We start from the raw sequence: 72,089 nt of genomic DNA on the forward strand, positions 1-72,089 counted from the left end.
ATCCTTTAAGGATATCTGATCCTCAGCCAGGAAGGATAACTCTTAAATTTATTATTTTATTAGGTCACCTGAGTCACTCAGATGACCTATTGCTTTACCCGTTTTCGTCGTTCGTCGGTCATAAACTTTTGAATATTTTCAGTTTCTTCTCTAGAACCACTGAACAATTTTCAACCAATTTTAGCATATAGCATCTATGGGTGAAGGGGAACAAAAATTGTGAAACTCATGGTCCCTGCCCTCCTGGGGCATGAGAGGTGGGGCTAAAACCATCAAAATTAATGCAATCTTTAAAAATCTTTTTCTTTACTCATGGACATCAAGAAGTCAAACTGTTGGTATAATTGTAATAAGCATTGAGGCGTCTACTAAAATTGTGAAATTCATGACCCTAGGGTCAGGGGTTCTGATGCTAGGGCGAGGCTCTAGTGATTATATAGTAAAAATTTCTTAAAAATCTACTCCTCTGCTCCTGGGTTGTAAGGAAACAAACTAAATGCATAGTTGTGATGAGGAAAGTCGTCTCTTCCTGAATTGTGAACTTTATGTCCCCTGGATAAGGGGTTTTGGTGTTATGGCGGAGCTCTGTTGATTATATAGTGAAAATGCATTATTTCTTTAAAAATCGTCTCCTCTGCTGCTGGGTAGTAAGGAAACAAATTAAATGCATAGTTATGATGGAGAAGAGTGTTTCTTCCAGAATTGTAATTTCATGGCCAATGAGTCAGGTGTTCTGGTGTTGGGGCGGGGCTGTATTGATTATATAGTGAAAATGCATTAATTCTTTGAAAATTTTCTTCTCTGCTCCTGGGTATTATGTAGACAAACTAAATGCATGGTTATGATAAGCAAGGATGTCTCTTCCAAATTTTTAAATTTATGGCCCCAGGGTTGGGGGTTCTGTTGAAGGGGGATATAGATTATATATTGAAAATGCATAATTTCCTTGAAAATCTTCTCTGCTCCTGGGCATCTCGGAGGTAAACAGCGTAGTTTTAATAAGAATGGATATTCTTACCAGAGTTTTGCAATTCTAATAGATAAATAAAAATGAGATAAAAATAACTTACTATATGTCCTTCAAAGACCAAGAGACAACTGTAAGACATCATTAAATGGGGTTAAAATAGTATTAAAAAGCACTGTTTTGTTAATAGTCTGCATGCTGATAGAGATAAATGGGGACAAGAAGAACTTACTCTATGAGCCGTTACTGAGTACTAGACGGAGTATTTAGTTGATCATTGTATTTCACTTGCTTTTGGGCAACAAAACCTCATCTATCAGTTTATTTTATACTTATACGGATCCTCTTAATTGTTGTATTATACTCAGGTGACCGTTAAGGTCCTTTGGCCTCTTGTTTAAAAAGTCTCAAAATGAAGCTTGTAATTGAAATCTCTTTGTGCAAAAATTTTCAATTTATACCTCTCAATATTATTCAAGGTTCTTTGAAGTCTTAGAAACGGTCTTGTAAAAAGTTTACATTTGTACCCCATTAAAAAAAAACAACATTTTTTGAAAAATCTAATTTCTGTGACGTCGCCACCCTTGCATATAATACCAGGCCTGGAGGTTATAAAAATTTTTGAGTACATATTCCGTGCTCAAACTCAAACTCTGTTCTCTGATACCATAAACATACTCAAAATTTATATACAACTTAGAGTGGAATTTTGGAGCATAAGTATGGTTTTGGAGTACGGAGTATGAGTTTGAGCACAGAGTACATACTCAAAAAGTTTTATAACCTCCAGGCCAGGGCTCTGCGGCGATAAAACTAACATAAGCTCAGTTTTTTCTGAGTTTCACTATTCAACAATAAATTTCTGTTGTGTAAGTGAGACTAAAATTGAAAGTGAGCTTGACTAAGTTTCGTGGTCCAGAAGCCTTATTTAGAATACAATATTCAGACCGATACAGGGAAGGATCTTCGTCGTGTTTATGCTTTCTGCGACCTAGGGTCGTTTGATTTTTTAAATGTCTCATTCGAATTACTCAGGGGTTTCATATTCTAACTCTGAACATTTGTGAAGCCTATTTCAAAGTCCCCCGTTGGACTCGACTAGATTCAAACTCACGATCTTTCACACTTAAAGCAAACGCTCTAAAAGCCTAGCTGCCACGAAGGAATACTCAAATAATACGTCCGAAAATGAGAAACTTTGCTCTTTGTAAATATTTAATGACAATTTGTTGATTGAAGTTGTTAAATACAATTTATCGTTTGTGGTCACATCATATTTGCACGTTTATAACCTTTCCTACAATAAGTTTTGTGTTATAATAGACAAATGTATTTCTTCTCAAAGAAATTGCTTACATTTAGGCAAATGATCAAAAAATGAACATCTGTTTTTGGAAAGCATGAAAAAATAGTAGGAAAAAATTAACAAAGCATCCAGTTGAAAAATTAAATAGATTAAATATTAAATAATTTAATTAATTGACGAATTAATTACCAATAGTTATGCAATTCATTTGATAAATAGAATACTAGTAATAAAGCAAGCTCCCATAATCTAAAACGACAATTTAAGGACATAGGATACTCCCAAGAATTTATAAAACAGTTTGTACGGACCTTTTTATTCCTAAAACATAGTTATCTTGAAGTTTTCCTATAAAGTCAGCTTTATTCTATGTATAAGAATAAGATACATGTACCTGAAGCATCAGATGAAATGGAACTTTTTCTGGGAAAATGATTTCCTATCACCTGATCACATAACAATGTAAATCAAGCGTAAATTAATTAAATATCCAGAAAATACAAGAAGCCTTATCTGTCACCTATGATCAATTGAGTCCCACCTTAATTCCAGATGCTTATTACAATCATGCCGACAGTTTAACTGATGTCCAAGAGTAAAAAGGAGATTTTTAAAGATTGCATTAAATGTGTTGGTTTTAAATCCAACTCCTCCCCCCCCCCCGGGAGGGGGATGATATTTACAATTTTTGTACCCCTTTACCCGTAGATGCCATATGCCAAAATTGGTTGAAGTTGGTTCATCTGTTCCAGAGAAGAATCTGAAAATGTTCAAATGTTAACACACGAGGGACGAAAACAGTAATAGGTCACCTGAGTGATGCAGGAGAGCTAATAAAAGGGAATGGGAGATTTTTCTTTCATGATTTTGCATTGAATTTCATTATAATAGACATTAAAGAATGGATTTTGAGAAGAACGAAAAAAGAGGTTGTCTTTGTAGGAAAACTTCATAATAAATTTGTGTTTAAAATCTAAAGCTTGTACATACTTCTTAAAAAAATTTATCCTATATCCTTAGACAATTCTTACCTGCGTTATTTTGTTCCTACTAAAAATTTAACATACATGTATTTCAAACTACACTTTATACAGATATTAACTGTGCAATCATAAATATCAGCAACTTTTAAAATAAAAATGAATTCTTCAGAGGCATAATCCATGATCTGAAAATGAACCAACATTATATGTATGTCCTTACATATTGGTCTTTAAAAAATCCACCAAATTTCCTTTACTATCCCTTGTAGAAGGGTAGATCCAAAATTTATGTCCTCTTTGAAAATAAAAAGTCAGCTACGAAATTTCATATACTATTAAGAACATGACACAGACATGTTTACAATACTGTTCTTAATCTTGAATTTACTTCCGCCCGATAAATTCAAAATTTAGAACATGAACATCTGAATACTTTTTTTAGGCAACAGTCAGATTAGATATTTAGCTATTAATATATAAAATTTGGATGATGAAGTCCTATCATCATAGTTTTTATAGTACTATATTTGCAGGACAATCATTTGTACAATCATCTGGAGAGGAAAATTATTTGTTGGTTCAAACGTATCTGTTAAGAAAAGAAAACGTTAATTTATTTATCTATTTATTTATTGTTTTTCAGTAACGCCTTTTCAAAGGAAAAGTGACCCTTCACCTGTACTTCTCTCCTTTTTTTACGTTGCTGTCAAGTTTAGTTGTAAGAGTGGTGGCATAAACGAGGACAAAATGTGATAAAGTTTTTTTAAAAAGATATATATGATTTACACAAGACTCGGAAAAAAATATTAAGCATCAAGTTTCCTCAATATCACCTTCAAGCGATCTGACAAGTCAAAAATTGCATTTCTAACTTGAAATCTATGAACATATTGATAAAATATATTGTTATATTCCTACTTCCCATCCTTTTTGCAAAGTACATTTTGGTCACCTGCGTGGCACCTTAGTTAGAGTGTTTGCTCTAGAGTCGCGGAAGAGGGAGTTGATCCTTACATCGCGGGTTCGAATCCGGTGTGTGACGTGGAGACCGGTCCTTCGGATGAGACTGTATAAACCGAGGTCCCGTGTCACAGTAGGTGCTGGTACGAAAAAGATCCCTCACTGCTCAAACGCTGTTTACAAGTGCCGAGTATAGGTCTAAATTTGCAGCACTCCACCGTCAAGTGCTGGAGACTCAATATTAGTGAAGAATTTTCGAAGTGACGTTAAACAAACAAACAAAGTACAATTTTGATATTCATCTTCTCTACACTCTAAACTGGTTTTAAAATATTTCTTATTGTTTAATACGTGGACATGAACAAAAACATGAACCTAAATATTGAGGAAACATAATGCTTATTTACCATCGAAACATTGTGAAATACTAGTAACACAGGTATACTTAAATAATTTTATTATTTTTCAGAACATATAAAGGTTTTTGTTCAATATACCATGAATATTTTAGGCGCAATACAATATGTGTACCGGAAATGATCTTCAAGTTTCATTTCACATTGAATTGTATCTGCAAAGACTTTACAAAAGACAGTTCAAAACAGGTTTCGAAGTATTGCGACTAATGGATTCCCTCGGTTCCTGTTTCGATAGCAATGCAATATTAATTAGTAATGAGCATACCAGAGGAAATTAAATGCCAATTTAACCCCTCGCATAACTGATCAATAAGACACACATTAGAATTCGTTTCAGTCTTCTAATGAGTGAAATGAAACAGTAGTATTAACAATTTCTGGGAGATATTTGAACAATTTGTGTAGCACATCTAGCATCGTAATTCAAAACAATGTCATTGATTGTTTTCAAAAGTTTATTCTTAACCATCGAGTACTTTTAAATATTAGCTCACCGGAGCCTTTGTATAAAATGCATATCATATGAGGCACCGTTTTGGTATTTATTGCCATTTAGTGATATCACCTTTTCGAATATGTGATATAAGCTATTCGAACTGAATAGGTGGTATCACTTATTCGAATAGGTGATATCACCTATTCGAATAGGTGATATCACCAGTTCGAATAGGCGATATCACCTATTCATTTTGAATTGGTGTTATCATCCATTTGAATAGGTGATATCACTTACTTGTATTTCTTAAAACATTAAATAATAAATGCTCTCTTTCTCAAGAATATCTAGCTTCAATGCAAAGTAAAGGATGAAATTTTAAAAGGCTTTCAAAGAGTTAATTTTATTACTCTTGGACAAACTTTTCAAGAAAGACAATAAAGTTTTAATGGACTTATTATACTTAATTTGATCCATAATCTTTACTTTTTCCGCACTGCATTGATCAAATAAAGTACAATTTCGCTGTAAGATCATTTATATTACAAAGGGAGGGGCAATGTTTGTAAGTTATAATACATATGTACACAAAAAAACATAGAAAACCCCGATTTGCATTTAAAAAAAATTTTAATCCCTCAAGTTCCTAAGCAAAGTCGGACTGACTTTTTCCCCTGTGTTTTAGTCCGAGACATTTTACAAAACCATATGTTATCGATCCCTGTGAAGTTAAATAATTTTTTCTTGCAGTCATGCAGTTTTGCTATATTTATTGATACTTTCTCTCTGTTTTAATTACTTATGCACAAAGAGACTGATTTTTTTTACTTTCTGTATAGAGTAAACGTTTGCAGTACATATATAGTCTTGGGAGCAGTTGTTATTTCATAAATAATTTGAATAGGTGAAATCACCTATTCGAATAAGTGACATCACCTATTCAAAATGAATAGGTGATATCACCTATTCGAATAAGTGATATCACCTATTTGATTTGAATATTTGATATCACCTATTTGAATAGGTGATATCACCTATTCATATAGGTGATATCACCTATTCGAATAGGTGATATCACTTATTCGAGTAAGTGATATCATCTATTCAAATAGTTGATATCACTGATTCAAATCAGATAGGTAATATCATCTATTCGAATAGGTGATATCGCTTCAAAAGCTGAATAGGTGATATCACTAATTCGAATAGATGATATCACCAATTGAATAGGTGATATCACCTATTCGAATAAGTGATATCAACTAATGGCAGTAAATACCAAAACGGCGACTCATAATATCCAGATAAAGTTTGTTTTGTATTTCTAGCTACTAGTATGTCTCTGGGTTTGGAACCGTGTAATCAAGTTTTTATTTAAGAAAATTTTTCACGTACCATTTTTAAGAACAGAAATGTTATAATTTATAGTTGGCAAAATATGTATGAAAACGTCCCCATTTAATGTAGATTCAAATTTATTCAAAATTTGATCCCTGGAAGTTAGGCAGAATGATATTATTAGATTGATAGTTTTATGAAGAAAGGTGGGAAGTATATAGCTACGGGAAAGCATAGATATATGCCTGATCAAAATGTAAAATTAGGAGGTGCACAATCCATGGCACAATGTAACAGAGATTCTAGAAAGTCTCATTAAATTTGATTCGGTGATTTAGGAGGAGTTGCGCATCAGGGATGAGTTCCCCCAAATATAACGGACGGACGGGTGAAAGGACACCCCATCACTATATACCCCCGATTTTCAAGCAAGTGACACAACAATATTGTCGTGCATCAGAACGTCTTCACTGTATTTTTTTTTCTACATCTGATACTCCGGCTCTATAATGGCTCATAAAAAGAAGAATGAGATCAATACCTAGAGACTTAGTAAAAATCACAGTATTGATCACTGGGAGAGAGGTAGAATACAAAACTTTACTTCTCATGATTGAAGACGGCACGCTATCATTTTGAAAACAAATCGATAAGAGTTAAATTTCAAAATCAGGCCGAATCAGAAGTCTTACTGAAAAGCAACTAGGATGTTAAATTATTTCAATGTTGCTATATGTCGAAAATCAATATACATATAAAATTCAATATACATCAACAAATTTATACAACCGCTTAAAAAGCGGGGGGTATATATTGATGAGGGGTGTCCAACCTTCCGGACGTCCGTGACACTTGGGAGATTTCATCTCTTATCTGCATCTGCTCTTATATCACTGAATAAAATTTGATCAGACTTTCAAAGATTCTTTATTACATAGTGCTATTTTGCACTTTCTTCTATAGTTCAAGTTTGATTGAACAGGTATTTTGGCTTTCCCATAGCAACGAAATGTACTTTGCCGTTATACTCATATGGGAGTGGTGGGTATCATTTTGTGAGCTCACTGTTCACACAGTACCTCTAGTTTGGACTGGATTTGGGAGAATTTTGGATAAAACAGGAATTTATAAACACTACTCAAGTCATGCATGTGTATAAGATTAGAGTAGTTTAAGATAAATATCTTCAATACTGTAATTCATTTATGGAAAAATCGACAAAATGTTTTTTTATACATGTATGAATACTTTATACATTTTTTTTGTAAAATGCAGTCATAAAAAGCAGATTTTTCGTCACACAACGTGAATACTGAATCTGGAAGATACCAAGGCTAAAGCAGACAGGATAGATTATGTGATGCATGTGACTCTAATTGAAAATGATTATATTTTAACCTCCAATGTCCTAGATATTTGAATTTAAGGGGGAAAAAACATAAATATTATTGTAAATCGCCTAGTACTTTTAAATAACTTCAGTTATTGGGTTCACAACACATATCTACTCCTGGTCGGCTTGGGGAAATATACGTCCATTATACATATAACACGTAATGCTGAATTGTCAATGTGAAAAATATATACATGTGCATTTGAATTAATTTAATTTCTCCTCTGCATATGCGTATATTAGTATTTTTAAGATAGCATTGCTACATGTTGTCAATAATTATATTTCATAATGTATTGTATGAATATCAAGCATCCTTCTCTGCATGCAATTACATGTAGATGAAATGAAATATATGGAGATAACGAACATTATTCAAGCTCAAAAGTCCATTAATCAATACAAAATAGGAGCAGAGCAAACACGGACCTCCAAACATCAGAGGTGGGATCAGGTGCCATGGAGGAGTGAGCATCCCCTGCCGACCGGTCACACCCGCCGTGTGCTCCTTGTCATGATCGGGAAATAACGGAAAAATCCGTCGACAATTCAGTGTGTAAATAATGGCCTAACAATTAGTGTGAAAAACGTCAGTCAGCATTTGACTCAATGATAAATTGTATTTGCTGACAAGGTCATTGTATCGACCATAGAACTTACGAAATGATGACTTTAAACGAGACAGCTGATATTCTTGTTTCATCAACTTATTTGTCAATAATTTACCTCGTTTTAGAAATTGTACATACGTAGAGCATGCTCTTGTGTATCGAATCAACTGAGAGATATATACCCCGTATGCATGTGATGAAGGTATATTGCTGCATAAGTAAGGGAAGTTGACGATTGAAAAGTTAAAGTCATCACGTTTATCATAAAGCTTGGTTGTTAGATTACCATTAACGTCTTTTTCAAGTAAAATATCCAAATATGAAACAGATGTGTCAGACTCTGTGGTATCTTTTATCTCAAGTTCACAAGGATATATCGTATCGACATAAGAATGGAAATAGCCATTGTTAATTGACAATACGTCGTCGATATATCTAAATGTCGAGTTGAAGGCCACAGCAAGTGTTTTCTTCTTTTCACGTACAAGATTTTGGACAAATTCTGCTTCATATGAATACAAAAAAAGGTCTGCTAATAACGGGGCGCAATTGGTACCCATGGGAATTCCAATAGATTGTTGGAAGACCTGGTCTCCGAAAACCACATAGATATTGTCAATCAGAAACTCAAGCATCTTTTTAATGTCAACTTCAGAGTACTTGTGTGAACAATCAGAATGTTTTTTAACAAAATAATTTTGCAAATGACCAATGACAAGGTACGTATATTTACGAGTTCCATTTTTATTGAAAAAGCAGCTGTCAATGATATCAAAAAGCCTGGACTTTAATTTATCGTGGGGAATGGTTGTGTACAAAGTTGAAAAGTCGTAAGTTTTTAAGCTGTTGATTTTGGTAAAATCTTGTGATTTCAAATTTTCCAAAAGTTCCTTGGAATTTTTAAGTATCCACATCTGATTTACACCACTTCTCGAATATATTGTTGCACAGTACTCTTGAAGTTTCTCTTTCACCACTGTTAATATCTTAGTGAGGAGTAAAGATAGAGGCTTGGTTGAACATTTACTGGAACCCGCTATGTATCTTTGTTTGTAAGGATTTTTATGAAGTTTCGGAATCCAATATAAATATGGTAATTCAAATTCATTTTGGTTGTTTGGAATATTAAAAATATTCAAAACTGACATATGATTTTGAAGAATTTCTTCCTTAGAAAGGGAACTATGAGTATAAGTTGGATTACCACTTGTAGAATTAAATCCAAGTTCCTCTAAAATACATTTAATATAATGAGCCTTACAAACAAAGACAATGTTGTTACCTGCTATGTCAGCAGGGACCAGTACGTACTGATCATGTAATCTATCTAATTCTTTTTTCACTTCTGTATTATTGAATACAGAAGGATATATGGTTTTCATATTGCCTCTCAATCTTTTAATGCGCGATTTTAACATACATCTGATACATTTAATCCATTCTGACAAAGTGTCAAGGTCTTCTTTTTCATGTCTGGTCCATCGCCTGGCGTAGTCCTCTACAGAATCCATAATATTTATGAAATTCCGACGCCAGTTGAAGGGTCTGGGTTCCCTAAATTTAGGACCTTTTAGAATTAGTGATCTAAGGTCCTCATTATTAACTATATTTACGTCACCAGTAATAACGTGTCCAGCAGGACTATAGTTATAGGGCGAAGAAGAACATGAACACGATGGAGGATTATGCTTCAGTTATTCGATATCCAGGCCCTGTAAAGTTTTCTTGTAATTAAAAAGTTTGGAAGCAATAGTCGATGTATATTTGTAGGAAATACAAGGTGGAGTCTTTGACTTGAAAATATGGAACACTTGATCAGAGGTTTCACCCCCCCCCCCCAATATGGACTCCTTCAGAGTTTCTATTTCTGTAATATATGACATATATGTTAATACTAGTACATGTAGATCTGCTGATGGGTTGTATTGCATAAGGTTGTATTGACTGAAGAAATTATCCATGTTATAATTATGATCACTATGACTTGTATTACGAGCAGTGGTAGATTCAACCCCACCTATTATTTTTTAACCAGGAAATGGCGTAAAATGGATGAATAATGATAAAAGCAATATGCCTTTTCATGAAGGCAATAGACTGAACCTCTTGGAAATAATAACTGCTACAGAGATAGCACATTTTGACTAACCAAAAGTCCCTGACGAGACTGTAGCTTTACAAGTTTGAATGTAAAATTGTTTAGACATAATATTTCATTAACATCTTTACCGCATATCTAAATTGAAATTTAGAATTATGTATCTTAATGGATTTAAATTTGTACCGTACCAGGTTTTTTTTCAGATCAGACTTGAACTGTCGTCGACGTGGCAATTTAAAGTATTCGATACAATCTATAGTATAAACTATCAATGTTTTTCTACGAAATTTAAAATCGATAAATGAATTACGTATCTGAATGTGGTCTAATTTTATACCAACTTTTATTTGATTCATCAAAAACTGTGCCAAGAGAAACATTGGGGATGGGGAGGGAGGTCAGAGGATTAGCGCCCCCTTAAGTCCTATATGCAAGTCATTGATAAATAATACCATGTATCATAAAAAGATACATCATGATTAACATGCACTACAATAAATTGATCATCGAGAAGAAAAAAAATTGCGAAAAGTATTTTCCCTATCTCTCAAAATACCTGTCTTCTCGCAGAATAAAACAGAAAAGTTATGTTTTTTTAAATTGATAATCTCGGCATACTATGCCCTCTATTAAGAAATTTACATCCTTTCGTGATGTCATGAGTTTTTGCAATATACACAATTTATTAATATTTATAACGTTTAATACACTTATCTATAGCACTCATTAATAAAATTATGTCACTTGAATTGGAATAAATGAAGTTTTTTTTCTTCTTTGAACTCATAAAAGTGGGAAGTTTGAATCATTCATTGTAGCTTTAACAATCTTAGTTAATACATTATCACTACATTTACAAATAGTCAAATACATGTACAATTTATAATTTACTAAATAATAACTCGTATAATGTTAAGGAGGTTCGATTCTGAGCTTTTGAGCAGATTTTGGTCTGGACCTTTATTTCTAAAATTCTGCATCATTTTTAAGTTCTAACATTAAATCTTGATTCTACAATGCAAATTAACTATATCCAATGAAAAAACCGCGATTAAATTCCATTCAAGTAGGATTAAGCCAGGAACTATATTTTGTGGCGGAAGGTTTTTAGAAGAAAATGATCAGTTTTTCCCTTTTACAGTACTGTTAATTTTAGATTCCTATTTTCCCATGCTGGTTGCACACATAGCTGTTTTTTTTTTTTTTGCAGTGAAATGTTTTATGCTGGTTCTGAAATATCTATTAAATTATTTCTTATGAATTCTTTAATCATATAGTGACAAATATAGTAAATATATTCTGAAAGTCCAGATAAAAATTGAGCCAATTTTAACATAAAATTGACACTTTTTTAGCAATATCTAAAAATTTACATCATAGACCCCCACTTTTGATTTTCTTTTCTGAATATATAAGATAACTTTGATCAATCTGCTTAAATTCAGCAAAAGTTTAAGACTTTAGAATATTTTTTTTTGCATGTTAAATTTTTAATTCCAGAAAAATCACATGTTGTGAGTGCAGAAAGGTCAAATAATTGATTATGCGAAGAAATTTGAAATTCTTTCTTAGTCTCAATTTTAATGTGTCTTTTTTAAAATAGATAATAGTTTATTTTGTCCCATGATTTATTTGGATAAAAACATTGTAGGGAAAATGTCGAAGATGTGATTTTTGATTAAGACACAAATTTCAGTGCAAAAAGGTCATATTGAATGTACTGTAGCGCCAAAAGAAGCATATTGACCCCCCATTTCTTGTTTTGATTTTTAATTTAGCTATGTGTGTAGAAACTAAAAATATACTTGACAAAAATTTTAAGACTTTAAATATCAGGATCCAACCTCGTTAAGTATATTGCCAATAATAACATTGAATCCGGGTTTTTTTTTAATGAATTATAAATTATTGTATAAAAACAATAAACATTTCAATATGAACATTATACTCAAAACATTTACAAAAATAATGTTAATATGTATTAAGTAATAGAGGAAAATCCATACAAATGTGACATTTCATGACAAGAGTATATTAATAAAATTATATTCATTTCCCTTAACTCATGCAAAAACAAAAGTTTCGCAAAGGTGAATTTGAAAAAAGAAATGACGAAGAATTTATGTGAGCTGTCCAATATTGCGTCATTACAAATCAGGATGTTCCTTTCACAACTCGCGGGATTTCTCTTAAATGATTAACGAACATCTGTTTAACAAATTAAAATATTTGACTTTAATTTGAAATGAACCTTAATTTCCAAAAAATTTGTTCAATATGTGATCCAATATCGAGAAAAATCCAGGAAAGGTTCAAATGAATAAAGGAAGATTTTTAATAATCTATTTTCTTTTTGCATATTTTATGATAAACTGTTAACTCATTTGAAGTTCAAGTTTGATTGAACAGATATTTGGGCTTTCCCATAGCAACGAAATGTACTTTGCCGTTATACTCATATGGGAGTGGAAGGGGGGTATCATTTTGTGAGCTCACAACCAGTCACAAACAGTATATAGGATCTAAGAATAAAGACGGGTATAAAACTTCAGCAATATATTTAATATATAAGATTATGTGCAGAAATGTAGCTTTCCCGTAAGAAAAATTGATTATTATCTCTTTTTCTCTATACATACAATAAGAATGATTCGATTAAACGGGACAGGTTTTATAGAATTACTGGGATTATAGTTGAAATGGTAAATTGTTACAGGTATTTGAAAAAATTCAGTTTTAAATTTACATATATCAATGTAGGTGGTTGAAAATTTACCGTAAAATCTATCGCTTTCCTGCGTGAAAACTATTGGAAGAAGTTCGAGGCAACTCATTCTTGCGACAGATATATTGCTATAGATTCGAGTAAAGATAACAATTAGTTTGCAACACACTTTATGTATCCCATAAAGTTACTTCCTTCAATCCTTAACCGCTTAAAATAATGAGGGCGTCTGTGATTAAAAATCTGATTATTCAGGGAAGTTTTTTTTTCCATCAAGGGCCATGTGCAATAACATGAGTTACTTGAATCTTATTGAATATCTCCGAATTTACAAATTAAGAACCTAAATAAGCTTACATGTTTAAATTACTAGTTTGAAAATTTTCAATATTTTTTCTTTATCTTAGTGGGAAACTACAACTAGAAGCTAGGGCAATATTAAAAAATTAGTAATTGCACTTCCAACACCAATTTTGCGAGAACATGAGCAAATGCAAAAGTATAAAATCCTACACCAAAAATATTGTCTGTAAAATGGACCCAAGACACTTATTTCCATTATGATAAGTGTAAAATTTTGGTTCATGAAAGTATTCTTTCATAGTATATCATGCTGATTTAGAACCCGTACATATCATACAAATACATGTACATGTATACCATTTTGACAATATTATACAGTGGCTGTACATTTAATTTCAAATAAACATGAACGTTCTTTAAAATACATATACTTATAAATAATAACCTCAAAAAAAATGTGAAGGCCGGAAATGTTCCACATAAATTCACACATCATAATCTTAAACAAAATGTTATTATAAAAGTTATATTCAATCAAGCATTAACTACGAGTGTTAATTTCTTATTACTATACATATAATTGTAATTTCATGGCTGAAATGGAAATATTGATGATAATAATGAACATAAAATGAGATCATTTTTAAATATCATTTCATTCTTCACATTTCAAATTAAACATTTACCACATCCTTATACTATGAGTACACAAAATCACGTGATAGCAAACAATATTTAAAAATTACTGATAAATTAAAACTGGACATAATAAATTATCTACCAATGGACAAAACCATTTACCAGTGGTAAGAGCATTATGCACTTGGAAATCTAAGAGTTCTAGCATATATTGTTTTCAAAATCGAGTATTCAAGAGATATAACACTGAGCAATTGACAAAATCTGAAAAATGCTAGTAATGCAAAATTATCAGAATCCAACAGAAGTGTCAGGAACACAAAACTCACAATAGATACACGCATATACACACGCATATCACATAATCCACAATATATACACGCATATCACATAATTCACAATAGATACACGCATATCACAGAATAATTATTACTACCTATATTCTTATTTCTCCTATAGAACAGATATATTTATATCTATGTGTAGTCCCTTTCATTAACAGAAAGTTATGAGAACAAGGATTACTATATTGACGGCGAAATCCACTATTTTGAATAAATACAAATTCAAATTTTCGATGCATGTTCATGGTATTCTTTTTCTTCGCACAGAAAGACTGAATGAATTGTGAGAGATACATAAACAATACCAACAAGGAATCATCGTCAATAAATTAATCTAACTCATTCTTCCCGTTACCTCTTCGGCTTTGAATGAATGGGATATTTAGCTATATATTGATTCCATGTAGCCATCATGGATTCTGGAGAAGGAATGCGATGAAAGGCTACAACTGTTGCAAAATTCATAGACATGGCTGCCTTGGTGTCCCGGCCAGGGTTCCTGATAACCATTCCGCCGTGATTACGTGGAGATATGTTGAGCTTTTTCGCTATAATTCCCAAATATGAATCGTCAATTGAAATTGTTTTCACATATGGAAAGGCGGCTGCAAATGCTCTAGTCACATCCCAAGACATTAGAATACCACCACCAGCTAAATATGGCGGATATTTATCAAACGGATAGTCTTCCCAAGATACAAACCACTTGGAACCGTTGTCTCTGAATGGTGTAGAATGTGGCAGTAATTTTCCTGCCATAAGTCGAGGTTCTTTTTCTTTAGTCTGACGGTAGTTGTCTAAGTTTTTAACCACAACAAACACATCGTCATCTACAAAAAGGTTGAAGTTTGCGTTTGAACAATGTCTGACGACCCAATTGTAACCCATGATTGTTTTCAATGTATTATTGGAATACTGATCGACAAAGTTTTCTTGTACTATATCCTTGTATTTCTGAGCCTCATGGGCAATATCATTCTCAAATTCTTTCATTTTTCCAAGCAGAAAGACTACGGACACGCCATTGTAAAGGGACTGATTCCCCCAAGTCTGTCGGATGATTTCGCGACTTTTAAAATTACTTGCTTTAGATTTCACAAGAACAACCACATGTAAATTTTCAATTTGACAAGCATTTTCAGCCTCATGTACAAATTGATAAGGATGAGGATTTATTTGATTGTTTTTTATTTTCTTCCCTTCAAAAATATTTTTTGTCAGTTGAACAAGATCTATCTCTAATGGATACTTTTTAGGATCAAAATTTAGTTTCTTTTTCCTGATATCTTTAGTGTCAAGTGGAGGTCCAACTTCCATATGCACCCCATTCTCCGCATAGCTAGCACTCGGATCAAAAATTGGATAACGTCTTTTAATCTTCTGGTTTACTACAGGCGATTTCTTCTTGTTCGCCGCCACAACTTTTGAAGTGGACAGAGTGAACTGAGAACGAGCAATTTGAACCATAGAGGACGATGGTGAATATTTGTTATAGGTTTCAACAAGTGCCTCGGAATAGTTGTAATATATCCAGTTCATCATATTCAGCACGGACAGACACAGAGCCAACATAATGAGAAAGTTTCGTAGCGAGTTGCCCAATAGTATCCTCGTGCATCTGAATTTTTTCATCGTGTGTCTCTTCAATTTCTTTGGGTATTCTCTTCAACATGTGAATTGATTCTGCAAAATTAAAAAGAGCGTATTGCAAAAAACAGACCTATGAAATATATATATAATGAAAAATACATTTCCCTAAACATAAGTACTAACATATCATCAGATGTGATATCTAAATCAAATTTTTTTTAGAGAATGAATATTTTTGTTTTTGTATACACATCCACGTGAATTTTGTATTCAATTTATTAAAAACACAGTTTGTAATTAATTTAAATATTCTTAACACTATGTAAGACCAACTGAATTATTAATTTCATGTGTTTTCCCTATTTAACAACAGATGATACAAATCAAAATAAATAAATAAATATAAATAAATAAATTAATTAATTGAATAAATAAATAAATTAAAAAAACAAATAAATAAAGGATGTCTGAATTGATGGTTGTTATTGATTCAAATATCAAATTTCTAAAATATTAAGAAATTGTTCAAAATTAAGCCTTTTTGCTGTTATCTTTATACTTTATAAACTTTTTATCATTTTCTAGGACATTATAGTGAAATGTTGAATGAAAAAATCTGTGCAGGTAAACGTATTCATTTTACTTATATAAGCAACAGTGACTTCTGTTCATCAGTGCTTTGTTGTCTTTGAAAATTATCCTAAGGGAGAATGACAAATTCTCAATCTACCTTGAAAACGAAATAGATCTATCCACTCAATATTTACATCTTTATTCTGAAAGTCCCCAAAATTTTTTTTCATTATTAGACGTTTATGTTAAATACTGAAATTTGATTGGTTTAGATGCATTAACCAGTGTGTATTAGTGCATGTACAAGAAGGTTCAAGCTTAGCTTGTACGTTCGTATATTGCATTACTAATCTGTAAGCACAATGATTCTCTCTTTATTTGAAGGTACAACTTGGAGAGAGAAATTATTTAAATGAGAATGTAATGCAAGAGGTGATGGAAATTGAATTTGATGAAACTTAATACATGTCTTCTTTTGTCTAGTATTACAATTAGTTAGGTGTGACACAAACTTTTGTCTAGTATTACAGTTTAGTCAAGTGTGACACAAACTATTACAAACATTAAATTTGTTTATTTTGATTAGGGTGCAGAGACAATTGAAAACAGGAAAGACTGGGTTTTTTTTCTACTGTGTTTTGAAGTTAATGTTTTAAAAAAGAAATGTTTAAAATAGCTCCTTTTTAGAGTGAGCATTTAAAGATTCTTCGTATTTTCAAAAAAATATATTTTATGCAAATTTTATGAAAATCAATTCCAGCAAAGTTTCAAAAATGTATAATTTAATTTTGTTTGTATTCTAGCCTCTGACTGGTTAATATCCAAAAAGGAACACATATTATTTCTGCATTTATAACCTCATTTGGTATGGGACCCCCCACCCCCCCGACAACCAGTTGAATCATCTGTATCCATACCATCCTCTCATTTCCAGTCCTCGGGATTCATGGAAAATTCCAGATTTAATAAATGTACCTTTAACTTCAAACAATAATTCGATCTTTATAAAAAGCAACGAAATTTTACACTCATAGTTATTTAATGATTTTAAGATTAAATTATAAGGAATGACTCTAATTCTTGGCCAAATTATTTGATTATAACCTGCTTTGGGTCAGTTTACGCTGTTTTATATTCCGCTTCGCGGATTATAAAGCGTAAACTGACCCAAACCAGGTTATACTCGAATAATTTGGCCAAGAATTAGAGTCATTCCTAAAATACCTATTATCTAAATTAAGATTATTTACTCCTTGTAGCCGTTGAAATCGGAAGATAAAACAAAACAAACAAAACTCGTAAGAATTGACTTTCATGCCGATGAAGGGTTTGTCTTGTATATGTAGAATATCGCAGTAAATTTATTCTTTAAAAATCTTTAGGAAAAAAAAATCAACGTAAAAATTACTACATTTCAATGCTAAGAATTTGAACGATATTTTTATTTATTTCATTATATTATATTCATTATAGTATGAGACGAAGGGATAATTTTATAGTTCATTATATAATATGTATTTGTTATTTTTTTCCAGTTACTCACACAATATTCTCCTGTAAATCGCCTACTGCTGTTCTTCTCTATTTATCATATTGTGTAACTGATGACAGTGATGCATATATACTGATAAGTTGTAATGCTTTAAGTCATTTTATCAAGAATGATTAAACGGGCGACACCCCCCCCCCCATCAATAAAAAAGAGTAAATTTCACGCTATATGGTGAATAAAATGAGGAATTTGGAAGCCCAATTTGCATATTGAATTGACTGTAAAATGCTGGTTTATATATAATTTACCAATCCAAAAATTGGGGGAAAAAGAATATATCTTAACTCATGTAAGGAAAAACGAGCATATATTAGTAAATAGTGAGATATCGATGGTTATCAAATATATGTATTTTTTTCAAGGGTTAAGCCCGGAAAGCAAAACCTGACAACTTATTTTTGTTCGACTATACTACTGATATCACCGCAAATGCCAATAAAAACGCCATTTTCTACAAATTCCTTAATCTTTTATTTCGTTTTGAACATTTTAGCAGTTTTTCATCTATTTTAATTTCAATATGTAATATTGAAACAGAGGAGTCTATCGATTCTGGTCTAAGCTTTAGTTGTTACTTTTGGAAAATAAGAGAATGTCATGCTGTAAAAAGACATTATCTGACATATTTCATGAATAAAACATCTAAAAATTACTTTCCTATGTTGTTACATAATTTGAGCCATTTCAAGATTACATCTCCCCTCTTGTCTTTTACAGAAATAACTTTGTAGCTACCTAAGTCGAACTTTAATCGATCGTATTTTATAGGTATACCATTCAACTAAAAAACAATGCGGGAACTAACTACCATCTTACCATAGAAGGGGGAGGTTGATCATAAAAACATGCCGTGCCAGGTGCGAAACAACTTGTAAAAGAATACATTGTACATGTTCTACAATGAAACCATTAATAGTCTTTTTATCACGTAAAACCATTATAAAACAGTTTAAAGGTGTCTGAGTTTAGAAGCCTCGATATTTACACGCTTTATGTTTATTGTAGGCATGAATCGACAAATAATCAGGAAGTTGATTTAAATGCATGGGTTCAAGAGCTTACAATGTCTTACCATTATTGTTTGAATTCTGGGTGTCCAAACGAGAGAGAGAGAGAGAGAGAGAGAGAGAAAGAGAGAGAGAGAGAGAGAGATCTTGAACTTCTTTGCTTTTTTTTTCTTTTTTTTTTAATTTCCTTGTATATTTGTCTTTTGCACTTCATTTGTTTACTTATTCTTTGCACTCTTTTATTTTTTCATTATATTGTATAGTGAGTATACATGCTAAGTAATAACTCTTGTGAATTTATTAATCTATCTCTCTCTTTTTCCCATTTCTGGTAAAAAAAAAAAAAAAAAAAAAAGAAATTAATGTAACTTATTATGACTTATTTCATCATGATTGTAAATTATTGTCAATTCTTAACATTTGTAACCTTGACCTTCTTGGAGAGGACTTATATAGGCCATGCCTGATGTCCAATCCAATTATGTAAACTGACTTTACATAATAAAATACTGATTAAATTAAATTAATCTTGAACTTCCATTATTTACACGTTAAGTTACTTGAACTGTGAAAAACCCCACATACACTTTTACCTTTCAAATTATGTTAAACGTTGAATGACATTCCTCATTTTTATAGGCAGTATCTCCCTACCTGTGCGAGAGATAGATACTTGGATATAATTGTGAAAATGTTAAAATTTGATCAGGAGTCTCATCCCCCATTCTAGACTCCTTAAAAGTCTTAATTATTGTAATATATGTTATACATGTATGCTATTATGATATACTGATCAGCTGTAAATAAGTGTAATGCCTAAGGTTATACTGATTGATTAAACATCTATAGAGTAATCTAAAACATCAAACTTTACCTGGTTTTGAGATTCATGTATATTTCTCCATTTAACCACCAAATGTCCACTGGACATGATTTATAATCCACTATATAATGAAAACTTCAACTACAGTAAAGAGTTCAGGACACAGCGATCTGGAAATTAAATCCACAAGTTCACGACTATTGAATATCTCTCAACCGTGACTATTGTTACACTACACCGTACATACCCGGCTTTTAAAGCTGCAATTTAGATTCAGTTCCGGTGCTAGCAATCTTTTTAACATGTTTGATCTGTAGGCACTATACGTCAATTTAGGACAATTGAAAGTGGACACAGGACTATAAAAGGACGGTCTCGAGACATCATAATTTGTCATTTTCCTTCATCTTTCTTAACTTTTAAATGTGATTCTCTAAGGACCTAAAGTTACTCGTCAAACATGCTGGTTATTGCAAAATTTAAACGGGTGCCATAAATCTTCTCACTCCTGCTCGTCGAAGTTTACTTTCATTCTCCACAAATGATACTAATGACATTCCTGTATTTTCCGGTTCATTTCCTCTCTGAATCATATAAAATGGAAGAAAATCATTTTCAGACTTTCTCAGCTCTCAAAAAGTCTTACTGTCCCATGCAGGGTTATTATAATGCCAAAAATCGATACCGTGAAAATCAATACTTTAATGATGGACCAACAATTCATATCTATGGTAACATAGTCAGGTTTTCAAATCGATCTGCACTCGCTGTTACAATACATATGGAATTACCGAAAGCTACTAGTCAGATCACAGGAAAACATCTAATATATCATATGGCAAGCGTTTTAATATGTAAATCTCTATTAACATATATGCACTTGTGAATATCAATGATAATGTCTCAACTAGAAATTAATCAACATGACATTTTAACTTTTTTTAAAATTAATATTTTATCTTTGCTTCATTTATTTATCTATTATTTATTTTTTTTTGGGGGGGGGGGGTATATGAGTGCCGAAATTCAAAGAACTATATTTATTAGTTATGAATTAAAAAAATCATTAAGATTCTTCAGTATGAGGTGTTTAGCTTGCACATGTGAAGGCGTGCTACTGTAAAAATCAATCGAAGCACATGAATATTAATTAATAGAACTACAGGTACATCAAGGGATTAGAATAAAGCATGCTGTACTGTGTGTTGCGTCGATTGCCGACAAAGCTACATGTAGGTCATTGCTAAAGCTTTTCAATCAGTAGACAAGTGAATTAATCTATCTGTAATGATTTTGCATAACAAGACAAGGATTTCCTGTGACAGTTAACAATATACTCAGGAAACATAAGTGGGCCTGACATTGAATTAATGTATCAAGGCTTCTCCTTGTACCATTGATGTAGTCACTAGTGTTGTTCATCTCTTTAGAAGATTTTCCTTTACTAAAAAATTCGGCTACTTGAATTATTCATCAAAATGTTTCTCGATTCAGCAAAATTAAAGTGCGACATTCAGTGCTAATTAAAATAAAACTCACGCAAAAAGAGTTCATGAAGTCAAACACTTTCTTAGGTATATGATTAGAATTAATATATATATATATATATATATATATATATATATATATATATATATATATATATATATATATATATATATATATATATATATATATATATTGCATTTCTAGTTTAAACCATCCAGCTAAGCAAAAAAAAAAAAAAAAAAAAAAAAAAAAAAAAAAAAAAAATTACGAGGTAACATGTACCTTAAAAACCCGCAATGTTTTGTGTAAGTTTCAAAACGTCCTTTTTAACTTTAGGCCTAAATTAAGCCCCATCAATACAAGTAATGATTTAAAGAGTCACTGTTCTTCAAGGGGGGGGGGGTACAATTCGCAAAACAAACCAAGATTATAAATGGATTTGAGTTTTTAATTATATTCAATCAATACAATATTTTATGGAAACAAAATCACAAATGACTTTTATTATTCATCTTACGGTGAATTAAAAGACTTACAGGGACAAAACTTCGAGGTAAACTAAACTCCTGCATATTTCCTCACATCTTTCTTCATGTTTGACTAACCCTCCCTTTTCTCGCATCCGAATGTACATGTAGGCCTATACCCCCCCCCCTTTTCACACACATGCAAACACTGCACGCAGAAAAAAAAGCTTCTTCCACATGATATTCAACTACCCATAATTTATAAAAATTAAGATCAACGAATTTTTTGTTTATATGTTCATCATTACAGTAATGGGAGGTAAAATCTGATCAGCATGCAGATACTTTTGATCCGCGCCTGAAATATCCAATCTGTGTGTGCAAGACGCTTCTCTTGCTGTATCCAATTTCTACAAACACAAATAGGACCATAACTATGTCACACGTGGAAGGTTATCAACAACGTCTTCAGCATCTCCATAATGTATCTGCTGCTTCTTTTGGTTTTTATTGTTGGTGCTTCATTAGACAGCTTTTACAGTTATAGCGTAAAACAAGGAGACAAAGAAATCACACTGAGTCAATATGCAGGAAAGGTAAATGACAGTTCTAGTTGATGTTGCATTGGTACCTCAGAATCCAGTGCATTTATCGCTATCTTGTTCCTATGTTTGACGGTATCATGATGAATTAGATATTAGATATAGAAGTATGTACTTATATATGTGTGTTATAAGTGTATGTATGCATATAGATAATGAATATATATATATATACAAATAATTTTCCTCAGAACTTGTGTAAATGAATAATATAACTGGTTATATACTATCTGTTTACCCCCCCCCCCCTTTATGTCTGTTTTTCCTTTCGATCATGCAACTCTTTCTCTCTTTTGTGTATGTATATACTGTATTACATGTATATGATTATATTCAGGTATAAGTATTTACAATGTACTTTCTTTTTGCCCCTTGAAGGTCCTTAATTGGTCAATATTTAAAAATTTTTGATTTGAATTGTTCCTCTTCTACTCATTAATTTTGTTAAGTCTGCTTTCTCATATTTTGCATTAATGAATAGTTGAGGTATGTGTGTTCAAATGTAAACAAGATTTTGTACATTCAATTGCTTAATTATTCACATCTCCGATGTGGGTAATTGCTTTTCGGAAGGTTACAAAAAAAGTCATGTGATTAATACTTATCACAGTGAAACAATTTTGACTGCTCTATGATGATCATTATGTTTGCAGAAATTCTTGATAACCCTATACCTGTCTTTTGCAGGTGGTGCTTGTGGTGAATGTGGCCTCTGAATGTGGCTACACTGATGGTCATTACAGATCTCTGGTCAGATTACAGGACAAGTTAGGGTCAAGCGATAAATTCTCTGTCCTAGCCTTTCCATGTAACCAGTTTGGTAAACAGGAACCGGGGGTAATTACAATCTAATCACCTGTTAATTTTTAAGATACAAGTTATTTTGTCACTGATAAATTACCAGGACTTTGACAATGTAATATAATTTATTGTTGTATATACAAATGTGTGTGCAAGTTTCTGTGCTTTACATCACATAATTATCCACATGTGAAAGAGCAAACAAATGGTGAATTCATTTGTTAACATGCATATACATACATGTAAACACAAAATATGAAACACACCTCCAAAAGTCAAACTAGTCACAACCCAGAAAAAAAATCCATGAATGCTAAGAAAAAATGTCATGTGAAATTTAATTTCAACACTATTTCCACATCAAATGAACCCTGCTCTGTGCATGGTTTTCTTGCACTTTAAATTTGACCTTGACCTTGGAGTTTGACTTCCATATGAAAAACTTTAACCTTCACCAAAACTGCCATACCCCCATCAGTGTTTCAGCAAATTAAATATTTTGTTCAAAGTAATTTTGAATCATTTTGCTTAACTGATTATTGCATGAAAAATTGTATGTGCAGAACTTCACTTTCTTGGGAAAAAGTGCTACATACATGTATTTGAATGGAGAGCATGATGTAATAAACTTCTTTTCATTGAAAAAGAGCAAACAAAAAATCAGCTGAAGTATTGAAGTCTTTTGACTGTCACTTCATTGGAATGAAAACATCATTTCTATTTGAAGTATTGAAATACTGAAAAATTAATTATTTTGAAAATATTTAAAATAAAAAAGTTCTTATGATTTTCCAGAGTTACAAAGAAATCCTGTCTTTTGCAAAGAAGAATTACAAAGTCAATTTTCCAATATTTTCCAAAATTAATGTGATGGGAGAAGATGTTCCTGATGCATGGAAATATTTAATTGGTAAGCAACATCCTTAATTTGAATATCTAACTTCCAAGTAACATCCCTTATTCATATATCCAACTCAAAAGTAACATCTCTAATCTAAATATCTACCATAACTAGTAAATAACATCCTTAATTAAAATAATTTTATACTTGTAAGATGTCACACATTCCTATAAATTTCAAACGAAATTGCCTAAAAAAATGAATGAAACAGAGATATAAAACTAACAGATGTACAGGTATAGAATTTAAGAACAAAGAAAATTTTGATTTATGGATTAGAGATGTGTCTTATGTCAAATCAGGTTTGTTTTGTGTGAGTTGTTTTTTTTTTTTTTTGTGCATGTGTTTATCTTTCGTTTTTGAATGTAAATAATGAAATCTATTTAAAAAAAAAGCCTATGACAGCATTGTAGAGAATGTTAGGGATTTTAAGCTATTTTTAGCAATCATCTTGTTTAGTCAATAGATATTATATTACAAATGTATAGTTTTGCTTACCACCACTGAACCTTTCTCTGCACAGAGAACTCTGAAGAGCCAACATGGAATTTCTGGAAATACCTGGTAGACGAGAAAGGACAAGTCGTTCGAGCTTGGGGCCCTTGGATATCGGTAGATGATATCACACAGGATATCATAGATGTCATTGATGGAAACTATTCTATCAATGCTAGGCAGAGGGGAGAATTGTGAAAAAGATCTGGCCAGTTAATGTTTGATAATGTACTTAGCCATAAGATAAGTGGGTTTTCTTCCTGCAGCAATATACAGATCAATAATATTATTTATTTTTCATTGATTTTTTTGCAAAGCAAGCTTCAACTAAAATGTATATTTTTTTTAGTAGAAAAGGGAAATTTTAAACTGGCTCAAAAAATAGGCCTCTTCATGCACATCTTGCACGAAGTGAATGGATGTATAAGGAAATAAGAAAAAAAAATTAATTTTATTTTGTAGATTTTATTTATTTTCTGTTTGCAACACACCAAAAAATAGGCCTCTTCATGCACATCTTGCACGAAGTGAATGGATGTATAAGGAAATAAGAAAAAAAATTAATAATTTTATTTTGTAAATTTTATTTATTTTCTGTTTGCAACACACCAATGATGTTGAATAAGAAAGGAAATGATACTATTATTCTATATCAGGGTAAAATGTTGAAAAAAAAACCCATTATTAAAACAAATTTCCTCAGAGAAAAATGAGCAAAATATGTTAGTGTACACTATTCAAAGATTATTTTTCATGTCTACCTCTTTGTTTTCTATCTAGTGAATTATCTATTGAGTTTTGTAAAGCTTCTGGTGAAAACAGTTTAAGGGGGATAACTCTAACATGGATTTAAAAAAAAAAATCATTGTCACAAATCATCAAGGATTTCAAAATTTCATTATAACTTATCATAAACAATTAACTCATACTGTAACTTCACAAAATTCAAGCATTTTATTTGTTAATGGTGTCCATTTTTTTGTTTTGTTTTTGTTTTGTTTTGTTTTGTTTTTGCATTTACTGGTTTTGTGATGAAAAAATGTCAACTTATAGAGTACATGCCATGGGATGCAACGGTGGTTTTAACTATAGTACTCAAGAGTTTTCTAAACACACGATGCAGTGTAAATTGTGTTACAAGTGTATGTATGCAGTTTAGTTTCTTTGTAGTTAAGGATTGTCTTTTTGTGTAGTTATTGTGTGTGTGTGTCAGCTTTATTCTCATACTGAGATGACTATTTTATGACTCTAAAGTTTGAGGTTTTTGCTAGCTAGTTTTCTGGGTGACCCTGATTTAACACTGAGGATATTAGAAAATTTACAGTATTAAATATCATACATGTACAAGGCTTCTAACATTACTGTAAATTATTGGGGAGTAGCAGTAATTTAGAGATTAATTCTGGAGTTGTTAGGGTTTTGTATGTTTTTTTATTGTTCATTGGCCCAAAAACAAGTTGAATTACATGTAACTTCTTCTTAATCAAGGTATATACTGCTGTATTTCATTCTGATTGATGGAAAATATCATTTCTGCATTTTTCCTCTAAACTGAATAGTCTGTAAAATACAAGCTTGTACACATAAAATAAGATTGTATGATTTTTTTTTCAAAGAATAATATAGGTATAATTCAATTTATTTGTTTTACTTTATTATTATTTTTGAAGGCAGCTGAGTGTAGAACAAAGAAACACACAAATGTATATTAGTTTATACTTGCGGGAAACTAAATAATTACAAAAAAGAAACATCTTGTTAATTTTGACTTGTTGATTGCAATAAATCAGCAGTTCTGAAATTGGAGTACATTTGTTTTTGAACAGCCATCCTTCCAAGTTGTGGATGAGTCCTGTATGGGTATTACACGTTGATATCAGGTGGGGAGTGCTCAAGACTAAAACGGGACCTCTGAGTCTACGATTATGAACGACATGCTAGTCTAATGGCCGCTGCGTACTTGGGTTTAACAGGTTTCTCAAATATCTGTTTCCTTTTTCTTCGTAATAACAACAAATTAATCATAATTATCATTAATATCTTGGAATTTCTAAAGTTTTTTTCAAAATGTAAAAAAAAAATAATAAATACTCGAACGGTAAAGATTTCCATTAGAAACACCATCCTCTGGTATCTTGCACAAATACCTGGTAAGGTACTTAATTTTTGTGAGGACACTTGTTACCGTAGCAATTCTTCATTGACAAATTCTTGGGAAAAATTATATATTATTGAGGAACGTGTCGTTTTGACCTTAAATAACTTATGGAATCAGCGGCTGAGCTGTGCTTATTTGAGCCATAGATACACAGCTGGCCATAACTGCTATAAAGTAGCATAAACTTCGAGGTACTGTGAACACTGAGCTAACATGAAACCCCGCTCCCATATGAGTATGATGACAAATACTCATTTTTTTGCACTGGGAAAGCCCAAATATCTCTCCGATCAGAACATAGAATAGGACGTGCACAATGGCACTTTGTAATAAATATTCTGTGAAAGTCTCATTAATTAAGTTTATTCAGTGGTATAGGAGGAGTTGCGGATAAGAGATGGGTACCCCCGATATTATAGGAAGAATGGCAGTGCCCATGTTTTGCTATTGGAAAACCCAAAAATATGTCCAATCGAGACGTAAAGTAGGAGGTGCATAATAATGGCACTATGTAGTTAAGATTCTTTGAGTGACTTGCTAAATTTTATTCAGTGGTATAGGAGGACTTGCAGATAATAGATGGGTATCCCAATATTATAGAAAGAGCGGCAGTGTCCATGTTTTGCTATGGGAAACTCAATACATTTGTCCGATCGAAACGTGAAAAAGGAGATGCACAATGCCACTATGTAATGAAGTTTTGGTGAAAGTTTCATTGCATTCAGTGGTGTAAGATGAGTGGTAGATAAGTGATGGTTACACCCAAGTGTTACAGACGGACACCCCCGTCGCTATATAACCCACTCACCCCTTTTCATGCGGTGGGTAGCAGCAACAAGCAGCCTAAATAGTATATTAATGCAATCTGCTCATATATGTTGAATTGGAGAGGAATTATATCTGTTTTAAAAGCCCATCTGTATCGTTTATCCCCCGAAAAAATGTATATTTTGCATATTGTGGTTTAGTACAAGAAAATATTGTATCAGTAGGCGTTTGAGTGACTATTGGTCTTTGAAATGTTTTACTTTCTTTCAAGAGAAACTAGAAATTTTAGTTCTACTAGAAACTTTAGATGTTTTTAAAGAAAATACTACTAGTATTTATGATGAAATGTGAAGATATACGATTGAACAGTAATGATGCTCAAGGTCCAACTAAACAATATAAATTGAGAGCAGAGCAAACGCGGACCCCTGAAAACATCAGAGGTAGGATCAGGTGCCATGGAGGGGTAAGCACCACCTGTCGACCGGCCACACCTGCCCCTTATCTTGATTTAATGCTACCTGTTGTTAAGTCGAATGTTAACTAATTTTTTTTAAAAAATCAATTGCTACGCCATTATTTTCATATTGAAATTTCTACAAACTACTCCAGGCATCGTTTTTTTTTTATGTTTGTATCATCTTCCCTTGATACTCTTGATTATTAATTTATTTTTCAGTAGTCTGCCTCGATTAAATTGTTCAAACATACAACACTAGATGAAATCCCGCGCAAGCGCGGGAAATTGAATTTATACCACTACCGACAGAAAATATATTGTAGTTTCTACTGACAGCCTACAGCTAGGCTTATATCAGGAAAAAAATCCCGCATGCAGTAGATGAACATCCCCCCTTTTTTTGTAAAAATTCGAAAAAATAACAATTTCATTAATTGACGTTTATTGTGAAATCTGTTATACTATGTTATTGATATTGTACCTCTGATGCTCTTATTTCATTTCCGTCAAGGATAAAGCAGTAAATATGTAGTCAGTGCATTTTACTGATAAATTGATTTGGGGGGGGGGGGGTAAAATTAACTTGTACTTCTGTCTTGGTTTATAAATATGTATGTACTTTATTGATATGTAAAAATGTACTTTACTTTTTTACATATGAATAAGGTACATACATTTTTATAAACCAAGACCCATAAAAATTAGCTTTTAACGCCCTATGAATAGGCCGAGTATTTTATACAAAAGAGTGTATATTCAGAAGAAAAAAACTGAAATGTATTAATTAAAGCACAACATTTTACAGCTTTAATTGTTTTTGAACAACACCTTATTCATTAATTTTCTCTTTTCATGTAAGCAAGTTTATTACGAAGTACAAAGTGTACTTCGGATTTGTTGCCACGATGCTCTCAGTGAGATTATACACATATTTTACCGATAAATTTATTAGGAAAACCTACTACATATATGTAATAGTCTTTCGATATATAAATATATTCACAACTTATAGTGTTATCAATGATTTACCATTATTTCAATGACCATTCACACAAAAGCTTTTTTAATGTTCAGGCAACGTTTTTCTTTTGAACATCAGGCTCGATGCTTTATGATGTTCTAGAAGCTTCTGTCAATATCAAGATCGGTGATGACGAAAATAATTTGCACATTTCCCTTTTTAATCGGTTATCACAACTTATTTCTTTTATATCATTTAAATCAAGTTTTGATTGAATAATTCAGTGATGACTTTTATGAAATAAATAAACGATTGCCTGTTGTCAGTTTCATAAAAAACTGCCAGTAACTTAGATCCGCCAACCGGAAACGCCACCGTACTCACGTTTTTTCTATTTCATGGATGGCTATAGAAAATGAAAGTAGACTTTTAATTTAATTACTATGCGAGTGAAATCTAAATATAGTTTACGGACATCAACTTGTATCTAGTTTATTCTTAGAGGAGTAAGTAAGAACTCTGGTGCAGCCGTTTCGGAGTTTATTTGCAAAATTTATTAATTTATAAGTATAGATGCTCTTGCGTATCGAATCAACTGGAAGACATAAACAAGATATGCAGGTGATAATGATTTATTGCTACATAAATGATAGATGTTGATGAAAGAAAAGTTGAAGTCATCATATTTATCATAAAGTATCCAAATATGAAACGTGTGTCAGACTCTGGATTTTTTTTTGTTTTTGTTTTTGTTTCGAGTTCAGTTAGATATATCAAATCAATGATCATGTTAATTGATTAAATGTATTTATGACATCAAGGTTAACGTAACACACATGCAGCTATTCCAAAAACTGCACACAAACACACACAAATAGGCTTTACATATTTGGACAAAGCTTTTCAAGAAGTATATATTGATGTTCTGGGGATATAACTGAATGGATGAAGAAAATCAATGAACTAACAGTCATGGACCCAATATTATTGAACTACTTTCGTACATTGTATTTGTTTAATACTGCTAAGCTATAGCAAAGGAAAATAGGTCAATTTGATCAATATTGAAAAGGAGTTCAAAGGAAATTCAACCATTCCAAACAGTCTTTAACTGACATCTTAAAAGAATATTTTTTCTTAACAAATAAATTCCAGAAAGAACTAGAAAATACTGTCAAGATTGACAGTTTTGATACCAGTCTTTTTGGGTGATACTCTTTAAGTTCCACATGGCTAATGAGAGATTCCTTATGTAGTGCAGAATCAAACTTTGATTATGCAAAATTTGCCATTTCTTGAATACTATAGTTCATGACGCTTTAAACAATGAAATACTTCATTTGTAAAATTAATGTAACTTACAATCAAAACATGCGCGGATCTAGAAAGGGGGGGGGGGTCCAGACCCCCCCCCCCCGGAATTTGCAAAGTTATTGAAATTATATACTGAAGCAAATAAAAAATACTTTTCTTTGCTTTTTTGCTTGTCAAGAAATTTTTGGGAAGGAAAACTGTTTTTGACTATAGGATGGACCCCCTGGAAAAAAATTCCTGGATCCGCGCCTGCAGAAACATCTTAAACGTGACTGATCTAATGTATCTCTTTGAACATCACGTTTGGTCATCGCTAGCTGTCTTGTAGCTCGAAAACAGATTCTTCCAGATATTTTCACCTGGTCATTCATCTTGATTGTATATGGCACATGCAGCACTCGGATTGTCATTACTGTTTTGCATCATCACAGGTTATATCTATGCAAGTTTGATGAATGTAGAATTCATAAAAACTTCAGAATTTAAATGTTTTATACAACATGAAATCGTATGCAGCTTTATGATTATCCATGCAACTCTGTATAACAATAAGGAGTATGCATGCAAATGGAAATTTTCAATTTCGAAAAAAAAAGCTTTTTTTCCCAACATATATATATATATTTTTTTTTTAAAAAAGTAATTTTTCCAAAAAAGCACAAGTTATCTTCTTTAGCTTTGGTTAATATCTCTATTTTTAAAAAAATAAATTTTAACTCATCGTTAAACCAAGTAGGCTTTTTAAAAAATTGTCGTGCTCGAAAATTCCATTTCTTATTTACTCCATGTCCACATGCATGGATCTAGAGGGGATCAGGGAAGGTGTCGAGTCCTCTTCGCTGCAATTTGCGGAGTTATTTATGTACAAACCTAGAGTAAAGTAATTAAAAAATGAAAATGACCTTGGACTCCTGTTAAAGAGTTCAGTTAGTAAGTTGGTAGGAAGAACAATATTTATGAATTTTTTGAATTAAAGGGAAGGACCCCCCCCCCCCCCCCCCGAAATAAGATTTCAGGTTCGGGAAAGAAAATAAAGGTTTTAGCTTGTCAACAAGTTTCTCAGATGGAATTTTTGTTTACTGATGACCCTGCCCCCCCCCCCTTTTCCCTGAAAAAATCACGGACCAGCGCCTGCGTCCAGAAAAAAAAGTTGTTAACGTTCAAAAGACGAAAGAGATTCCAGTTGATTTCGTAAATAAACTTGAAATTCAGTAAATCCTGATACTGAATACAAATTAAGGAGGATTTTACCTTAGGGACTAGGGGCAACAAAGTCATTCGAAAGCTTCTGAGAATCAGCTGTCAGAGAAACTTGACTCGGAAATGACTGTGATTTTACAATTATTACGTCCATGTATGACAATATGTAATGTTTAAACAATGAATGATTTTCTGAAAATTTCAAAATAAATATCGATGATAATTGCCTTTTTTATGTCATAGAAGAAATGGTGGAAAAATCTTCACTTTTTTCATGATTATGCGTATTCTGTATTATTTTTATCGATTCTTTATAATTTATTAGTCCTTCATATGCCAAATTACATGTATATACAAGTACATATGTACAAGTACATACAGTTACATATATATACAAATTCATAAAATTATAAACGGACTCTCTCTCCCTCGTTCTCTCTCTCTCTCTCTCTCTCTGTATCAAAATCGAGGAGGGGGGATACTGTAAACATTCCAAAATAAATAATGTACTCTCCATACAATTACAAGAACATTTATTTCTTTTCTTAGTATGGCATGTCAAACGTTGCAATATTCGATCTTTCGCATTTGTATTGTATAAATTTCCATTTGTATTGCATACTTTTTATTTGTATTGTATAATTTTTCATTTGTATGTATTATTTAGAGAACGAGACAGGTACTGTATCGTTGATACAAATTTGGGGGTGGACGAGTGCGAAGCACGAGTCTCCACCCCCAAATTTGTATCTACGATATGTCGAGTTCTCTAAATGATTTGTGACACGATCAATCAAAAAAAAAAAAAAAAGCACCGCCCACTTCATAGCTGTGCAGCATCCAAACTTCCGCCAGAGTTCGTTTGTGCTCTCTGTAGATGAGGCCTCGACGGGGAGTATACATCCGCAGTATATATATTTCCACGGACAACGCAAGATTTAGTCAGATTAGTTTTGACAACGGGGTAGACAAAACAGACTTGAAGTCAGTCTTAATTGATAAGGTGGACGATTTAACCTTGTTGTAGATGGAGATTGATCCTTATTTATTTCAGGGGTCTTAAAATCTCAGTTAAACTAGATACACATACAGGCTATACAGACAGTTTTTTGATGGACTTTGATGTTACGGATTTTTATTTTTCTTATTGAAATGCGACATAAAAAACGAAGTGAAAGATATGCGCGGCTGTCGTCAGCGATAAGGATTTAAGAGGAAATTTAAAAAAAAAAATCCTGAAAAATGGACTTGAATGAGTTTGCACGAGAAGAGTGGAAAATGGGGGGGGGGGGGGGGAGAATTTCACGTAATGTATGCTGCATCCGCGAACCCATTGGCTTTACTATTTTGAAGGGGACACAAAAAGCAGGGAAAGCAAACAGGTTTTCAGGAATTTATCCAACATAGGATGTTTTCCATTATTGCGAATTTTCCTTTTCGTTTGGATCGAAATAACGTGTAGATTTTGTGTGGAATAATTTTTTAAAAGTGATTGAGAAATTTTGACATTTTACATTCCTAAGGAAATATTTCTTCAAAATTTATGATAGGAAAAAAATCAACATTTACTATTTGTACGTGCTTTTGATAAATTGAATCAGATTTATTTTTAGACCGTGCTGTATTTTAGATACAGAACAGTTGGCTAATACAAGACAGTATACATGGCTAATACAGAACGGAAAGTAGCTCCGCCCACTGTTTCTCCGTTCTGTATTGCTAATACAGAACAGCAGACTTCAAAGAAAAACACCGCAATCGTGTCACAATGTATAATTTTTTATTTGTATTGTATAATTTTCCATTTGTATTGTATGATTTTTATTCGTATTCTATAATTTTCCATTTGGATTGTATAACGTTTATTTGTATTCTATATTTTCCATTTGTATTGTAAAAAAATCATTCGTATTGTGTAATCTTTCATTTGTATTCTATATTTTCCATTTGCATTGTATAATTTCTTATTTGTATGCGAAAATTTTTCATTTGTATTGTATCCGATGATTGTTTATTTATTTCGTTACGAAGGATGTCATTGGCCATTAGTCTGTATAAAGGTTTCAGGTGCCCAACACAAACTTAGTCTGGTACCCTTCCCACAATTCCGATCAAGCACTCTGTACAAACATAAACTCGGCTCCTCTATTTGCGTGCATGCAAAGGGACTACCATTTGATTCTCGGGGGGTGGGGGGGTGTCGAATCCGATTGTTTATTTTCATTCTCTCGCAGGAGAGAATATTTATTTCCAAAATGACCAGAGACAAGGAGAAAAAGTAAAAGAAGAAAATCAGCCCAAACCCGAAAACTCAGTTTCTTGGGGGTGGGGGAAGGGGTGGAGGTGGGAGTAGGTACCACCACTCAAGGTCAAATTATTTATTTTTTCAGTCAACATTTCTAAGGACAAATTATTTATTTGCCATCTTCCAGCACTCCCTTTTTAGAATCCAATGACCGTTCTAACATGCACGCAAATACATATGAGCCCAGTTTGCTTTGAGCACCCGGAACATCTTCAACCCGATACAGGCTGAAATTTGACCAATGAAATCCTTCGTAACGAAACAAATAAGCAATCTGCGGATACAATACAAATGAAAAATTATCGCATACAAATAAGAAATTTTACAATACAAATAAGAAATTATACAATGCAAAAGGAAAATTATAGAATACAAATAAAAATTATACAATACAAATGAAAATTATACAATACAAATGAAAAGTTATACAATACAAATAGAAAATTATAGAATACAAATATAAATTATACAATACAAATGGAAAATTATACAATGCAAATGGAAAAGATCGAATATTGCTACGTTTGACATGCCATATCTTAGACCTTTAATTTTGGAGTTTAATCGAATGGTATGTCGTAAGTAGTTAATATTTTATAATAATTAGATTTAAGATGCATGTTTTCAACAAGATCCCTAAAAATTCATGTAATTTTTCATTTAAGTTTATGTATACGTGTGTTGTTCTACATACACCGTACACAATACGTATGTTTATGTTTTTTGCGCATGTGCAATACAGCGTTATCAAAGACTTAGTCCTGAGACTAAGCGTATCGTTTACAACTAGACAAACGCCACTTCATGAAACGCAAATTACGCCCGACTTAAGTTTGGCTTAAGCCCGGGAAGTACACCTAAGTTAAAGCTTAAAGGATGTATTCACTATTACAAAAGAATTGACCTATAGGAGAGAACAATTTCCCGGAAAAAGTGACATTTAAAAATCAATCTTTATTTGTTGTTTTCCATCGTATGTATGTCTAAATCTTTCAAATTTGTATTTTAGAACTAAAATTTATTATTTACAACTTTACAATAAACCTCCAAAGTTGGCCCAAACACCATTTTGTCCGTTAAAGCGTTGATTTTTGCATGAATTTTGGCCTAGAAGTCCTTCAGGGCAGGCCTGCCCCTAAATAAAATTGTGATATTTTGATAGGTTGGGATGTAAGGAATAATTTAAGATAGGATTTTTTTAGGGGCACCCCTGCCCTAGGGTCGAAATTCTCAAAAAACCTACAAAAAATAAGTAAACTTGATTTTGACAATCTGCTTCAAATTTATACCAATCAATCTTGTTGTCAGAATAGCTCATTTGATATATGCGCTGACTTTAATATCGTGGGTACTTTCTTATTTAAAGTCGGGGGTTCGAATCCACCTGGTGCCACACTTTTATAGTTTTAAATTTTCGACTTTTCAAAGACTATTTTAATTTTTTTTTTATAGGCTTGTGTATTTTTCTTCAATTATCTATCCTTTATGCATTCCCATTCTTGATATAAGAAACACCAGAGAGAGATCAAATCGTAACAATCCAATGTACAGTTGTCAGTCAGGCGGAATAAATCTCAGTATAAGCACACTTTCTCCGAGGACAAGAATAACTCACTCTGTGTTACTCGATACAGGTATTCTCGGCAGCATTGAGCTGCGATGAATTTCAATTGTATATATTCCTTAGAATTTAATCACATTGCTTTTATTCTGTCTGTGCTACTAGTGCTTGTCTGGGTTGCATGTAGTATGTTATGTATTGCTTGAATTATTTGAGCTTAAGGACATACGCAACGTAGTTTGAACTTTATTGTCTTTTTCCCTGGATTTGAAGAGTTCCGATACTTAAAGGAATTGTGTACTACATTTTTATGTCTATATATGCTGTTGTACGCTTCTTCTAAAACAAGTTTGGATAAACAAAACATCTAGAATATATGTGTAGTAATTTTTGTGTATTTTTCTTTGAATTATACAAAAAATTTCATCAATTGATATCTTTTCAAAACCCCTGGTAATGCATGCTGATCTTTTGTCTACGAACTTCTGATGGCACTATAATCTTAAATTAAGAATATCTTGAAAATTTATCAGTAGGTAAGGTACGTTGCGTATGTCCTTAATATATTTAGAATAACATACATGTACTTTTGTTTTCAGTCAATGTTTTAAGATCTTAAGTTTTGAAAAAGTAGGGCTACACATATCAGTAACTGTACTCCACTGGATTTCATTTAGGCCTATATGATTTGCACACATTAATGACATGTTTTATTATATCCAGCGGAAATGTGTTGTTAAATAAATAGCCTGGACATAGAAATAGAGTTCCAGAGACAGTAGACATTACCATTATGTACAATGAGAAGTAAAGAAAAATATCAATTATTACATTTGGAGATAACAAACTCAGAATATCAATGAAAGTGTTCCTCCTACCTCTACTCACTGAAAGAAAGATTTATGAAAAACAAATTGTTACATGTATTCAGCCTTATGTCATTAATCGGAACGGAAATCGACAAGCTTTTTGTAGAGAAAAAAACCAAGCCCGGCCCTATATGTCAGATCCCTATTTATATAGAAGTGAAAACCTTTACGATTTTTGATGAAACGGGCCCCTGCAGCTGGCTTATCCAGTACATTGTCACGTAGCATCTGAAGAATAATGGGAGTATGCCCCATGTGATTCAAGGTGTATGCAAGGCTGGTCAGGATAGGACTTATATATAGTTTATTTGGATGGACCAAAAATATTTTCTTGGTCATTAATCGAGAAATAATGTGTCCCATAGAATCCAAATCCTAACTGATGCTTACTCCTCTATGGCATCTGATTCCACTTCTGATGTTTTTAGGGGTTATTTATCTTCTTATTTCATTAATTTACCTTTAAGAAACGTTGGAGAAGATATGACCAGAAATTAAAACTTATGAGCAGAGATAATATTTTACCTGAAATTTATTTGCACATTTCTACTGCTAAAAAGAAAAAAAATCAACTAAGATATCCAGTTTTTTGCTTTATTTTTCAACGTTAACAATCTTATAATGGAGAAAAATGATAAACTGTCTCTCTGGAAAAATATCAGTGTGGAATATGCTATAAATCTCTAAAATTCTAGCCCACTCCTCTCTTTAAAGTTTCAGAGTGACCCTTCATAGACAAACAAAGCATGTTTCACACAAATAGAATTTCACCTCATTCACCTTCGCATTCAGTTTATAACATACACTTTTTTCTCAAATGATATATATTTTTAAATATAAGCATATCAATATCAAGTACATTAAGCAAGTTATCTTTTTAATTTTTGACCAAAAATATTTTAATACTTAAAAATGTACAGCAGTTTCATATTCTCAGAGTTTTACATTAAGAATACTTTATACATAGATGTTTTGAATTTTGTTTGTTTTGTTGTTTTTTTTTTTAACCGAAGATGTTTACCCAAATTGTGATACACTTTCATCAGAAAACAATAACAGAAAATTTAAAATATATGATAAATACTTTGGAATGCTACTTTATCAAATACATTTATATGAAAAGTTTACTTCTGAGTTGTATAACACAGCCCTTTATTCAGTGTTTTCAAAAGTAGCTCGAATCACGTCGTTCCTCTGATTTTATCAAACCTACAGAGACCTTTTGGGTTTTATCTGGAAATTGTCATTTATAGAGGACGAAACAGGATTCAATGCATATCATTTTGATGACGCTGATTAAAGAAAGATGAATTATACAACATACAATACATATGTTAATTCTCGTTCGGGGGTATTAGTACAAATGGCGATAGTCTTTTTGCAGATTTACAAAAACTACAACATCAACATAACCTCCAATACAAAGCAACCAAGAAAAGATATCTAATACTGTCACTGTCAAGTCTGGCGCTGTCAGAGGCAGGGCGCCCTATTAGATGTTCCTGTTCGACATTGTCAGGAATTGGTCTGTCATTGTCACATAGGGTGTCATTGTCAAGATCGACCATCTCTCTCTTGTCAGACAATTCCGCTAGATGTCTGGGTTTGTCATTGTCAAGCCCCGCTGATTGAATATCATTGTCAGTCAGAATTGTCAGTGGTGTCTATGGGGGACTGTCAAGATCAGGCTTCTGTCTCTTGTTGGTCTAAACACTGTCAGGAAAGGTTTTGATTGTCTAGTTGTTGTCACTGTCAAGATCCTGCACTATGTTGTCACGATCAGGAATTTTCATTCGATCGACCACTTTGTCATTGTCAGTTACGTGTTACACTAGTCTGCATTGGTCACTGTCACCGTCCAGTCAACGCATTGGGATTGGTACAACTGACATATGCATCAACTGTATTTCCCATGGGTCACTGTCAGGTGACATCGCCCAGGGATGACTGCTGGCATTGTCAGAGGCAATCACCTTCCCCATGATGTCACTGTCAGGTCTGCGAGCCTATATCCCCTGGGTTATTTTGTCACTGTCAGGAGATGTTGTTTGATGGTAGTTGATGTCATTGTCAAGTGGGTGATCCACTCTGTCAGAGACAGGAAGCGCCCTCTGACGGTCACTGTCACTGAATATTGGCACCCTCTTCCTGTCAGGATCAGGATCCTCTAGACCCCTGTCACTGACAGTCTTCCAAAGAATCGTCTGCTTCAAGGTGACAGTGTCACCTTGGTGATCGTTCTAATGCAGTAAGCTGATGTTGTCAAGAGCAGTCTGTGGATGACAGTCCGTTCTCTTGGTTACAATGTCAGCTCGACAGCAGTTCTCAGTTGGTATTGTCGGCCAGGAACTGATGTCGGTGACGTCTACGGAATGCCGGACAATTGTAACAGAGACACTCACTGTAAACAGTGAAAGTGCGTTCTTGACAAGATCAGAAGCTAATTGCATCAGAACTACCATAACTGTATCAAGCACACTCTTCTTTTAGAGCAGAAGATGGATGAGGACATATACAAGAGTGTTGGGGCTCATAACTAGACCGATACTTCTTGATAAATTTTCATAACCTTCGTACCAATAAATTTCGTAAGGCACGGTTGCGACGCATCGCTGTTCACCTGTGTGTTGTTCATTTTGGAACACGACCACCGCGAGAGGCAACGCTGTTCATTGATATGAGAGATGAACCTCTATTGCTAACTGCATGCCTGCGTCGACGAATGACAGAGGTAAGAGAGGTCCTCTGTTCATTCCTTCTTTGTTCAGTTGTCTGTACTTTTGTTAAGACTTTAGCCTTAGAATTGACACTACAGTTACAAAGATTGTCCAGGTATGCTGACAAAATCTTACTCTGCATGGCCCCTGCTGTTATGAGGCTGTCTGGTTTTCTCAAATGATACACAAGTGTACCACATCTGATCAACAGAAAAATAGTTACATATGTAGTCATAGATAAAGTTGTTTATTTAAGACTTTGGTTACAACAATCTTATCTATGCTAAAAGTTTTGCTCCTTATCCGAAAGGGTAATTGACTAATTGTATGCGTATGAGATTATATATAATTTCTCTTCAACAAAAGTGAACAAGAAATGGTCCTTACAGATAACTTGATTTAGCCACAAAATAATGATCTTTACCTGTCATATATGAATAGATCATCGATCCCTCCATTAAGTTTCTGTTGGATCATTAGGGTGGGATGATCTTGATACACAGGGAAAGACACCCGTCTCTCCAGTTCGTCAATGAAGTTCTTTCCTTTAACATGGTTAACAATGAAAAATGAAATGTTTTCTATCCCTCCGTTATGGAATGCTTTTTTTAACGTTTCCAGGCTGTGAAAAGAACGCAAGATGAAGAATATTTATATCTCTAATTACGAGTATAATTTTAATTTGAACGGAAATTAAAGGACGTTTAACTCTCAGGAAAAATGTTTAAAATGAAATTAGTTATAATTTAGGAAAATAGATTAATATATTTTGCATTAGACAGATAGATGTGTAATAAAAAGCAGTCGAAAAGCATAAGTGCAATTATAATTTAAACAAGAGACGAGACGTATAAAAGACCAATTTACATTAAGGAGGAACTCTTTGTCCTGAAAATGACAGGTGCAGTATTAGTGAAACCTTATTAAGAAGCAGAAAATAAATGATGTGCCAGCAAAAAGTGACACGAGCACAAAATTAACCTTACAAATTGTTTTTGGGATAATGGCAAAATTTAATCTCTGCTAGGAGTGTTTTCTTAATTTGATAAAATAAAATATCACCATTTCTTAAATAAGGTCACAGCAATCGGTATTCTTGATTTATATTCATGTTCTGAAAGTTGATTTCCTTTATCATACAATTAAAATGTTCAATATTGACGAAATATGTAGATAACGAACAGTGATAGTTCTCAAAAGTCCATTTAAACAATACAAATTATTAGCAGAGCAATTCGGACCTCTGAAACCAGAGGTGGGATCAGGTGCCATCGAGGAGTAAGTATCCTGTGTCTACCGGTCACACCCGTAGTATACCCCTTGTCATGATCGGGTAAGCGGAAAAATCCGACAATTCAGTGTGAATATTATGGCATAACAATTTGTATGTAAAATATCAGTCAAGATTCGATTTAATTGACAGGTTGTATTTGCAAACAACGTCATTGTAGTGACCTTAGAATTTGCAATATTTTGACTTTAAGCTTGATTTTTGATATTCTTGAATCAACTTACATACATTTGTCAATAGCCTGTCTCGTTTAGAAATTGTTCGTACTTGGAACATGCTCTTGAGTATCGGATTAACTGGGGGCATAAAAACGCCATTTGCATGTGGTAATGAGATATTGCTACGTAAATAAGGGAAATTGAAGATAGAAAAGTTGAAATCATCACATTTATCATAAAGTTTAGTTGTTAGTATGCCATCAATGGTTTTCTTTAGTAAGACATCCATATATGAAACACATGTGTCAGACTCTGTAATGTCTTATATTTCGAGTTCAATGTGATACATCGTTTAACGTAAGAACAGCTAGAACTGAATATTGTCATGATAAAACGTCGTCGATATATATCTAAATGTCGGATGAAAGGCCACAACGAAAAAAACTTCCTTTCATGTTGAATTTTTTAATAAATTCTGCTTCACAAGAAAACAAAAATAGGTCTGCTTTCAGAAAAATTTATTTCATGATGTCCAAATGCAAACCTGCAAGAACCATTCAAGTTATAATAATCTAGTATGTGCCTAGCCATCCTCACAAGCCAGGGGTCCTGGACAACGGCAACGGACCCCTGGCTTGCGAGGATGGTGCCTAGCTGTTAATTGTGCATTGTATTTGAAGCCAAAGCGATCGTAAAACAGTTAAACAGTGTCTGCTATAAAACAGAATACGGTATTTTCTCCTGAGATACTCACCCTTCTGCTTGTTGTTGACACATTGGTCAACTGGCCAACAGCAGCGCCACCACTGTCACGTTTCCTCGCGCCATCTTGATAGGGTCGGTTCCATCGGCAGTACTCCAAGGAAGCATCGACCCATTACAAGTCTGGCCCCGGGTCGAGGAAAAGACAGCAGCGGTCAGCCACACGACCAGCCATAGGCCGGGGCCCCGCATCACAATTTGTAGAACCTAAACTGACAGAAAATGAAATAATTAATACCGACTGTTTAACATGTGCATTTTTACACCGTGCAAGATTTATAATTATTGTGGTAACTTAAACTTTACTGTACAATTATTAGAAAGATTATTAGAGAGATTTTGTTCTCGCCTTTTATTTCATGGTATAACCTGGATGCTACCACAGGCTTTGTTTCCGTTATATTTTTTTTAACCCATAGTATAATAATAACGCAAGGTACCTAACTCTGAAATACATGGAGTATCCCCAACCCCAGAATCGCTGTCTTTTACACTTTCAGAAAATGCACTGGTAAACTGGTAATTACCTTTCTCTCTTTCTAATCTAATCTTCAAATCTCTTCTAATTTATATATGACATGCTTGTCATTATTTTTTTTATTTCCTTAAAGAGCGTCAAAACTGCTCGCTGCATTTTCCCAGTAAGTGTAAATGACTGCGATTCTGGGGAGGGAGTATTCTCTATTGAGAAGTTGATGGCTCGTTTAAATACTCCCCCTCAACTTCTCTACGAAAGGCCAAATAAAAGCATGTCAGAAATTGACTAAATGTAGAACCAAACCGGACCCGACTTCAATCGATGTTTTAGGTCTGATGCGATATCATAGACGTAGTCTGGATGCACAGATGTTATTTTGCCATAGAAATGCGAATAAAATACCAAATCTGCTGACTTAAAACACGTTTTGTATGATAGAACACTTACTTGCGATATCTGTGTCGCCGGATTCGTTTATTCATTCCAAACTGCGTTTGAACTTCTAAAAAAGTCTAAAACTATTCCTCCGGATAACTATTTAACACTGGAACATTGAGGCCAAATTATCCGGAAATTTTTTTTTTTAGACTTTTTTAGAGGTCAACCGGGTTCAAACGCAGTTTTGAATGAATAAACGAATCCGGTGACACAGATTACGCAAGTAAGTGTTCTACCGTGATAAATGTTTTTAAGTCAGCAGAATCGGTATTTTTAATCGCATTTCCATTGCAAAACAACATCTGTGCATCCAAAATATGTCTATTATAATGCATCAATCCTAAAACATCGATCGAAGTGGGACCCGGTTTGGTTCTTCATTTAGTCAATTTCTGAACTGCTTTTATTAGGCCTTTCGTAGAGAAGTTGAGGGGGAGTATTAAAACGAGCCATCAACTTCTCAGTAGAGAATAGGGAGGGATATTCGAAGTTAGATACCTTGTATAATTATACTATGGCTTAAAAAATTATTACGGAAACAGGTGCCTGTGAATGTTATGTAGCAAATTGGCAATACCAATACTACAAATTGCATTGATCAAATCAATCAATCTGTACAATGGCAATTTTACCATGATATGATATTACAATGGTACAACGACTTTATACTATGTCACAGATACCCCGCCATTGCACGATTATATTGTATCCAATGGTTATGACAATATCGTTTAATTGCAATTACCTGATCACATTTTATTGTGTATAGCTCTATTTTTATATGCGATTTAAAAAAGAAAACAACTCTACAAATATATAAAAATAGCACTGCAACTGTTGTGAAAGAGTTAATGTGCGTCATAGAAAGGAATTTACATACACTTAGTAAATATGACCTACATATCCAGATAAATGATGGATAAAAGATACATATATTACAGAAGTGAATAGATTAAAAAATATGTATATATAAATTGGGGGACGAAAAATATTGAGCCTTACGTCTACTTAACAAAACCCTTTTTTTTTTAGATAAATAGATTACAAAAGTTTCAATTTTTTTACCTTCTTGGTAAGTTTATGTAAAACACGTCCAGTCCAGGCACCAAATCAAATCAGCTGACAGTAGAATTATGTGATGGTCACGTGGTATATGAACCGTTAACTATATTTACTTAAGATTACCTACCTTCACACTATGGACGTGATTTGTAACAGATACGTGATAAATTGGACTAAAGTTTGCTCTGAATCTTTTATCTGCCCATTCATTGCATGTTCAAACTTTCAAGCACAATCAAATCAAATAATAGAAGATAAATATCCATTTTTTTCTTGTTTCAACTGGATGATTTTATCAATTGTATTTTATCAACACCAAAAAGCATTCACAAAAGGTAAAAAAAAGGATGCAAAACATGTTTATCTGCATGTTTTTCAATTACGAAATGCGCAAAAGTAAAAACAAGTTTTCATTTTAACTTCTGAGAATTCAGGGTACATACACTCTGCAGTTCATATACTTTGACCGAGTGCATGAGGACAACATTTCTTTGTATCACGATAATTGTCCGTGATGTTGAATATCAAAGGTGGACAAACTTGGAAGGGAAGTTATTTATCCCGCAATTTTCCTTTGTTGGCATTCATCGTCTTTGTACATTAACTTGTTTTTATTTTTAAATAATACTGATAGGTAATATACATGTATATGTATTAATGTTTTAATACTGCATGAAAACTTGCATGGAAAATTTTTTTAATATCAAGATTTGAAGTAGATAGTTGAGAAAAAATTGCACTACAACCTTGAACTTTTCTTGTACATCTTGTATATGCATCCATAGTTCGTCGGAAGATAAAGGGTAATTCTTTTCTATAATAGATATCAGAGGTGAACCCGAAAAAGTTCATGTATGATAAGATATAGTGGCCTTGCACTCTAATTATATTTGTAATCTAGTGAATCATTTTTTTTAAAATTCAGTATGTAGTTAGACATCAGTAAACTATCAGAGTATGATGAGAAACTCTTCCAATGATGTATTTGTCAAGTGTGAATACGAATGTGGTAGCAAATTGAGTCGAAAGCATTTACTATTGTTAAGCATAAAGAGCGTTAGAATATGCAGCTGGCATGGTCTCCGATCTCATTTCATGTAGTTGTATTGAAAAAATGAACCCCCCCCCCTTTGGGGGAGGAATTACGAAAGACTATCAGGAGAGAAAATGAAAGGCGTTATAACACAGTGAAAAGGGTAACAACGCGAAAAGGGCGTAATAGCACGAAGATATAAGTAAAATAATGCTTTCAAAAGGAGTTATTATGCGTTTCAACAAAGCGTCATAACGGAAAGCTTATTGGCGTATTAACGCAAATAAAGGCGTAATAACGCGAATCAAAATGCATTATAACCTTCTGAAAAGGCATAATAAGGTGAAATGAAAAGGCGTTATAAAACGCCGCTCAAAATGCGTTTGGAAAAACTCATAACTTATTGCTATCAGGCATAGTTTCCAGGTTTGATTTAAACTTGCAAAAGTATAATTTTGAATATTTTAATCTACATGTATTACCAAATTATCCCAAACTAGGATATATGTACGCAGGGTACATGACTTTCATAACTTTTTTATGGAGTTAACACTTACCAAAATCATGCAAACAGTTTACCTGCTAGTTTGACACGAATAAAGATTTTTTAAGGTGCATTTTCAATACATGGTCAAATTAATCTCACCTTAGGACCTGAACCTTTGATCCATGGAGCATAAATTTCACTTTGGTAAAGGATTCATTGTTCTTTTTAATAATTTAAGCAGTGTGCAGCTAGGTTTTCGTACTTAATAAAGCAATAAAATAATTAAATGACAAATTACAAAAGTAAATTTTGCTATTCTGTTGGAACTTTATTTTACTCTCACAAAAAGATCAATCACTAGGTACCTGTTTAATTTGTTAAGAATTCTTTCGGAGATAAGATGCGCTTCTTTCGTAAGCATCATTATAAAAAATACCTTTAAAAAAAAAAAACGACGAGCCTCTCTTTGAAACTTATGTACCAAGAGATCGTGATAGAACCTGTTTATTGTGAGGTTCTTGAGCTATTACAAGTCAGCCCTACCTGGGACTGGAATTCTAGATCCATGTGACATGGATTTTACGATATGGTAAATATCATTGAGTAAGGAAATTTTTTAAAGGTACTGGCAGAATGAATTTATTCTTGACCGCCATCAGGGAGCCTTAATGCCGAATCCAGGGATCATAAATTATACACAGTTGTAAAGGTCTAACTGCACACTATCATGCAAAATTTAGACACACTCTTGGGTCTTGTCTGCTTAATTTCCAGGGAAAATAATTTTCAAAGATATTTGATTTTTTTAAGTTTATGACCAATTTAGCCACAAAATTAGTCCCACTGCTGGGGCTTAATCCTAAACCCAGGAAACACAAATTTAACAATTTATAGAGTGTGCAAACCGCTCAGTATAGTATAACAAAGTTTTCTCAGAAGTAAAGAAGCTTAACGAAGCCACACCATCGGAGATTGTCTATGAAAAGAAAGGACATAATTTTTGCAATTTTGGTTTAAAGGTAACTTAGTTTTATTATAATCATGCAAACAGTTTGCCTTCCAGATGTTCGGGAGTAAAGAAAAAGATAACTTTACTCTGACACCGAGGGACAGAAATTTTACAATTTCAGAGGACTTGCTGCTTATTAAACTCATGTAAACAGTTTGCCTGTTAGATGAACAAAAGTGAAGACGATGAATATTAAAGCGATATTAAATTTTAAAATAGCGCAGCATAGCCCCACCTTGGTATCTGAACCTTGACATTAGTTACAATTTATATAGAAAAAGAGGAAAAGAATTTAACTTTGGTTAAGGGCTTACTGTTCATTAAAATCTGCAAACAGTTTGCTTGTAGGGTAACTAGGTAGTACGATTGATTGATTATTATTGTTTAACGCCGAGTCGGCAATATTTCAGCCATATTTCGGCGAAAGTAGTATAAAGATATAACCATTTTCAACATATGAGTCCAAAACCAGATGTCCATAGGGCATGCAATTCAATATTTTTGGTAGAAGGATACACGCTAATTATAACCTTGCAAACAAGGTGTCTCATTATTATCAGGAGTAGGATCGCCTAAGGAAATGTACCCAAACTAGTCCTATCTCCAAGGTTTAACCCTCTTTCTAGGAGTCATGAATTTTTACATTTTTGTATATGATGAAGATAAACTTTTCATCATAATAATGCATACAGTTTGCTTAGTAAATGTCTCCGAGTATAAGATATGTTTGAAGTGGAAAAAAATTTTGATGCTTTTGGTCACATCCTCTCACCCCATGGAAAGACAGATTCTGGCGGAAGGGAACACGTAACAATAGGTAACTTGAGTGAGTAACTCTCTTAATTAACCTATGATATGAACTGCTACCTGATCTCTACAGGTGTTAATGATTCATGGCTCCAAAAGTCAAATTTCAACATAAATTTAAAACTATTTATCCAATCAGTAGAAAAGTATTCTTTAGATTTTGTGTAAGTGTAGGAAATCATAATCATAAAAAATGTTGTGCATGTGTACTTCATTACTTTTCCAGAAAACAACTCAACAGCGAAATGGATCTCTTTCTTTAATAGAGGAAGAACATAAGTTAGTTTTAAGGAAAATGTAGTCGCCTGATGAGAAACGTTAAATAAAACAAGTTAACAGTAACACAATATAACAGTATTGCATCAATTGGGATTTATCTTCGCTCGCGAATACAAAAGGATACATCAATAATGGAGGTATTCTTTAACAGGGAAAATGTCTGTATTTGATTTAGCTTTTTAACACATCTTTCAATAATTTTCACCTAAGTTTAATCATTTACATATCCAAACTTTTTGCTACTTCAATCTAAATATAATTTATCAGTGTTTAGAACTAGAAGTACTGTGAGCACTGAGATCACAAAATGATACCCCTGTCTCCCGTATGATATTGGCAAAGTCCATGTTTTGCTATGGGAAAGTCCAAATATCTGTCCGTTCAAAACATAAAGTAGGAGTGCACAATGTCATTATGTAATAAAGATTCTGTTAAAGTTTCATTAAATTTTATTCAGTGTTATAGGAGGAGTTGCAGATAAGAGATGGGTACTCTCAATATTATAGGAAGAATGGCAGTGTGTATGTTTTGCTTTCGAAATATGTGTCCGTTCAAACAGTAAAATAGGAGGTGCACAATGGCACTATGTAATGAAGATTCTGTGAAAGTTTCATTAAATTTTATTCAGTGGTATAGGAGGAGTTGCGGATAAGAGATGTGTACACTCAATATTATAGGAATAATGGCAGTTTTTTTTTTTTTTAAAAATATTTCTTCTCAATAAAATACAACAAAACATTGAGGCAAAACCTCTGCAGAAGCCCTCTGTATATATCGGTACCTCACCTGGGTTACCAGGAGCTCCTTGGATCTGTATTTTTTTTTTAATATTTAATTTACAAAATTAAATACACTAGATGAAGAAAAATACATGTATATAATTATATCATTGCTAACATTTCATTTTTACACATATGCTTATATATCATTCTAAAATATTTCTTTTGTAAATGAAATAAATATTATAGATGAAATATCTATATATAATATTCATATACTTATCAAAGTGCTTACAATCAAAACACAAAGAAAATCATATGTTTGGTCAGCTAACTTTTTTAAAAGATGGTAATTGGATTTAACACTTTTTGCATCCTTTGCTATTAAATAATACTAATACTGAAATAAAGATGATTTAAAAAAAAAAAAGATAACATTGCAATTGCATTTACGTTTTCATTTTTCAACCTACATTTCATTTTATACTTGTATATTTTGTATCTTACAATTGATATGACATTATTTAATATTTTATTATTTAAAAAAAATGTTGTGTCATTAAACTCGTTAAAAAATCCTACAACAATATTTTTCCAGGATATATTCAATTTCAATATTTTAGATATTTTTTCCCATCTTTCTGAATCGGAACATTCTAAAATTAAATGTTCAATATATTCTACTTGTCCGCAACTTGTACAATTTTCCTCACCTCTTTATTCCATTTACTTACATTATAATTACAATTTCTTTTTTAATTTTTTTAAAATTTTTTTTTACATTATATTAATCTATATTTAGCTTTTTGATTGTTTTTTTTTTTTTCATTGTTAAATATTCACATAAGTAATTACTCTTTCATTCAATGATCTCTTTTACATCCGTAGCATCTTTCATACCTTCTGTTGTAAACAAATCTTTTACATATAGAATACCACTTCTTGCCCAATTTTTTTTTAAATATAGTGGTTTATTGTTATGTTTAATGAAACTGTTTAACCATAAGTTTTCTGCAATTTTATTACGTGGTGATGATAATGATTTACATTCGTTAAAACTACAGAAAATATATTTGTAAAATTTCGAGAATTTGTTTAAAACGTTGAAATCATTCGGATTTATAATATTACTGCGTAACAGATATTCAAATGACATTTCATTTTAGACAATTGGAACTTATATGTACACACAATTTTTCCCACTTAAAATATTTTACTATACCCATCCGCTTGAAAAGCATGGGGATATAGCGATGGGAATGTCCGTCTGTCTGTCTTTACGTCCGTCCGTCCATCCGTTACGCTTTGGGGTACCCATCTCTTATCCGAAACCCCTCTTATACCACTGAATAAAATTTAATGAGACTTTCACAGAATCTTTGTTACATAGTGTCATTGTGCACCTTCCTCCCATTTTACTTTTTGACTGGACACATATTTCGGGTTTCCAATTGCAAAACTAGACACTGCCATTCTTTCTATAATATTGAGGGGTAGCCATCTCTTATCCGCAACTCCTCTTATACCACTGAATGAAATTTAATGAGACTTTCACAGAATCTTTGTTACACAGTGCCACTGTGCACCTCCTATTTTACCTTTTGATCGGACACTTATTTCAAGTCTCCAATAGCAAAACATATACTTTGCCTTTATAAACATATGGGAGGCGGGGTATCATTTTGTGAACTCAGTGCTCACAGTACCTCTAGTTAATTCTTTACACAATTCTGTTTCAGTATATTTATCACTTCCATATGATTTGTGCAAGCTATATAGATTTTTGTCCAAACATTCTAACAAGGGATAGGGTTAATGACTAATGATTAAAATTAGTAGATTTCTCCAACTTCAACAAATGTGAAATTTATAAATGGACGATTTGAAATACCCTAAATAGTTCATCTCGTCTTCCCTTCTCAAGATAGATAACTCCCAGTGAATTTCTTCTGATCTGTTCAAACTGTGCAAATTATAGCTTTTTAAACATATTTCTTAACAATACTGTGGCACAATACAAAAATAAGCTCTTGCTAGGATACAGTATCTTTATACTCGCTAATTAAATGAAACAAAGAATTTTTAAATGTCGCTGTTGTAAATACTGTTGAAATTATTGAAATGTAATGTGAAAACTTAAAGTTCATCCAAATATATTACATGTGCATTAATTGTATTTTAATTACTAAGGCATAGTATGCGGGATTTTAATAACATTGACCTTTTCATGTTTAAGGTGGTGGTCATACTTATTAGAAGATAAACGTTTGAATGGGATCAGGCGATGTAAGCCATAGAGCACGTTTCCAAAGACCACGATGTCGTTACGCATTAAATTGCGACATTTCCTATCAAACACTAGTAAAATTGAATTGATATTCATTTATTTTCGACTTTTTTGGACACGTCGGGGAATGTCAAAGGAGCCATTTATTTCGATGACATCAATTTCAAAGAACTTCAGAGTTTCTAGCTAAGAATGTGGTTTAAAACTCTTCTTTGCACGTCATGTGTAGGAAGATAGAGGTGTTCTGAGACATAAAACGTTGCCTTTTTCAGGACAAACTGTAGATATAATGCGTTAGAAGTCAGAGAATACATTCAATACATTCAAGAAAAATATCACAAAAATAATTACTAAACCCCCAAAATATATTTCGTTTGGTATACGTTCTAATCAATATTATACACACCAAATTAAGACACAACTGTTTGATAAATTATGATCTTTACAGACGAAATATTATTGATTCTCCAAATTGTATTTGTGGTCAGAATGAGAATGTTTATCATTTTTTTCTTCGTTTGTAAGAGATATAAAAAAGCAAGAAACAATCTTTTTTGACAAACTTTTTAGACTGAAAGAAACAATCCTAATAGGCACACATCTGTTGCTATGGAGTAGTGATTCTTTGTCTTATGATATGAACTGCTTTATTTTTTCAGTAGTTCATGAATTTATTAATGAATCTGGAAGATTTGATTAACATTTCTATTTATTTATGCCATTTGCCAATATTATTTACTATGTTATTATAATGACAATTGTAGTAACTGTATTAACTTTACTAACACCAGCAGGAGAAGAACTTGTAAGTTGTAAGAACTTGTTTCTAATCCTTTTGTGTTAAACAATAAAAATATATTCAAATCAAATCAAATCATTTATTGTGTTATATACAGTCTATATTCACAGGGAAATTGAAAACGTTCTTTTAAGCAAAATATTGTGATTTGCAAGTTGACATTCAGAAATGTTTATTTAGTTCAGTAAATTTTGTTTAGATGCCTAGAGTAATTAATGAATTACTGCTCATTAAACATCGATTCGGTATGTGGAGGATTATTTAATTATAACAAAAACAAAGTTTCTTTAGAATATACTTACAGTGTAGATATGATTTTTCATCTGAGTGTAGTTTTAGTATTAGACTACTTGAATGGCATGGTTATTCTTGTTCATCTTTTCTCTCTTTATGCAAGGTTCTTGGTTGATTTTTTATTCTATTTAGAATGTATGGGATACATTGTAAGCGCTAGCATCACCATTTATCATGTACTTGTATTAAGTTTTTTTTAAATTCTTTATTACTCTTGAATTGTACAATTCATCGTAATGTAAAAATATATTCACAAATAAACATATTTATTTAGCACTTGTGATTGGACAGAGAAAAATTAACGCGTCTTAGTAAGTAACACAAATTATTAAAGAAAAGCTATAATGACTGCCATGGCATCACAACGCTAAACTTTTGAATTTCATTTTTCTGTATTTTCCACATACAAGAGTTTAGCAACATGTACTTTAAAGACCTTAGGTTTTGTAGAGTAAAACGCTTATAAATAATATATTTCATTCTCAATTTAACATAAAATGGACAGTATTTTATGTTGAAATATTACATAAGAGATGATAAAACTCGTTTTCTATATCATTTTCATCACACTATTTACAAAACCCCGTATTCGTTCAGACATTATTTTTTTTCATTAAGTTAATTCAATTGGTTTTTTAAGGTATGATTATGGACAGAGATTATCTACTGTTATCACCAAAATTTATATACATACTACTAATTTATAGATATAGAAGAAAATAAAAAAAATATTGTCGGATATTTTGCGGGGATTAATTAAATTTTGTGTTTTTCTATATGAAATACAATAGGTGTCTTTTTGATGTATTCTTGTTCACTGGGTGTTCAAACGATGTACAGAGGGTTATTTTAGTTTCAGATTAATTAATACTGCTACAAAAACTTATAATAGAATAGTCTATTAAGTAGGTGTATGATATTGGCCATCATTGGAAAACTTTTATAAATGGAGTAGTGTAAGACATTTTTGTGTTTTTATTTGTTTAAAATAATTTCAGAAATGAGAGTTTCTATCTAATTGCAAGATAATCTGTGAATACGCTGGTCATAAAATTTTAAAAGAGAGAGTAGAATGATTATTGATATGAAGGTGATAAAATGACTTGTTTATTAGATGTCCCATAGTTTGGATAGTTCTTAAAAAAAACAACCACATCATTGAAGAATTCTATATAGCAAATGGTAAATCAGGTTAAAAGATGAAATTTTTCGTGAAGAGTGGATGGCTAAGATCCAGAACCACATGGCAAGATAGACAGGAAAAAAGGATAAAGAGAACAAAACAGTATTTTGGAGAATGACAGAACATGACACAATCCCTGTTTACACTCCACACACACCCTCACTCACACACATACACGCAGAGAGAGAGAGAGAGAGAGAGCGCTATGAACCCGTCAGTGAAGGACATTTATGATTAAGTCGTACTCTTCCACACCCAAGCTGAACCTTCAAACAGTTATTTGAAACAAACGAAAATTTCACTAGACAACATGCGGAAGCAAGTCAAAAAAATTTAACTATCAAGTCATGTCAAAGGGGATAGAAAGACAAAAGAAAGATTAAGAATGGATTGATTGTTCGGTGTTTAAAAATAAATAACTTTATCTTTTTTGTCATTTAATCGATTATTCTAAAACACTTTAAGTATTTTGGAAACACTTTCCTCACAATTGCAGTTTGAGTTCTTGAACATTGGTAAAATCATCAAGAGAGGCCTTTCATGACAAGTTCAAGAATGATCCTATTATTATGATCACTATCTTCAGAATTAAAGTCAAAATCATTGTAATCGGTACCTATTTCATTTCTTTTCATTGTTTGATATCAACAAACCTTTAGTTTTTATCGTGGCTCTAGACTTTAAATCCAGTACAAAAATGGAAGTGCATACACTCCAGGTACCACCTGTATCAGAATTGAGGTGAAATTTAGATATTTATAAATTGATTGTATGTTCTTTTCTATGCTTATATGTGTAATTGATGATAGTGAGGAGGGGTATATACTAGTAAGAAGTTCTCTAAAAACCTATCTACAATTACTTGATTAATTTTTTTTTATTAAATTTAAACAGAACTTTAATTATCATATATGATATTTAACACCTGAAATATAGCTACATATTAAGTCTGACCTAAAGAAATGCTAAAATCTTTTAAAGAAACTTTTGCAATCATCGATTCCTTATATTTTTTCTTTCCTTTTTGTGTATTGTCCTAGAAGACTTTATTTGTTACTTTTCATTGAAATGGTCAGATTCAAATTCGTTCCTAGATATTATACAGAAATTATACACTTAGATTATTCACTGAATATTTTTTACATAGTGCCATTGAGCATCTACTACTTTACATTGCGATCAGACAGATATTTAAAAGGGTTTTTTCACAGCAAAACCTGATCACTGCATGCCATTCTTTTTATGATATTGCTAGTACCAATCTCTTGTCATCAACTCCTCCTATACCACTGAATAAAATTTAATGACACTTTAACATAATCTTTCTTACATAGTGCCATTGTGCACCTCCTATTTTACGTTTCGATTAGACAAATATTTGGGGTTTCCAAAATTTAGCAAAACCTGGACACTGCCATTTTGTTTCAATCATATTTGTGGGTACCCCTCTCTTTTCTGCAACTCTTCATATGCCACTGAACAAAATTTAATGAGACTTTCTCAGAATCTGTATTACAAAGTGCCAGTGTGCATTTTCGATTTTCTGTTTCATTCGGACAGATATTTGGGATTTTCCATAGGAAAAATGGACTTTGCCCTATATTCATACTTGAGCATTGGTATCATTTTACGAGCTCAGTCCTCACATTACCTCTAGGCTTTCCTTATAAAAGATAGCAAAATTACTTAAGGTTCATGTTGAATGTAATTTAAACTTAGTTTGGTGATTCTTCAACGAATACATGGCCGTAGGAACCCGGGGGAGGGGGGGGGCACGGCCCCGGGGGGGGCACAGGGGGCCGTGTCCCCCAATAATTTTGCCAATATATAGAATACTATAGAAAACTTAGCTATTATATGCTTGTGCCCTCTCAATAAAAACGGCTGATGACTTTTTTTTTTGCTTGTCAAGGAATTTTGGTAGTTGATAGTGCCCCTCCAACTGAAAATATTTGGCTGTGCCCCCCCCCCAACTGAAATTGCTTCCTACGGGCCTGGAACAATAGATAAATATGCAGTTAAGATTTTACAGTAAACTTATGTTATCATTTCCATCATGCAGGGACCAAAAAGTCTTAGCCTATCTTGTCAATCTGGGGGAACAAGAAACTTCTCTTAGAAAAGGAAAAACAAATCATTTATTGTTCAGATAAACCAGTATTATAAGTTTGAATATTGAACTGTTCAAAAAAATGTACTTAGATTATCTGCTGGCTACAATCAAATATGGAGATTACGAACAGTAATCAAGCTCAAAAGTCCATAAGAATACATATCAGGAGCAGAGCAAACACGGACCTCTAAAAACATCAGAGGTGGGACCGGTCACACCCGCCTTGTGCTCCTTGTCATGATCAGGAAAACGAAAAAGTATCTTCCTAAGATACCATTTGCAATTTGGTCATATTACATTCTCTGTATACATTTCAATCATGCGATTATTCTCCTAAGTGAAGATATATATATATATATATATATATATATACAGTGTATATATATATATATATATATATATATATATATATATATATATATATATATATATATATATATATATATATATATATATATATATATATATATTTGAGAGAGGGGAGAGAGAGAAGAGAAGAGAGAGAAATATCCCAATGAGAAAGATAATTGAACAGAAAAAGTACAACATCGATAAGGTATTTTCTTTTCCTTTCAATTGGTAATTTCTATGTGTAGCAGACAACTTTCATCCTTACGATGCAAGATGTGGATGTAATGATAAAAGTTTTAGTTTTTACTGTTTCAGTGGAATTTCATTGATCATTAATTACTAACAATATTTCATCAATATCCGAATGCTGCAAACTCCCAATTATACATAAGGTTCGGATAGAACAAATGATTATTTCACTAATCTTTATGTTGTAAATCTTGCACTTTACTGTACCCACCTAATGAATTATTTGCACCACTTATATCTTTGCACTCTTTCCTCAATAATAATCGGACTTCTCAAGTAACAGATATGTGCATCGTTGTGTCCACAGACAATTGTATTGCTGCAGAAAATGATTCGTTTTAGCTGATATAAACCACCCACGTTTCTCTTTCTACTTCAGTCGTTACATAACAGTTTGGTCTTTGCTAACTATCATTTTTCAGAGAACAATTGTGTAAAAATTGACTTAACAGTTTAGAACGTGGAGTGCTCTCGTCTATTCTTCTTTACGATGAGCTTCTTCGCAGCATTAAAACGGTCTTCCATCGTAGGCTGGCATTATACGGGCTAAATTCAATTAACTCTTAGACGGTTATTGTGAATAATGGTGCAAGTGAATCGTTTTAGATTAAATTTCCGTTGCCATAGCAATATTCTTCCATTTTTGAAAGGAATTGCCAAGTGTCTGAACTAAGCAATATTCCAAGCTGACAGTCTCATACTCCTTTCATCAGTCAAACTTGTATTAAGATAATACGCTGTGGAGAAATTTTAGCTTTGGTCGGGGAAACTTTTGTCTGCAGAGTTAATAAATGGACATGTCAAAAACTGTCGATATGTTCCAATTTTTTTAAGACAAAGGATCAATACTCTATAAGTATAAATAATAGATCTATTTTGTATTGTGTTTTGGGTTGTCTTTGTTTCTTTTATTTGTCCTTTGAGAAAAAAAATATGGTATTTTACAATTCGACTGTTTTAGAACTAGTGTACATGTTTATCTAAAATGCTTTTATGTTACTTGATATAAGCTGTAGTGCTCTCAGTATTATTCTGTTGACCCATACTCAGGGACAGAGGTCAAAATATTGACTTAAGATAGACACAGGTTTATCGAAGTTTCATTCTAATCCCTACTCCAAGGTGTACATTGCAAAAATACATATAATGGACTTTGTCAAACGGGAAATACGCAACGTAAGATGTCCACGCAGCATTTCGTCTAACTTTTAAAGAACAGAACTAGCAAAAAAATGCGTGAATTTCCTAGTTTTACGGTTTTGATTTTGCTAGTATATTAAATGAAAAAAAACAAAACAAAACAAAACAAGTGATTGTATATGGTCACCAAGCCTTGTTTCATACACTCTTATACTAAAGATGACAAAGTACAAATTTTAACTGGAATCTGTATTTTTATTTAATCATGTTACTTAAACTAATTTCTCCGACCCAAATCGAAAATGTGCAGACTTTTCAGAAAGGATCCCAATATTCGCTTCAAATTATTAGTGGTGAATGTTTTTCCCCCCGATGAAGCCGTCCTGATTAAAACCATGCAAATCAATATAAAAAAAATCACTTCCAGATCAACATTTTCTTCTGGAGGTCTTCTTAGCTGCTTTATTACATATTTATATTATTATATAATGAAAACCTATGTGCTTTGTATTGTTAAATGCAGTTTATATAAGAACATTACAAATGAGCTCCTAGTTCTTATATTTCCTCTTGAATGTAACATATGATCTTAATATGGAAAAAATATTTTAATATTCATTTTAAAATAAGTTTTACTTGAACAAATTCTCTTTATTTTCGAGCTTTAAACGACTAGTGACCAAATTACGAAATTCATAACTAATATTAATGGACGTAGTAACAGTTTCCAATGGGTCGATAACTCCTTTTTTGCCAGGAAAAAATCGAAAAGGATATCTACATTTATATGGTAATGTGACAAATATTACAAACATGTTTTGTCAATAGAAATAATTTTTAGTTATTGATGCACACAAAAGATAATGGCCATTGATCCAATCATACTTAATCTATTCTCAGGTCAAAGGCTTGTTGACATTTCGACAACATACCTACGTTTAATGCATATCTTTGAAGTGAAAAAAATCCATTAAAAAGAAATGAACATTAAAATGAAACATATATATAGCTCCAAATCATCTTTATTTACTGTGTCATATTTTTCTGCTATAATTGCATGTCTAAGTAGGAAGGAAGATGGATTATATTCCAATGATATAACCAAAAAATATTAAAAATGCATATTTTAAACATTATTTACATTATCCATGAACCATTTCCGGCAAATTATGCACAGTTATATTGTTATGGGATTTTACAAATAAAAATCGAAAATATTCATGATATTTTTCTTTCAATATCGGGATTTTTTTCCGTTACTCATTTACAATGTAAATGATGTGCATTTTAATGTTTTTCTTGTCTGGTCTCTATCTCGCCCAAGTTATTTCACTCTAGTGCAATTTTTAATATATGTTTTAAAACATTGCCTTGGGGTTTCTTGGTTTTCTTGCATTCTGTAAAAGCTGGACAGTAATAATCCGTTTTAACCTTTCAGGTACAAGAACTGGTGCGGTACGTCCCTCCGTTACAATTGGGGGTATTTATTCCTTATCCGCAACTCCTCTTACACTACTGAATGCAATTAAACGAAACTTTCACGTAATCTTTATTACTAAGTGACATTGTGCATCTCCTTTTTTTACGTTTCGATCTGACACAGTTCTAGATTTTCCCATAGCAAAACAAGGACACTGCCATTGTTTCTATTATATTGAGTGTACCCATCTCTTATCTTCAACTCCTCCTATACCACTGAATAAAATCTAATGAGACCCTCACAGAATCTTTATAACATAGCGCTATTTTGCACCTCCTATTTTGCGTTTCAATCGGACAGATATTTGGTGTTTTCCGTAGCAAAACATCAACTTTAACATTGGGTTAGCCATCTCTTATTTGTATCTCCTCCTAGATCACTGAATGCAATTTAATGAATTTTTTACAGAATCTTAATTAGATAGTTTTACGTTTTGATTGGACAGGCATTTGGGTTTTGGACTTTGTCATTGTACTTGATAAAGGGAGAACCCATTTAGTTTATGCAACTCCTCCTAAACTCCTGAATGAAATTCAATGGAAGTTCCACAGAAACTCATTTACATACTGCCAAAAAATGAACTTTGCCATTATACTCATATAGGAGCGGGGGAAGGGGTGTCATTTGGAGCTCAGTGCTCACAGTACCCCTAGTTTAAACTGAATTAATGTAATTTTATAAAAATGTATCATTGTAATTTGACTCACTGCATAGGTCAAATAAATGAATTTAATCTGTTCAAAACAAACAAACGTCTACCTTAGGTTTGATACTCTCATTGTGATTCTCGACTTTGCAAATTAAAATACCTGGGTTGCGTTCAAGATCGTAGTGGCTAACCTAGCAGCTAGGTTGTAGATATTTATCTCTATTGAACGGACAGCTAACCAAGCCGCTAAGTGTTAGATTTCGAATATAAATATATCAGTATAAACTTATTTTTTGGAGCAAAAGAAGTTTATTTCAAGCGAAAATATACATGTAAATATACATTTAATATGCTAAGATGTACAAAATAATTCCCCATTTAGTGAAAATCATATGTGCTGCGAAGTTGTAACTAAGGAGACCATCTTGGATTTGGTACTTAGCATCAAATATTTATGCTAGCTCTCCCTACGTAGCGGCTAGGCTAGCTCTCCGTTCAAGAGCGTAGCTTTACGTAGAGGCTACGTAGCATCTACGCTGTTGAACGCACCCCTGGCATAACGGAAGATTTTTTTAAATCTGATAAACCAATTAAGTCATCTTTTAATCCAATTTCCAAATATAAATTTCGACAATGACCATAAATTTTGTCTGAAAGAAATGTTTTAGGTAATAAAAACATGCCAATGTTATAAGCACAGCAATAATCCCAATACAAGCATATAAGAACTAGTACGGTTGTTAAATATGCTAATTGCTTTTTTTTTTTAATTTTAACATTAGAATTAGAAATATTTGTACAATTAAACCAATGTTTATTGTTAGATTGTTAATTAATTACTAGTGTTATCATTGTTTAAACAATAACATATGTACTTTCTTGGTTAGTTTATTTGTGGATACATGCAGAAAATAATATGCGTAAGCGATTTTAACAAAGAAAAAAAGACATTTTATTGTTTTTATCAATTATATGTCTGTATAAATTATGCATATAAAGTGGATGAAAGTACGTAAAATAATTTTGTATTATGTAGTATGTTTATGTCATTTCGTATTCAACTTGCTTTTTACAGTTTTAGAATTTTGGGCATCTCTTTGAACAGTGTTTACCAGGGTTTTTTTTCTTTTTAACTAATTCATTTAATTTTTATAAAGTACTGGTTGGTGTGTTAGTATGAATTTCAATTAAAGCTGTATTACATATCCCTGTGTTACATTCATGGAAGAGCCATGAAACAGTTCTTAAATAGAATCTAACTTTCTTGATAGTAAATTGTATTTCTTGCTTCGAATAAACAGCAATAAGTTTTTATAAGAAATAAAGGGGAAAAATATTCAGTGGATGTAAATAAAAACAATAAAGTATTTTTGAAATATTTCTTGTATTTTAATCATTTAAATATTTCTCTCTCATTAATCAACTTATTTATTTTGTACACGTACTCAACAAATATTAGCTTTTAGTTTTGAAAACAAGCAATATTGTTGGGCTGGGGGCTACATTTTTATGAACATGTTTTAAAGCTTGGTGGGACAAAAAAAAAAAACAACTAGCATTTTGAGAGTATTGCATTAGCAAAACTAGTCCCCTACCGGCAAGTGTAATTTGGTTCCCGTTAAAAAATGAAAATGCCATAATTTTATCAAAAATCAATGAAGCGGAACGAAATGCACACCTGATCTGTAAGTAATCAAGGTTAAGTCACATACCAAAAATCAGCTCAATATCTGCAAGCGTTTAGAAAAAATCGCAGAAAACCCTTAAAAATTGAAAAGGCCGTAATTCCATCAAAAATCAAAGAAGCGGAACGAAATGCAAACTTGATCTGTAACTCATCAAGATACACCCACGTACCAAAAATCAGCTCAATATCTGCAAGCGTTTAGGAAAAAAGTGCGGAAAACCAAGTGGGACAGACTGACAGACAGACAGAGGGACAGACAGACAGACGGACGGACAGACTCAGAGGAAACCTATAGTCCCCTCCGGTTTCACCGGTAGGGGACTAATAAAAATAAATAAATTAATTGATAAGAAAACTGGTATACACTAATTAGATGCCAAAGATATTCAGACTGTAAAAAGTAAACTGAAATATGAAATGTCATAAACATACTACATTATACAATTATTGCTGTTTTTGAGGTCAATACCATGATTAAGCCACCTAAGAAGTAAAATTCAGTCAGCCCAAAGAGCGAGGTGAATACTATACTTTGAGGGTGACTAAAACAAACTCAGTAAGGAAACCTTGCCATCTTTCTTCATTGTTTCGGCCGCAGCGGCCAATCTTTTTGTGGTTGTGTTAGAAAGTGAACATGGGGAAAATAGACGTTACTTTTTTATTAGTTCGGTAAAAATTCTTTATTAGTCCCCTACCGGTGAAACCGGAGGGGACTATAGGTTTCCTCTGAGTCTGTCCGTCCGTCTGTCCGTCCGTCTGTCTGTCTGTCTGTCTGTCTGTCCCTCTGTCTGTCTGTCCCACTTGGTTTTCCGCACTTTTTTCCTAAACGCTTGCAGATATTGAGCTGATTTTTGGTATGTGAGTGTATCTTGATGAGTTACAGATCAAGTTTGCATTTCGTTCCGCTTCATTGATTTTTGACGGAATTACGGCCTTTTCAATTTTTAAGGGTTTTCCGCAATTTTCTTCTAAACGCTTGTAGATATTGAGCTGATTTTTGGTATGTGGCTTTACCTTGATTAATTATAGATCAAGTTTGCATTTCGTCCCGCTTCATTAATTTTTGACGGAATTATGGCATTTTCAATTCTTAACGGGAACGGAACCAGATTACACTTGCCGGTAGGGGACTAGTATTGCTAATGCAATACTCTCAGAATGCTTGTTGATAACAGGTATAAAAATCATGAGCAAAACATTTTTTAAAAAACTTGCTTTAAAGTAAGTCTTTATTGCTTGTATATTTGACAGTTTTATTTTTCATTTTCTCATCAGAAAATTATTAATTTATGACTTTATAAAAACGGGTTAATAATAGGTACTCCCCCAACATGGGAGTATGTATGTTATGAACGCAAAACGTTAGATTTTCCGGATACTAATATCACAGTGGCAAAGGTGATGAATAAAATTGAAAACTTAGTAGAATTAGACAAAATGTTTTGAATATGATTCAGCTGCGAATGACACAACGATAATTATGTATTCATTTTGCATTTACTATGTTGTCCATCACCGCCCCGTGCAGCATAGTCTGCAGAAATCATCAGCATAATCACGTGACAAAGCTCTAGGTACTAGTATCAGCACGTTGAAAGTCATCTGAAGATTTAAACTTAACAATATTACAATACATTCTACATATGAAGAATTTCGAAATCGAGGTAAGTTATTTACAAACAAGTTGTTGAAACAAGAAAATCAACAGTCTCGTTAAAGTCATCATTTCGTAAGTTTTATGGTCGATACTCTGACCTTGTCAGCAAATACAATATCATTAAGTCATATGCTGACTGATTTTTCATACTAATTGTTAGGCCATTATTTACATACTGAATTGTCGACTGATTTTTCCGTTATTTCCCGATCATGACAAGGAGCACGCGGCAGGAGATGCTCACTCTTCCATGGCACCTGAACCCACCTCTGATGCTTTTGGAGGTCTGTGTTTGCTCTGCTCCCGATTTGTATTGTTTTAATGGACTTTGAGCTTGAATACTGTTCGTTATCTCCATATTTCATCATCAATTACCATGCACTGATTTTGATGTCGATGAATCAATTTGATTAAAGAACGTGTCATTTCTATTTACCTTTTTTTTTGAAGACAGTTTAAAATTCATGTATCTCGGATGCTTACTTGTGAAAGTACGTTTTGAAAATGCTTAATTTTGTTTGCGGATGATTTGATGCTTTGCATTAATTTACTTGTTTACATTTGTTGAAGCCCTAGCCGAACGCAGTGAGAAAAACAAGATGAAATTAACGTAACCAGTTTTCGATCTATTTTGGTTCAAAAGAAATTTTATGCTCACCTGGACGGTCGGGTCTAGATGAAATAATGTGATATAATACAGACTCATCCAGGGTTTGAAATGAAAATCCGTATTGGAACTCGGCGAACTTTTCATGACTAGTGTATCAATTTGGAAGTTCTTGGTCTATTTTCAGTTCAATGTAGAAAAAAAATAGAAGATAAATGTTATGTCTCGTGCAGGTTAACAATACACCTGGGGTCAATTACTTTGAAATGTAATGCATTAAATTACAATTACTTTTGAATTTTTACCATTACAATTACCATTACCATTACTATCTTTCAGAAAAGTAATAAATTAAATTACAAATACTTTGTTAAAGTAATGAAATACAATACACATTACATTCTATAAGAGAAAAACATAATTTTTTTAAGACCACACAATTTATCTATAAATTAACTTTCTCACACTTTGTGCTCGGTCAATATGCTTTCCCTCAGGTCTAAAAGTCAGAGTGGTATTTGTTATTTTGGATTCATTTATCATGTTCATGTAGTTTATCAATCTACAGTTGACAAAGAAAGTGGATAGGAACACTTTCAATGTTTTGTTAGTCTCTGATGTTAGTTCCTCTGTTGTTGTTTTTTTTAAATAAATGATAAATACCTCATACTATATGTTTAATATAAAGTGATATTCAATTAACTGATAAGGCTATAAATGTAAAACGAGTATGTATTAATAATTTAATGAATTGAATTAGCACTAGTAATTATAGATGGATAGGCATAATCAATCAAGATATAAATTTAACACAATCAAAGGTGATAATTAGTGTAGTAAATAGTGTTGTAGAGTAGGATTTCCCCCATAACCCGCTCCCCCCCCCCCCCCCAGAATCTGTTCTACAGTAAGGTTTCCCCCGAGGGGCAATCTCACACCAGAGCCAAATTTCCCCTATTTCTTTCTCAATGTAGAATTTCCCCTGCTTAAATCATATCGATAATATTTGGCTAAAAGTATACATGAAAGTCAACTAATTTTTTAATTTTTTAATATTTGACAATTCTTGAGTCGAAAACACTCGACTATCGAAATATGAGTGTTTTCGACTCAAGAATTGTCAAATTTAGTATGAACTCTTAGAATATATCATTCAAATCACTGAGTCTCAACCAAAAATTTTAACTCATAGGAAATACCCCCGGTAGTAAAAAGATTGTAAGATTCGATGTCTCAATATCCTCTGTCGGCGCAAGGATACATGTTTGTTCAAGAATTTTAAAATGTATATCAGGCTACCTGTAGGCTAGAGATACATGTATGATAATTTGTTTTGCTCTTAAACTCTTAAAGGCCCAGTGTTTTATCTATGAGTCAATCGTTTTTACAAAGATTGTGTGAGGAAATTCTAAAATTTGTGTTATTGACGGGTTCCACATACCATTTTGTGAGAATTGAATCGAATTGCTCTTCATGGATAAAAAAGGAAAATAAAGTCAAAACCAAAAGCAAATCAATACAAGAAACACTGCTTTTGCAAGCTGAAGAATAAGTATGTCCCGTCGACTCCAGCGGTGTAATACTAGTATTGGATTTGAAAGCAGAGAGCGAGTACACTACTATCTTTTATTTTTTCAAAATTTCAAATTTTTAGAAATAATATACCCATTTTTAAATTTTTAGTTCTATGCCAACGGCAGCTATATTTGATATTTATAAACCAGAGTCTTGGAGAGACACTTACAATACAGTGTATTATGTACATTTAGTTTGAAATACAATTGGAGAAAAAAAATCATTTAAGATAAAATTCTTTTTTGTTTCCATGGCTACAGTTAAAGATTTATCTTCAACCGATTACATTTTACTAATTTTTTTCAGAAACCAGTTTGATCTAATAAAAAAGGAAGATTTTATTGCTTCAAGAGAATTGGTTGGACATTTACTGAGGAAAAGGAGATTTCAAATTTTCATACGTCGTATGAATCCAGTTGATTCGATACGCAAGACATGCTCTACGTATGAACAATTTCTAAGACGAGGTAAGTTATTGACAAACAAGTTGATGAAACAAGAATATCAGCATTCTCGTTTAAAGTCATCATTTCGTAAGTTCTATGGTCGATACAATAACCCTGTCAGCAAATACAATTTATCATTAAGTCAAATGCTGATAGACGTTTTTCATACTAATTGTTAGGTCATTATTTACACACTGAATTGTCGACGGATTTTTCCGTTATTTCCCGATCATGACAATGAGCACACGGGGGGTGTGACCGGTCGGCAGGGGAGGCTCACTCCTCCATGGTACCTGATCCCACCTCTGATGTTTTGGAGGTCCGTAGTTTTTTTGTATTGTTTGTTTGAGCTTGAATACGGTTCGTTATCTCCATATATTTCACCTTAAAAGTTGGAGATATCTTTCAGATTTACGACACTTGTCCAAGAGTAAACTGGAGACTAGGGATAATAACAGAACTTTGGAAGGCAGGGGTCACTATTCGCGTTCTGTCATGTACTAAAAGCGTACTACGTCAAAACCTGATGTTTTAGAGGTCCTTGTTTGCTCTGCTCCGAAATTTGTATTGTTTAATGGACTTTAAAGCTTGAATACTGTTCCTTATCTCCATATGTTTCACTCTATAACTATTACACAGAGTAGGATTTCCCCCCGGAAATTTGAATCTGGTGTGGGATTTTCGTAGGGGAAATCCTACTCTAGAGACATTTTTTCGTGGAGGTGAAATCCTACTCTAGAGCCTATTTTTCGGGTGGAAATCCTACTCTACATCCAGTTTTTTTAGGGGGAAAGATTTCAGAGAAGAAAACCTACTCTACAAGACTGGTATCTAGATATAGGGTTTGAAGTTAGAGGTGACTCTCAAGCTACCAAAAATGAATGATGGACAATATCAATATTTCATTTGGCCTTAGTTTCCCTTTATGTCCTCAAGTAGATCATACTGATCTTGTATCTTGCTTACCAAGTCCATTTCACCAGAATGAACTTTGTGGAAAGAAAAAATAATTAAGTTGAGAAATATAATTTGATTAATTGGTAGTCACAGTATATATGTATTAATGTCACTTGATTTGTGGCTACCTTTGAAACCTAATGATTTCTTTTAATGTTATTTTCTGGCTCTCTTCGATTGATTTTATAACTGTCTTGTCAAGGAGTTTTTTTATTAAACAATTATTTAGTATGTCTATCAATCATCATTGAATAAACATTTTTTTTTAAAATGGTAAGATATAATATTTTAATTTTAAGACTGTAAAATTATAAATAATCTCTCAGTGACCTTGATTTGTTTCAGATTCAATAATAAAAGAAATTAAAAAACAAAATGTAATTGAAATGTAATTGAAAAGTAATGGTCATCGCTGACATTTTTTAATGTGTTGCATTACAATTACTTGTAATTGAAAGATGGATCCATTACACATTACATCCAATTACTTCGAAAATTGTAATGATTACAATGCATTACCATTACACATTACCCCAGATCTGGTTATTATAACAAAGCTTATTATGATTTATCAGCCAATCAGAGAGCAAAGAATTATTCATTCATTAATTTTATGAATGAATAATTCTTATGAAATATTGATATTGTCCATCATTCATTTTTGGTAGCTTGAGAGTCACCTCTAACTTCAAACCCTATATCTAGATACCAGTCTTGTAGAGTAGGTTTTCTTCTCTGAAATCTTTCCCCCTAAAAAACTGGATGTAGAATACAATATTTTACGTACTTTCATCGACTTTATATAAATAATTTATAACCGATATAACTATAAACAATAGAATGTCTTTCTTACAATTAGCCAAATTAATATGGAAGCATCTATACGTAGTGTTACTTCAAAGTCTGACCTCTAGCGTTATTGTGTGTCAGGTTCTGGCCACAAAAGACCCACAAAGTTTTATATATGATGAAGAATTCTTTAAGAAGAACACTATATTTGTCGCCTAGAATCTCTATTGCAATGGTATCGACACAGCTAGGTTAAGGACACCCATACGAAAAACTTAAAATACTCCGAGAAAAATGTATACAATATAAATAATTTTTCCCCTTCAAAAACTATCATCGATAATAAGAGTCGGTAAACTGTATTTAAATTCATTGTTGAACCACCTCAAAACATGTAATGGGATTCAGTTATCTATGTATTTTTTTCAGGATCTGGGATGTGCAGTGGCTCATGGGTCTCACTTTTAATTTACTTTGTGGGAGTACATTTTAACTCTACTGGTTAGTAACCAAGAGCTTATGCTAAAGTAATGTGTCCGTCGTCCGTCCGTTTGTCGGTCTGTCCGTCCGTCTAGCTGTAAGTCTGCCTGTCTGTTAACATTTTTTTTCAAAACGCTACTCCTCCTACAGGTTTGATCTGATTTTGATATAACTTTGCAAACTAGTAGACTTTAAGATACATTATTCTTTTTTATTTGTTTTTGATTTCGATGAACGGTGTTGCCATAGTTTCTAAAAATAAATATAGAAATTTCTGTGAATTTTTTTCAAAATGCTACTCCTCATTCAGGTTTGGACTGATTTCAATATAACTTGGCACACTAGTAGACTACACTATGATACATAACTCTGAATATCGGTTTTTGATTTCGATGAACGGTAATGCCATTGTTACTAATAATAGAAATTTCTGTGAAATTCTTTCAAAATGCTACTCCTCCTAAAGTTTTAGTCTGATTTCAATATAACTTGGCATACAAGTAGACTACACTAAGATACATCATTCTATTTATCGATTTTTAATATTGATGAAAGGTGTTGCCATTGTTACTTAAAATTAAAATTTCTATAAAATACTTTCCAAACTCTTCCTACAGTTTTGATCTGATTTCATTATAACTTGGCACACAAGTAGACTATACTAAGCCACTAATTCTATATATCGGTTTTTGATTTTGATGAATGATGTTGCCATGGTTACTTAAAATAGAAATTTATGTGAAATACTTTCAAAACTCTATTCCCTCTATAGTTTTGGTTTATTTTCGATATAATTTGGCAAACAAGTAGACTTTACTAAAAACATGATTCTGTTTATCAGTTTCGGATTCACATGAATGGTGTTTAGTCTGATTTCAATATATCTTACACTAGTAGACTACACTGAGATACATAATTGTTTATATCGGTTTTCGATTTTGAAGAACGGTGTTGCCATGGTTACTAAAAATAGAAAATTCTGTGATTTTTTGTAACGCTTCTCCTCCTACAGTTTTGGTCTAATTTCGATACAACTTGGCACATAAGTAGATTGCACTAAGCCACATAATTCTATTTATCGGTTTTTACTTCAATGAAGGGTGTTGTCATGATAACTAAAAAGTAAACATTTCTGTGAAATACATTAAAATAGCTACCTCTCCTACAGTTTAAGTCCGATTAATCTTGCCACAAAAACAGATTTAACCAAGGATCATTATTCTATCTATTCCTGTTGCAAAGTTTATGTGCTACTTTTCTCTTCTTTTATTATAAGTATAAACCGGTAGAGCAACATTCTCGTCAGAGACTTCTGGTTGATTGACCCATCTTCTATAACTAGGACATACAAAGTATCTTTAAGTACTGGTAGAACGTCTCGAGTGTACAGTTATCAGATGACAATCTTAGGTAATGAAACGGGGGGGGGGGGGGGAGAAAAAGAAAAAAAAAAACACGGACTCCTCGAAACACCAGAGGAAAGAATCTGGAAATAATTGTCCCTATCCTATTATTTTGGTCACGTGTACCCGGAATTCATTATCACCTCTGTGTGTCTATACAAACAAGGTGCGAATTTATCGTCTGCTTCTGCATTGTTACAATAAAAAATTGCAACATATCATACTAAACAGTCATTTTACATCCTCTTTTATTCAAAAGATAGTGGATACGGTCAAACTAGAGATTGAATTGATAATGCAGAATCAATTAATCTGACAAAAGTCTCTGAAAGGATCGACGATTCATTAAATGTCTGGATGAAGAGTAAGACAGATCCATGTTCTCGAGTTTTATTAAAAACCATGATCTTGATTTCGCAGGAGAAAACAATCCAGAGGTCAAATCTTGGACAAGTTAATATGAATAGAATTTCCTTTGTAAAAGCCTACAGGGAAAAGAAGCTATAAAATATTTGATCAGGCATAAAAATTAAGTATTTATTCAGTTAATTATTAATTTACAGTATATGACAAATTTGAACTTCGTCTTTTAAGGTTCGTCCCGACTCGGCATATTTTTGGTTAAAATTAATATATTTCCCATCATCAATTAAATCAATTAAAGCATTTTGTAAAATAGAAGATCAAAACCTATCTGGAATCAATATCTGGATACATGGAATCAAATTCACACTGCACTGCTTCTTATGCAATATCATTAAAAAAAAACCTTTACAATTGTTCTATTATTTCAATAAAGCACCACTATTGATGACGTCATTGGAGTAGGGACCTACCTTAATAGTTTGCTATGTTCAACTCAAATCCAGATTACTGGGACAAACTATATATTGGACAAAAAATTAGAGCACCAATTAATAATACTACCAGAAACTAAGCATAACAGTGTATTTTCAACTTCTGACAATTTCTTTTGAAACTGTACAAAAGAACGATTTATTACACTTAGTAATATGATGATGGAGTGGGGGGCTTGTAAAAAAACAACAGTTTCAATTTTCCGATTGGTCTTCTTTCCAATTAAAATGATCTTTCTAAAACAAAACCAAAAAAAAAACCCAACAACAAGGGCCACATCGCTCACCTGAGCCCATTGGCTAGGAAGAAGCGGAAATTCGTCCAGTATTGAACGGTGGGGGGGGGGGGGACTTTAATTTACACCACCTCAGGAAGCATCCATATCAATATTACTAATCATGCCTTTGCTGTTCGTAAATTTGAATCTACACTACCTGAGAATGCTTCTATAATAATATGACTAATCATGACTTAATTTGCTGTTCTTGAGCTGAAGATATTTTCAAGATGATTCCTATATATTCTTATGCAAAACTGACCCTTTGTTGTGCCCCCAATTCCTTGGGGTCATGATTTGAACAGACTTGATTCTACAATACCTAAGGTTGCTTCTGTATAAATATGACTAAATGGCTTAGTTGTTCTTGAGAAGAAGATTTTAAAGATATTACCTATGAAATGTGTATGATCTGGTTCTTACAAGGGAAATATAAGTTTTCCTTTTACTCTGTCTGAGTTAATGATTGGAATGAGGGTATATCACACAGTACTTAAATTTTATCTTTTCAAGAGACGGGAACTGGGTAAGGTACTACTTTCACAGTGTTTCTCCCCTAGGTTCCCATTGTTAGGTGAGAACCGGGTGTCTCAATCTTCTTCAGATTTACAACACCCAGAACTTAACATCAATTCCTTAGGATACTTGCCACTGGTGTTTATAACTTTCATACTTTATTTTGCTATTACCCCTAATTTAAAACTTCTTTATTGGTAATTCAACATCCAACTTCTTCTGCTAGTTTCTCAATGCCTGACTTTCCCAAAGCTTTGCCTTATATACCCTTTGGTTTGGCTAGTCCATTCCAAGGGTTGTCAGGTCATTCCATTATTTAAAGTCTTCAATGCGTTTTACTCAAATGCCCCTTAACCATTACACCTTTATATTCCTATGAAAAACTTTGACCCACTGTTTTGGCCCCGCCCTAGCCCCGGGGGTCATGATCTGAACAAACTTAAATTTACACTACCTGAGGATACTTCTGTATTGATATGACTAATTTTTTTAAAGATATTTCCTATATATTCCTACGGTAAACTTTGACCCTCTGTTGTGACCCCGCCCTACCCCCATGGGTCATGATCGATTGGAACAAAACTGAATCTACACTACCTGAGGATACTTCTATTATAATATTACTAATTATGGCTTTGCTGTTCTTGGGAAGACATTTAAAAGACATTTCCTATATATTCCTATGTAAAACTACGACCCCCTATTGTGACCCCACCCTACCTAAATTACAATTACTTTGGAATTTTTAGTATTACAATTACCATTACTCTCATGCAGAAAAGTAATTATCCATAAATTAACTTTCTCACACTTTGTGCTCGGTTAATATGCTTTTCCCTCAGGTCTATAACAGAGTGGTATTTGGATTTTGGATTCATTTATCATGTTCATGTAGTTTACCAATCTACAGTTGACAGAGAAAGTAGATCAGATTGAACACTTTCAATGTTGTAGTTTTGTTTAGTCTCTGATGTTAGTTCCTCTTTTTTTAAAATAGATGGTAAACATTTCATACTTTATGTTTTATGTAAAGTGATATTTAATCAACAGATAATTCTTTAATTGTAAAACGAGTATGTATTAATAATTCATTTTACCAGAATGAACATTGTGAAAAGAAAAAAAAATCAAGTTGAAAAATATAGTTTGTATCTTAATTGGTAGTCACAGTGTAGTACATGTATTAATGTCACTTGTTTTGTGGCTATCTTTGAAACCTAATGATTTCTTTTAATATTTTTTTCTGGCTCTCCTCAATTGATTTTATAACTGTCTTGTCAAGAAGTTTTCTACTAAAACAATTATTTAGTATATCGTCTATCAATCACCATTGAATAAACATTTTTAAAAAATGGTAAGATATAGGTTTTAATTTTAAGACTTTAACATTTTAAATGAAAAAAAAAAACTCTCAATGGCCTTGCTTTGTTTAAGATTCAGTAATAAAAAGATATTAAAATACAAAATGTAATTGAATTCTAATTGAAAAGTAATGGTCATCACTGACATATTTTTGAAAGTAATGCATTACATTATAATTACTTGTAATTGAGAGATGGATCCATTACACATTACATCCCATTACATTGAAAAAATGTAATGATTACAATGCATTACCATTAACCTAGGTCTGGCTAAAAATACATATCTGTGAACAAGGCAAAAGCACGGCCCCGGAAATTCAAGAGGTGAGATCAGATACATAGATGGAGTAGGCATCTCCTGTCAACCGGCCACATCCGCAGTGAGCCCTTTGTATTGATTAGGTAGACGGAATATTTCATAGTCAAATTTAGTATAAAAACGAAGGCCTAACAATTGGTATGAAATTTCAGTCAAAATACGACCCAATGGTATGTTTTATTTACTAAAAAGATCATTTTACGACAACAGAATTTACGTAATGCTGACTTTAAATTATGTTGAAATTCGTGTAACATCAACTTATCTGTCAGTAGCCTGTCTTGGTTTAAAAATTGATCGTACTTAGAGCATGCTCTTGAGTATCGAATAAGATGGGAGATATAAAAACCATGAACGTGATAACGAAATATTACTACATAAATAAGTAAAGTTCACGATGGAAATGCTGAAGTTATCTCGTTTGTCATGATCCATTTTAATGCATATAAATTGTAAAATGAAATACTTTCAAATTAGTGCATTTTGTAGTTTTGCCCACCTAATATGAAAATGATACAATAGGCAAAAGTTGGTACCTAAACAAAATTTCTTTTCAGAAATTTCAATGTAGATCACCCTGTTGAATGCCTTTATTCTGATACTAAACGGAGAAAAATGTCACTGAAAAAATTTAAAATGAGAAAGTGGAGGATTTTTTTTTTTAATTTTGACATTAAAATTGAAAATTTAGAAAAACGAAACCTATGAAACCGGGCCCAAAAAACGCCATTTTTTTTTATTACAACAAACTGTTTTGTTATATCTATAACTTATTATTTAAAGTTGAAATACTATTTCCTGTTGAAATGGCCTTTTATTTCTTAAATAATCAGCTCATGTACGTACGGTATCAATTATACGAGGGGCTCGTAGCAGATAAATTAAAATTTTAGGGAAGGACAAAAAAAATTCTTGATGTCTGGCTTGATATTCGTAGATAATGAAATTT

General features: G+C 32.6%; 3 protein-coding genes across 3 annotated transcripts; 1 reads left to right on the plus strand and 2 right to left on the minus strand.

Annotated features, from left to right (window-relative positions):
• Positions 1-14,224: 14,224 nt before the first annotated feature.
• On the minus strand, positions 14,225-20,221 carry LOC133178394 (beta-1,3-galactosyltransferase brn-like). Its single transcript, XM_061313125.1, has 2 exons — positions 20,122-20,221; positions 14,225-16,208 (listed from the first exon to the last, which is right to left on the minus strand). The coding sequence occupies exon 2, from the start codon at positions 16,155-16,157 to the stop codon at positions 14,877-14,879; it is 1,281 nt and encodes a 426-aa protein (XP_061169109.1). The 5' UTR covers positions 16,158-16,208; positions 20,122-20,221; the 3' UTR covers positions 14,225-14,876.
• A 2,246-nt stretch (positions 20,222-22,467) lies between these two features.
• Positions 22,468-26,625, plus strand: LOC133178393 (glutathione peroxidase 7-like). The gene is made up of 4 exons (XM_061313124.1): positions 22,468-22,621; positions 23,315-23,464; positions 24,224-24,338; positions 24,853-26,625. The coding sequence occupies exons 1-4, from the start codon at positions 22,508-22,510 to the stop codon at positions 25,020-25,022; spliced, it is 549 nt and encodes a 182-aa protein (XP_061169108.1). The 5' UTR covers positions 22,468-22,507; the 3' UTR covers positions 25,023-26,625.
• Positions 26,626-37,000: 10,375 nt separating this feature from the next.
• Positions 37,001-43,386, minus strand: LOC133205955 (selenoprotein Pb-like). Its single transcript, XM_061341857.1, has 4 exons — positions 43,330-43,386; positions 41,341-41,560; positions 39,562-39,759; positions 37,001-39,337 (listed from the first exon to the last, which is right to left on the minus strand). The coding sequence occupies exons 2-4, from the start codon at positions 41,361-41,363 to the stop codon at positions 39,052-39,054; spliced, it is 507 nt and encodes a 168-aa protein (XP_061197841.1). The 5' UTR covers positions 41,364-41,560; positions 43,330-43,386; the 3' UTR covers positions 37,001-39,051.
• Between the last annotated feature and the right edge of the window lie 28,703 nt (positions 43,387-72,089).

Source organism: Saccostrea echinata, unplaced genomic scaffold, assembly GCF_033153115.1.
Source record: "Saccostrea echinata isolate AGI-Se365-2 ecotype Australia unplaced genomic scaffold, CSIRO_AGI_Sech_v1 ptg000002l, whole genome shotgun sequence".
Taxonomy (NCBI): Eukaryota; Metazoa; Mollusca; class Bivalvia; order Ostreida; family Ostreidae; genus Saccostrea; species Saccostrea echinata.

Coding starts and splice junctions, on each gene's coding strand:
- LOC133178393 (XM_061313124.1), top strand. CDS start 22,508: ATGTATCTGCTGCTTCTTTTGGTTTTTATTGTTGGTGCTTCATTAGAC. Junction 22,622..23,314: donor TGAGTCAATATGCAGGAAAG/GTAAATGACAGT, acceptor TGTCTTTTGCAG/GTGGTGCTTGTGGTGAATGT. Junction 23,465..24,223: donor TTGGTAAACAGGAACCGGGG/GTAATTACAATC, acceptor ATGATTTTCCAG/AGTTACAAAGAAATCCTGTC.
- LOC133205955 (XM_061341857.1), bottom strand. CDS start 41,363: ATGTGTCAACAACAAGCAGAAGG. Junction 39,760..41,340: donor TGTCAACAACAAGCAGAAGG/GTGAGTATCTCA, acceptor TTCTTTTCACAG/CCTGGAAACGTTAAAAAAAG. Junction 39,338..39,561: donor GATCTATTCATATATGACAG/GTAAAGATCATT, acceptor TCTGTTGATCAG/ATGTGGTACACTTGTGTATC.
- LOC133178394 (XM_061313125.1), bottom strand. CDS start 16,157: ATGAAAAAATTCAGATGCACGAGGATACTATTGGGCAACTCGCTACGA.